This window comes from Bos mutus, chromosome 23 (genome assembly GCF_027580195.1).
Source record: "Bos mutus isolate GX-2022 chromosome 23, NWIPB_WYAK_1.1, whole genome shotgun sequence".
Lineage (NCBI taxonomy): Eukaryota > Metazoa > Chordata > Mammalia > Artiodactyla > Bovidae > Bos > Bos mutus.
Window position 1 is genome coordinate 34,901,970 of NC_091639.1, and position 69,896 is coordinate 34,971,865.

The window sequence follows — 69,896 nt, forward strand, 5'->3', positions numbered from 1 at the left end:
TCCTACTTCTCGCCCTTTCCTCTTTAATCAAGGAGCTAATTGCTTATGGATTGGCAATTGGGATGTTTATATTCCTTAGGAACAGGTTTCCTGTGCCTTTTGTTTCATCCTCTGCCATACTCCTTGTTTTCAGAGGAGAGAAAAGCCACTCATTTAGAAGTAATCTTGAGACAGTATTTTCTGAAGGTCAAGACAAATGTGTGAAGTCTGCATAGGAGTTGGTACATTCTGTGTAGCCCTGGCAAGTTCTGGTTTAAGCCTTTCTTCCACTTTATAAAACATGGCTTGGTTCATAACCTGGGACATCCCTGTTTCTGGAATTTGCTCACCGTCTATAATTTCTGAATGTTCTAGTTCCTTAAAAAACCTGGTCACAGAAAGACCATGCCACCTCTTTTATTAATGTTGCTGTTTAAAAAAAAAAAATCCCAACTTAACATGAGATGCATTTCTAGACATGTTTCAAAGATCTGTTCAGACTTTGGGTCTGAGGCTCTCTGCCCTAAGCCCAAGTAGGGGAATAATATGGACCTTCAGTCCCACGGAGCCTGGTGCCACTTCTCTCTTCACAACTCACTTTCCTGTTTCCCAAGAGCAGCCTTAGAGAGAGAGGTACAGCTTAAGGGATTTACAGCGTAAGTGTATTTTGAGTCCTCAGAGGGCCTTCGGCAGTGTGATTGGTTGGTGTCGAATGTTGTCCAGCTCCAAGCGGTATTAGGAAGTCGGGCATGTTCCAGATGACCACGTGTGTCATTGCTGTCTCTCAGTGGCAGCAGGCAGACCTTTGTGAGGAAACAAAGCAATGTTACTGAGAGCCCTGCTGGCCCCAAACGACGAAGAGTGTTCTTTTTGAGTTAGGGTTTCTTTGTTCCTTCCTCAATGAATGCCTGAATTTCTCCATAGTCACCTGTGATTTCTGTTTTACTCAGGATTGGATTTGTTTCATTTATATTTTGGTGTGGTTCACACAGAGAAAGCCCCAGAAGAGATCTGCTTCAGCTATGTTGTAGCTGCTGCTGTTTAGTCATCAAGTCGTGTCTGACTCTTTGCAACTCCATGGACTAGCCAGCCAGGCTGCTCTGTCCATGGGATTTCCCAGGCAAGAACCCTGGAGTGGATTGCCATTTCCTTCTCCAGGGGATCTTCCTGACCCAGGGATTGAACCCATATCTCCTGCTTGGTGGGTGGTTTCTTTACCACTGAGCCACCTGGGAAGCTTAACTATGTTATCTTGCTTTAACTATATGGTTAAATCCTATTCTGTCATTTTTTCAAAAGATGAAGACATATCAGACACATTTTCTTTAACAAATGCTCATTTCTTGAGAGTATTTTAATTAAGCAAAGTTCTTTGGGGCTTTTAGATGACAACTTGATTTCATGCCAGTGTTTTGTTTTTTTTTTAAACTTGGTACATTTTAACCTCTCCCTTCAGGAATATGAGCAACGCAAACAGTACAGGGAGGCATGTTAATGGGTCCAGATAACACAAGTATGCACAGTAATGGAAGGAGGCTTAGAATGTGGGGCATGTCCAGTAATAGTTTATTAAAACGTAATTTGACTTAGAAGTGGGTTTTTCTCTCAAACTGATTTATCTGTTTATGTTGATTTAGATCAGCACAAGAGGCAACTCTCAATTATCCAAAATTAAAAGCTTTTTAATCCTTGAAATGCTTAATTTTTATAGCAGATTTAGCTATTTAATTATTTGACTTAATAGGTAAGACAAACTCATCTCAGGTCTTGCTAGTTTGGCAGCTGGAAAAAGTGGCCTGTGACTACAAGATCTTTAAGAAGAAAGTATACTAGAGTTAAAATTAGGCTGTCAGTCGTCATTCTACACAATTTATGTAGGGTTTATGAGTGCTAGTCCCTACACTAATAAAATCTTCAAGGAATTTTTGTATTTTCAGAGGTCACCTTTAGAAATCTTTGTATTATTAGTATCCACCGCTCTTGAGTGGTGTCTTATTTTAGGTGAGCAAGGTATCACATGGCACTGTCTGACCTTGGTCTCACTGAATTCAGTGAATGGGTCCTGCTTTTTTTTGTAAGAAATGGCTGAGAACTGTGACTTCATGGATTGGCGAATGCTCAGCTGGAGAATGATCCAACACCCTGTGTGCACAGACCTGCCAACATCAGGCTCTGGAACATTGATGTTTCCAGAACATGTCCATGAAGCAACATCTCTGTATTAAGACTGAGAGGCACTACCTTCATGGAAGCATGCTGCTTTCATGTTTTATTAATCTGTGAGGTGTCCAGAATTAAAGCTGGATAAGAGGGTGTGAAGACCCTTTATTCTCTGGTAAGGGAAATTTTTGATCAGTAACTCAGGTCTTGTAAAGGGACTTAGTCATACATAGCACTTCGGTGGGAGCAAACTAGATCAGACCAAATTCAAAAGGAGACAGTAGGAGATCCTGTACCCTCTTTTCCTGAGGGCAATTGGCCTGTTTCTCTCAAAGAGTCTAATTTACCCTCAGCAAGAGGTCGAATTGGCCTTAATTGTGTCCTAATTATTTGCTTAAGTAGCTAATCTTTACTTCCAGTTCTATCCCGTCTTGATACCTGTTAGGAGGCTACTTCTGAGCTGTTGCCTAATTTGCACACATCTTTTTAACCCTTTAAACATTCCTTTATAGCAGAACTTGCTGCTTTATTATCTCCATTCCTGAATTCATCGTTTTTCTGCAAGTTCTGCTGAGGTCTTCTCAACATAAGAGAAGTGTTCTTGCGTTGTATGTTCACACAGCAATTCCTGGTCTCCCTCGAAGCAGAACCATTTGTTTGAAAACATGAGTTTCTCTGCCTCCCTTCTCCTCACAAAGAGTTCAATACAAATTCATTCAAGGACATTCAAAAGTACCAAAAATGAGGGGAAAAAATGCCCCTGTAGGAATGAAAAACCAGCATTAAAGGAAAAATAGAATGGTAAGATTGCAAATGGGGTGGGGGCAGAGTGTCTAGAAGGTGTCTAGAGTTTATAGGTTTGGACAGGTGGACATGGGGACTTGTCAGAGGACTGAAATATCTTTGCTGTTCAGTAACAGGTCCTTGTGGGCGTCCCAGCTGGTGAAGTAGTAAAGAATCCACCTGATAAATGCAGGAGATGCAAGAGTCGTCGAGGGTTCGATCCTTGTGTTGGAAAGATCCCCTGGAGTAGGAAATTGCAATCAGCTCCAGTATTCTTACCTGAAAATTCCATGCACAGAGGAGCCTGACAGGCTACAGCCCATGGGGCCGCAAAGATGTGGACATGACCAAGCGATTGAGCATGCGTGTGTGCGCGCGCGCACACACACGTGCAGGTTCTTGTATCATCCTCATCTTAGAAAGTTACTGAGTCTAATCAAAGCTTTTGGATTTCTATCACCCTTGAGCACTCTAAGTTATGGAGAAAGTCAGTTTGATATAAAAGGGTAGGAGAGAAAGGATTTAGGAAGAGGAATTTAGAGGAAAGAGAAAAGGAAGGATCTAAGAATGTTATCACCAACCAGAAAAAAAAAACAAACGAAATCCTTTCAAAGGAAAATCAAAGAGACCACTCATTCCACCTGACCTACCCAAGTTGACAGTGAACAGACTCACGTGAGGCTGAACCTAGCTGCCTACTTCAGGATGTCCGCCAACTTCTCCTCATAGTACAGGAAGTTCTCCTGAATGTCCTCCCAGGGCTCAAAGGCCTTGGATTCACCCTCTTCTTGCTCCACGAAATTCTGCCAGATGTACTCGAAGTCCTGGGGCTTCATGATGCGAAGTCTGCAGCCGGCTTCCTTCAGCTTCCTGAGAGCGGCCTGTATCTCAGGCTCTTCCCACATGAACAGCCGCCCCACCAGGATGAGCAGGCGCAGGTTCTTGGTCTTATTGAGGGTCTTGACGATGCGGTCCGCGCAGGCCGCGCAGGGACTGGAGGACACGTACCAGGTGACCATGTAGCGCAGGGCGGGGTCGAAGGTCGGCATGATGCTGTTGAAGAAGGCTTCCTCCGCGTGGTTAGTGGCGTGCTCATCCTCCAGGTACCCCCGAGAGGCCTGCACTTGGCCTCCCTTGCTCTGCGCTTCCACCACATAGCAGAGGAAGGTCTTGTTCCTGCCGGAGCTGTACTCCACATTCCGGAACTGAAACTTAAAGTAGTGGGCAGGCAGTCGCTCCCTATGGGTCAAGGAGACAAAGGCACAGGGAAAGAGAGTGGGTAATGAGTTCTTGTTCTAGGACTCGCCTGGAGTAGGTGGCTTTCCAAGATCAATCCCCCCGGGGACAGGTTCATTCTCCCCACTGAAACAGGCCTTGCCTATATGCTAACGGTGGTGACAAAGGCATGAAAGAATTCAAATGGTGTATCTAAAGGAGAAGAGAGAATGTGGAGTGAGGTGTGCATCCTGGACACCACACTAGCACAGATCTTCAAACACACCTTCACTCCCAACACACGGCATATGTTCAGAGTTCTAAATCAGTGACTCTCTAACCTGACTGTACATTAGAATCCACTGGAGGAGCTACAAATGCCGTGCTGGTGCCCCACACCAATAAATGAGAACATGTGGAGGAGGCCTGGGCATCAGTATTAAAAAAAAATGCTCCAGATGATTCAAATAAGTAGCCAGGTTTGAAAAGCAGTGTCCAAATAGTATTACAAAATAGCAAGCATGTAAAAATTCTCATGACAGAGCAAGGCAAAGATTGTGCAGAGTATTTCATGCTTTCATAATCTCTCCTTGTCACTCGGGGATATTGCATCTCAGGTAAGGGGTGGCCTAAAATGTGCGGTCCCAGGCTTTCCCAAGGACTTTCTCATGTCATCTTTTCCCTCAGGTGAAAGAATGGTTGTCATGTAAGTGTCCAAGAAGGTTTATTTTTGAGGCTAGGCTATCTCAGGGTACTTTGATATGAATTAACTTGTGTAGTATTGACACATTTCAAAACCATAAAAGACTTAGCCTCTGTCCTTTAGATGCTTATAATCTACCAGCTAGATTCTAGCTGGGAAGAAAAGGTGTAAATAAGACAGCTGAGAACAGTAGAAGACTGCTGAAAATGACGAGGTGGAGTAAGGACCCATGGTGAAGTTTCTTGAAAGTTTAGCCTTGACTCGGAAGTCAATAGACCATTGTTACAGGTTCCTGAGGAAAGAAAAGTATAAGGAAACAGGTCCATGGAAGAGTTACAGGGGTGACTTTAGGGAGAGAGAGTGAAGCTGGGGAAAAGTCTGAAATTTGGGAAGCCCACTTGATGACTTAGGGCACCAGACTTGGTGAGGAATATGTCCAGTGGCTTCCAGGGGAGGTGGATGATTAGCAAATGAAAGCAGCAGAAAAAGGCCAGGTGTTTCAAAAAGTTTGGTAATAATAAAGTAAGAAAAAAAGGAGAGAAGCTAAAGAAGCAAGCATCAGAATTGAAGATTGTCTTGTTTGTATGTGCATATTTTTCTAAAATAGGGAAGATTTGTGCAGGTTTGAAAGCCAGATGGTGATTTCAGCCATGAAATTAAAAGACGCTTACTCCTTGGAAGGAAAGTTATGACCAACCTAGATAGCATATTCAAAAGCAGAGACATTACTTTGCCAACAAAGGTCTGTCTAGTCAAGGCTATGGTTTTTCCAGTGGTCATGTATGGATGTGAGAGTTGGACTGTGAAGAAAGCTGAGCACCAAAGAATTGATGCCTTTCAACTGTGGTGCTGGAGAAGACTCTTGAGAGTCCCTTGGACTACAAGGAGATCCAACCAGTCTATCCTAAAGGAGATCAGTCCTGGGTGTTCTTTGGAAGGACTGATACTAAAGCTGAAACTCCAATACTTTGGCCACCTCATGCGAAGAGTTGACTCATTGGAAAAGACCCTGATCCTGGGAGGGATTGGGGGCAGGAGAAGAAGGGGATGACAGAGGATGAGATGGCTGGATGGCATCACCAACTCGATGGACATGAGTTCGGGTAAATTCCGGGAGTTGGTGATGGACAGGGAGGCCTGGCATGCTGCGATTCATGGGGTCGCAGAGTCGGACACGACTGAGTGACTGAACTGAACTGAACTGAACTGAAGGCCAAGGAGAATGAAGAGGCTGTAAGAAGAGAGACTGAAAAGGTCAGAAGGAGAGGAGGGGATGAGTACCAGCTGGAGAGGCTGAATGTTTTCTTTTAAAAAATGTAATCTCAGATTTCCTGGTGGTCTACCAGTTAAGAATCAGCCTTCCAATGCAGAGGACATGGGTTCGATCCCTGCTCCAGGAAGATTCCACATGCCGAGGAGCAGCTAAGCCCTCATGATGTGACTATTGTGCCCAGTTCCCTAGAGCCTGTGCTCCACAACAAGAGAAGCCTCCGAAATGAGAAGCCCTGCTTGCTGCAACTAGAGAAAGCCCACATGCATTGATGAAGACCCAGTGCAGACAAAAATAAAAACCTTTAAAAAATGTGATCTCTGTGGTTGCCCCAGAGGATCCCCAACTAGTAGCTCTGCTCTTTCTTCCCTACACTCCTTCCCTCCCCCCAGAGAGGTCACCCAACTCCCTGGGCTGCAGGGGGATCCCTGGTATCCCAGGGCCTTGGCTTCTTAGTGATAAGTAGCAGGTGCCAAAGAGCTGAGTAAATGTGAGCTGTTTCCCTGCAGCTGTCCCCTCCCCCATCACCAAATTTTCCCCACCCAGGTTTCCATGTGCCTTGCTGTCAGGTTAAGTTTCCACTGTGGAGATGGATGTGTTTGGGGCCCCAGCCCCGGGATTCCTTCGGGTACTATCTTTAGCTCTCTTAAGTCCCTCTGTCCCTGGTTGAATGTGTTTATTATTTACTTAACATTTGGGGAGAAAGGATGGCCTGATGATTCCCCTCTCCTCTTTCAGTCCCTGCTGGGAAGTCACTTACACTGAGCTCTTCCCCGGTAAACTCACCCCAGAAGACCACTGCTCAACTTAGCAAGTTGCTAAATGATCCTTTCACTTCCTAGAGTGGCTTTTTTTTCCTCCTGAGAAGCACGGAGCCTACCTTTCTTGCTGAAACGTTTTTTTCCCCCTCTCTAATCAGTGCCAGACCACCCCCAACCCCACCCCCACCCCTCCTAACCATCCCCAAGTCCAATCCAGAGCCACCTGTAGGATGGATTCACAGGTAAAGGTTTTGGAAGGATTCATAGCTGCTTGGTTGGCTTGGGGGCTTCAGCAGTAGCTTCCTATGTGGTCCCTTGGGTTTCCTTTCAGAAACTGAAAAGTATTGCTCCAACTTTGCCAAGTACAGCCCAGTCAAGAAGACATGTGTGGCCCAGTGTGAGGTTGCATGTTGGCTGGATGGTCTACAATTGATGCTTCTCTCAGTCTGTCCTCCTCTTCTTTAGGCAAGAGGAAAGGACCCAGAGAAATGGGAAGGCCAATGGAGAGGAAGAACATTCACCTCTCCATAAATATCGGTTTCCAACTCCTGGGGCCAGCAGCCTCATGGTCTGCCCTGTCACTCAGCAGGGCTTTCTGGACCCAGTATCTCAGAAAGGGAAGTGCATTTAAGGGGCAAAGGAAAGTCATGGAAGATCTCGGCTCCCAGTCTTTCTTGGGATTTGTTCAGAGACTGAGCCTGCTTGGCTTCTCAGTGGAATTCTTGGTTTTTCTAGAAGGAGCATACAGGTTGAATGAGGTTCTTTGGGCTTTTCAGACTGCAACAGCCAGGTCCTGGAGGGCCACCAGGAGAGCAGAAGTGGTCTGAAATTTCTCCAGAGAGCTAGCCAACGTGGTCATCTTGGGTTATGTTATAGAATCACAAAGTAAGTCAACACTATTATGCCCACTAGGCTTCCCTGGTGGCTCAATAGTAAAGAATCCATCTGCCAATGCAGGAGACATGGGTTCGATCCCTGGGTCAGGAAGATCCCCTGGAGAAGGAAATGGCAACCCATTCCAGTGTTCTTGCTTGTGAAATCCGATGGACAGAGGAGCTTGGCGGGCTACAGTCCATGAGGTCGCAAAAGAGTCGGACATGACAGAGTGACTAAATAACCTTATACCCACTAGTGGAAAGACAGAAATAGTGACAGTGACTTTGTAGATAATCACACACATCTTTTATTTCCTAGTAGCATGACATGCTCCAGTACCATATTTACATATACCTCTTTGCTATCAACCCCAGCAGATATTTTCCTGCTGAAGTGTGAGTGTGTATGTGTGTTTGAGTGTGTGTGTGTGAGTGTATGTTGGAGTGGTGGCCAGGAGACAGATGCTGATAATAGATTTCTTCACCTGGGCCCAGTCCCTTCTTCAAGCACAGAAACTAACAGCATAACTCCTACTCCCTCCTGCCAACTTCAGCACCTCCTTAGGAACCATTTCCTCATACTTTCTGCAAACAAGGCTATTCACACTTCATCTCCTTAGACTTGGGTTTCTGGACATTGCAGTTCTCTAGGCTGGAAACCAAGAATCCTTATATCTAGAAAAAGAGGGACAACTGCTTGATGGAGAAGATATGTGACTCAATGTAATATATATATATATTATTTTTTTTCCCCCCTCACTTTTACATTAAAAAACATTTGCATTTCCTAAATCTAGACAGTGAAGGCAAGCAACTTGGAGGGCAGTGGAAGCTCCTCTGAGATTAGACATTTGCCCCCCAAATAATCCATGGAGCAGTAAACCTACTCACAAGTAATTAAGTGATGACTCATTTCCACTTTGCTCACTAGACCTTTTCATGACCTACTTGAAAGAGGCAGAATTGCCAATCTGAGTTTCCTTTCCCCTTTCTCAGACCACTTTTCGAAGTGGATGCTACAGAGCAGGCATCGTCAGAAGGAGGAATGTGGGGAAACAGAGTTCTAACAGCCAGACTTCCTGGAGCTAAGAAGGTGTTTGATGGGCTGCTGGCTCCTGACTGGCAGTTCTGGACGGGATTCCGCAAGCCCTGGGCCCGCCCTTTTTCTTGGGTCCGTCCTGTTTCTCAGAGGAATGCCATCCTGCACATAGGCTTCCACCTTCCCTTGACGCTCAGAGGAGACCAGAGTCCGTGACCATCTTCTGTCCTTTATGAAACAAGCCTTTGCAGTCTGCTCAGGAGTCCAGGTGAGGGGCGAGCAGTCACAGCATTAATAGTGGCATTGAAGGCCCCCGACTCCTGGCCCAGCCCTTCTCTGAACCCTGCTTCTCCTCTCTCTCCTCACGTGGGTGGAGTAAACGACTGGTGGCTAAAGAAGTGGTTGAAAGGAGACTCACTGCCTGTGCCATTTATCTCTGTTCCAGAATAACCCCTTTGATAGCAGGTTCAGCTTCATGTAAAATCATACAGAACATAACTAGAGATAAAGACAAACACACAGCAAGGGGTGCTGCCAGGCAGAGCTGCAGCTGAGATGGAGGGATGGGGAACCGACCCATTCAGGTGCCCCAGAGCTTCCCTCAAGCAAGCTGAGTTCAGAAGCAAAAGAGAACCAGAGGAATTCTCTTGTGAGCCTAGTGCTGTTGGATCTTTGTGTATATATTACTAATATATCTGGAACTTCTCCCCTCAAGAAGCTCTCCCTGATGGTTAGGGAGTTTGGGGTCGATGTGTACACACTGCTATATTTAAAATGGATAATCAACAAGGACCTACAGTATAGCACAGGGAACTCTGCTCAGTGTTATATGGCAGCCTGGATGGGAGGGGGGTTGAGGGACCATGGATACATGTGTATGTATGGCTGAGTCCCTTTGCTGTCCACCTGAAACTCACAACATTATTAATCAGCTATGAGGTGACAGTCATTCAGTTGTGTCCGACTCTTTACAATCCCATGGACTGTAGCCCACCAGGCTCCTCTGTCCATGAATTCTCCAGGCAAGAATACTGGAGTGGGTTGCCATGCCCTCCTCCAGGGGATCTTCCCAACCCAGGGATCGAACTCAAGTCTCTTGCATCTCCTGCATTGGCAGGCAGGTTCTTTAACACTAGCGCCACCTGGGAAGCCTGACTTCACCTACTAGCTTTGGGCAAATTATCTCTCCCTCTGAAGTTCGGTTTCCTTATCCAAAAGACAGACTGAGTAATCTCACCTCTCTTTGGACAACGGTCGACTTTTGAAAATTAAACCTGGTACTGAAGGATGGTGCCTTCTCTGGGCCTCAGTTCTTCTCCTTTTAAGCACATCCCTCCTCTGCCCTTCCATTCCTGTTCAGAGGGTTCTCTCTCTCAGTGTTTTTTTTTTTTTTTTTTTGTAAAGCCCTGATTTCTAACATTTGCTGCTTTCCCGTATACACACCCACTGTGGAGATTTCAAGAAACCAACAGGAAGTCAGTGGACACAGATGTGGTAAGAGATGAGTCCAACGGGCTCTCAGCTGAGGCATGAACAGGCCTGGGCACACCACTGCTGCTATAGGCCTTTTGCTAGCATTTTCTATCACATCATTTTTAATGTTCTTAAGTCTGCTTTCTTTCTTTTTTTTCTGACCGAGTCACGCAGCCTGTAGGACCTTAGTTCCCTGACCATGGATTAAACCTGGGCCCTCGGGAGGGAAAGTGCCCAGCCCTAACCCCTGGGCCACCTGGGAATTCCCTGCTTTCTATCCCGAGTGCCCTATTCCCACCAGAATCACGACAAGTGGGCACATTTCTCCTTATTCGTACCTGGTAGTGCCCCTGCTCTCAGACTGTTTGCTCAAAAGCCGTCTGCTGTTCTAGTCTGGGGCCCTGTTCTAAAGAGCAGTGTGATGAGACCCTCCCCCGGGGAGGCTGGGCTCTGCTGGCCCTTTGATGCCAGGACACCTGGAGAGCGGAGGAGAGGAGAGCTTTCCCTCGGCCTGTCCCCTCACAGACACAGCCGCACCTCAGGGCTATTTTAAGTTGTCTGTTTACCCGCAGGGGCCCAGGAGACAGATCATCACAGCTGTTCCTTGTGTCCGGGAAATATGAAGGGCTCCACCTCCCTCCTGAACTGCTCTCAGAGTGTCCAGAAAGTGGCCTCCTGTGCCTCACTAGGGAGCCTTGGCTCAGGAAGCCTTTGCACCTCACCACCTGGAGGATGGAGACAGGTGGGAGCTCTGTTCGGGAGACCAGTGAGAAGGACGCTAGGCTGGAGTCAGAAAGCGTGCCTCTTACAGTTCTGTGGTCTCGGAGCGTGCCTGGGCCTCCCTGACTCTCTTTCTCCAGCTGTAGTGTGATGGTGATACAGCTCCTCTCAGCCTCACAGTGAGGCTGGAATGAGCTCGGGTGTGCTGGCATCATAAACCCCCGGACGCTTGTCCGTGACATCAGAGGATTTAATCTCTCAAAACCCACTACCCTGAGCTCCCAAAGCATGTTCAACTCAGCAAACATACTCTAATTCTCTTCTGAACTGCCCCTGCCCCTGTGCTGGGGGGATCACAGCACAGCACAGAGTGGGTGTGCCTCTGTGTGTGTGAGAGAGACAGACCAAGGCCAGCATGGGCCAGCATACTTAGCTGTTAGAAAAAGGATCTCTTTCCATAAAAAGCCACTGGAATGGAGGACTCTCCTGGCCTGGCGGCCCCTAAGCTCTCCCTGTGTCTATATTAATCTGTGCCCTGTGGCTCCTTTAATCCTGGGATGAGGGTGACATTACTCGGTTGGCCACGGAGAAGAGCAAGTTCAGGGGCTCTTCCCTGAAGCCTTGCCTCAGGAACTAGGATACATTTCCCTCAGGTTCTCTTAGAAACCGGAAAATGTCTCAGCCGGAAGGGGACTTGGGAATCAAGTAGCACAACTTCCTAAGGTTCCAAATGAAAAAACTGCAGCCAGGCCAGGACTGGAAAAACACTAGCCCAGCTTCAAACAGCAAGTCCCAATCACCTCCAGGGTTCCTTCTGCCCTTGAAGGCATCATGCCTCCACTCTTCCTGGAATTTCTCTTCCTGTGACCCCTCCTCTGCCTGTGGGCATTGCTGGAGACTCCCAAGAAAGAATCCTTATGCCCCCACATACTCAGTCCCTGGGTCAGGACGATCCCCTGGAGGACTAAATGGCAACCCACTCCAGTATTCTTGCCGGGAGAATCCCATGAACAGAGGAGCCTGGTGGGCTACAGTCCATGGGGTCGCAAAGACTCGGACATGACTTAATGACTAAACAACAACAACAACAACAACAACAACAAATTCCCTTCTCAGTCTTTGTTCAGGAATTTAGCAGAATCTTCTGCCAAAAGGACAGGGAGAGAAGAGGAGGCTGACTGCCTTGTTTCATTCCTGGAGGTGGCATCATCTAGACAAGGCAGGGGGACCCTCTTTGGAGCCTCAGCATTCTCTGCTCTAGGTCCTGCTCCCTCCAGGCTGTGGTGGAGGGCGAAGGAACACCTCCCCTGCCCAGAAGCTCCGGCCTGGCCTGTGTTGCCTGGCCTGTAACCTCTCTTTTTCCCTGGGGGTGGATGCGAATCTCAGCCCCTGGGGAGATTCAGAGATGATGCAGCAAGAAAAACAGACTGCTTCTCACTCTAGCTTGGGAAAGGATGGATCTGTCTTTCCTGCCTTAGGCTCTTCTACTTCAGGGAGAAGCTGTAAAGAAAGAGAGAGAGACATATGGGCAGAGGAGAGGCCCACTCAGAAGCAGGGACAGAAGTTGAAGGAGGAGGTTCTCTGGGACCGTATTGAAACGTGCTGGCGGTATCCCATGATCTCACCAAATTCGCCGGGACTAAACTGCTTTTACCCAGAGAGGAAGGTGACGCCTCAACACCAGGAAGCCCCAGGGCTGGTTTCCTTCTCAGGGTCCTCGATTCCCGAGTTCTACCTCCGCTGATCGGAGGTGTCACTCTGAGAAGCCCAGAGCGTGTTGCTTCTGCTTCCCGCGTGGTGCACACCAGTGGGCTCTCAAGGCTGTGGTGACCCTGACCCCTACTATTACCATCCTAGGTCCCCCAGCCTGTCCCGCCTGCTTCGTGCCAGGGAGCAGGAGCCCAGCCCACGTCCAGCTCTTACCCGGTGACGATCTCAAAGGGCGGCAGCTCAATCAGCTCCTTCAGCTTTTCGGGGTCCTCTAGGTTCTCCACCTCCTCGCCATTCTGGGAGGCGGGCTCCGCGGCCGCCGTGGCCTCTTCTTTCTGAGCCATGGAGGGGCTGAGGCTCTGGAGTCAATGAGAAAGAGGGGAGAGGCGGCGGGTCTGGGCCAAGGCCTGGCGGCAGAGTCCCAAGCAGCTGTCAGCAGCTAAATCTGCCTGGGGTGATGGGAAAAGGATGGGGCAGGCCAGGCGAGTGCGCTCAGCCCCTGGCCCGCAGGCTTTATAGCCAGAGGCCCCTCCCCCAGCTTCTCTCGCTCTATCTTTTTTTAATTGAGTGACGGCGGGTGAGGGGATGGGGGGGAATGGAAAATCTGGCCATCGGTGTCCCCTATTTATCAGAAGCAGAGACAGGAAGCTGGCAGGTGGGGATGGCTTGGCCTGCACCCCTGCCCCCTGCACCGGCTTACACAGGTCTTCACATTCTCTTTGTCTTCTCCCTAACCGTTTTCTCTTCTTTCTCCCCAACCCAGCTCGCCTGGGGAGATTGCGGAAGGGACCTAGGGTGGGTGAGTTTTCAGAGGGGAGCTCTCTCAGAGGTTTAAGCGGGACAAGGCTTGTGTCGAAAGGGACCCAGGCCAGCCTGACTGCGGGGACTTGGGTTCAGGGAAGGAGGGTCCTGAGATGGGGTGAGGGGGATAAGTACTGCCAATGGGGAAGACACTGTGAACTGTTACCCAAAGGGAGTGCATGCTGATTTGCCTATAATGATGCCTAATGCAACATCACATCCACTGGGAGCCTCCAGAAATAACTATATTGCCATTGACTAAGCTTAGAGTTCTGGAAATAGCCCAGGCAGTGACTTTAGTGTTTTCTGTGTGACATCGGACTTAATGCGCTCAACCATCCTGGGAGGTCATGTGGATTATCCCCATTTTACACAGAAAGGTTAAGGGCCCTGTTTGGGGTCATCAGCTCCAAAGCGGCAGGGCCAGGATTAAAATGAGGACTTTTTGTTCCTGAGGCCAAACATTCAATTGCTGTGTGTGTTCCCTCTCATTTGGTCCTTTATTTGTTTAATAAATATTTATTGAGCATCTATTATATGCCAAGGGCTGATTCAGTTACTGGGGCATGGCAAAGAACAGAACAAAGGAAAATCCTTGCCCTCATGGAGTGAGGGGGTTGGCCAATATACAGGGTAAGTAATATACATGGTCTGTTTGGTAGTGCTAGGAAGAAAAGGCAGAGAAGGGGGACAGAGTGACACTTTTTTAATAGGATGGCCAGAGAAGAACTTTGAAAAGGAAATAATTGAGAAAAGATCTGAAAAGGCTGAGGGAAATAATTCTAGGGATATCTAAGGGGGAAGTGTTCCAAGGAGCAGAAGAGCAGATGCAAAGGTCCTCAGGTGGGAGCATTCCTGGTGTGTTTCAGGACCAAGTAAGGACATTTGTGTAGCTTGGGAGTCTTAGGAGGTGAGGCCAGAGAGATAAACAAAGGCTAAGTAGGCTGGCATCACCGACTCAATGCGCACAAATTTGAGCAAGCTCCAGGAGATAGTGTAGGACAGGGAAGCCTGGTGTACTGCAGTCCATGGGGTCACAGAGAGTCAGCTCCGACTTAGCGACTGAACAAGTACGTTGGGGCCTTAGGGGCTGTTCTAAGGACCTTGGCTTTTTCTGAGTGAGATAGGAAGATATTGTCTTTGAACAGATGAGTCACATGGTCTGACAGATATTTGTAGGCTCACCCAGGCAGCTTTGTTGAGAACAGAGCAAAGGTGAGACAGAGCAGAAGCAGAAGGACTGGTTAGAAGCCTATTGAAACTAATGAAAGCTGACTGGGGCCCCTGGAGCAGCCCCTGAGCTGGAGCAGTGTCAGGAGGGACTGGATGAATTTTGGTCCGCACATGGTGGGTGCTGAGCTGGGGCCATGGGTTTTTGTGTCTAGGGGAGTGCAAACATTCTCAGGGCAACAGAAGGTGGGGGTCAGAGTCACCAAGAGGCTGAAAATGAGGAACCTAAGAATGTTGGGGAACTAGTCTGAACATAGCTCCCGGAGCTAGTGCGGGGTGGTGATGAGAAGGTGGGGGACCCTTTCCATGGTCTAATTAGAGGATAGGAGTCAGCATGGTTGGGAGGATCTGGGGCTCTCTCCTCCAGAGAGTTCTGGGCAGCATGGCACCCTATGAGTAAGAGGCCCAAGCATTTTGATCTGTCATAGTTTATATCTGTTGTCCAGGTATAATTGTTACTGGCTCCCCAGTCACTCCCAAAGTGCCCCAGTACAGAGACTATTTGGTCACCTTCCTTATTAGGCTTGTTACTAATTCTGGCATTCTTATACAGAAGTTATTATTTTTTTTTCAGGCATTTTTCCAGGGGATGTAAGGCACAGGATAGTGATAGTAGTGCGAGTGTCCTCAGAGAAAAGGCGGTGATAGCTGATAAATAACAAACACACGTTATTATTATAATTAGCATCGCACAAACAACCAACATTTAAATGCAAAGAGATCACTTCGTCCTTTTATTTGATCAGCAATTATTGAGGGCTTCTAAGAGCCAGACACTCCTGGAGTAAACACCAAGAATACGGACATGAATGAGGTGCTGCCCCACGAGGGGCAGCTCCCAGTCTTAATAGCTTTGGGGGCATTCGGGCACTCAGGCTCTCATGATCACCTTTGGTCCTCACGCCTGTCTCACAGGGGTGTGTATTATTGTCTTCATTTTGCAGGTTAGAGCCCTGTAGCTCAGAAAGGTGATTTGTATAAGATCACATGAGGATTTAAGTCCAGGTCTTCTGAGCTTATGTTCTTATTTCCAGGGCCGCGCCCAGCTAGCTCTGATGGATACGTCTCTAAAGCATCATCTCCCACTTCTGGCTGCAGCTACTGGACTAAGGAAGAGTAAAATGTCTTGCAGCAGGGAAGGTGGGGAGAGGGATCCTTTCAGCTCGCTGTTCCCTTGTGGGAAAGACTTCCTTCCTGAGGGTGAAAGTGAAAGTAAAAGTCACTCAGTCGTGTCTGACTCTTTGAGACCCCAGGACTGTATAGTCCATGCATTCTCTAGGCCAGAATACTGGAGTGGGTAGCCTTTCTCTTCTCCAGGGGATCTTCCCAACGCAGGGATTGAACCCAGGTCTCCCGCATTGCAGGCGGATTCTTTACTAGCTGAGCCAAAAGGAAAGCCCAAGAATACTGGAGAGGGTAGCCTATCCCTTTTCTAGCAGATCTTCCTGACCCAAGAATCGAACTGGGGTCTCATGCATTGCGGGTGGATTCTTTACCAACTGATGAGCTGTCATCTTATATTTTGGCTGTAGTGTATGCCCTAGGGGCTTCCCAGCAGGCACTAGTGGTAAAGAACCTGCCTGTCAATACAGGAGGCCTAAGAGACATAGCTTCAGTCCCTGGGCTGGGAAGATCCCCTGGAGGAGGGCATGGTAAGCCACTCCAGCATTCTTGCCCGGAGAATCCCATGGACAGAGGAACCTGGTGAGCTACAGTCCATAGGGTTGCAAAGAGTCAGACATGTCTGAAGCGACTTAGCACACACGCACGCACGCATGTATGTCCTAGATTGGGAGGGGGGAAGATCCATGTTTATATCCCCGTCTCAGACCTCGATTCACTGTGTGATGATGTTGGCCAAATCACTTAGCATCTCTGGATGGTCCTCAGTGTCCCCGCCTGTGACAAAGGCTGAGTTATTGCTTGTATTCCAGGATGGCCAAAGGGATGAAAATGTGGAATCAGGGCTGCTCCCAAAGACCTGTAGTGTGGGGATGAACGTGTGGTGGAAATTTTCTGAGTGATGTTAGGAGGTGGTCCGTGTTCCTCTCTGAAGACGCGATCCCTCACCCCTGCCATATCTATACACTGGGGAGAGTGCCCTGCACCTCCCTGGGCTGATGACCGACAGTTTCCTTTCCCACTGCTCCTTCCCCCGCACCCCCTTCCCTGGAGGCCCTCTGACTCCCTCTGGCTATTTATGGCACCTCCTAGGGGCCCACATTCCTGCCTTGTCCCTGGCTTTCCTTTCCAAGCTGGTCCAGTTTCCCTGGCTGGCCCCAGAGTACAGCAGTTAATCTGGGGGGTCGGGTGCCAGGGGCCGGACCCCTCCTCCTGCAGCTGCCACTGTCCTCTTTTTAGTGTGGGCACTCCCCCAGCTCCCCCGTGTTAGCACTCTTGGGTATGTTTCTATCAATAAACCGCTTCTGTAGAGGAGGAAAATGAGAAACGAGTATTTATTTCAGTGGTGTCAGCAGGGTGTTGGGACTTGAACTCAAGTCTGTCAGCCTCCAAGTTCCATGCTTTTCCCACCATGTTTTGCAGCCTGGAATTCAGTCGTGTGAGAGCTGACACCAGCCCAACCCTCCCTGGGGCTTGATGGGGTTCTAAGCAGGTCACATAAATGAACTCATTTACTCCTCGTAAGGATGTTGGGGTAGCTACTAGTATTTCTTTCATTTTATTGGGAGGGGGGGAAATTGAGATCAGAGAGGTTAAGTGACTTGCCCAAAGTCACACAGCTAGTGAGAACAGAGCTTTGGGCTTCTAGAGTCTTAAGTCCTTCACCTTTCAGTCCCGACTGCTACCAGGACCCCCTGAGGCCAGGGTCTGAGGGAAGAGGGGCAAGAGGGGACCAGGGGGAGAAGGTGTTCTTGGAGGGAGACTGAGCTCTGGGAGCAACTTGTGTATGAGGTGTGTGTGTGTGTGTGTGTGTGTGTGTGTGTGTGTGTGTAGGGGGTATAGGTATAGAGACAGCAGACAGCAGGTGAGTGGGAATGGAAACCCCCGAGGGAATTCTCCCACGCTGTCTTGAGACCCAGCCCCACCCCCGTGTCTGGGAGGAGCTGGGTTAGGCCCCGGGCCTGCCTCTTTGGCCCTATTTCCCATGGTCGTTTCAGGAAACCTTCCGAGGTCCTAGGAGGCGCTGAGGAGGAGGTAGCAGGGTCAGGCACGGCTCTTCCTCGGGTCTCGGCCAGAAGCCGAGCTGCCCTCACTGGGAAGGGAGTAGAGAGGCTGCGAGGGGGCTAATGGAAAATAGCCACCTCACCAGGGGAAGGTTTAAATTCTCACTCTGTGAAAGCAGATACCTCGGGAGTCCACTGATGGAATGGATGCTTTATGTGCAGGGACAGCTGGCACCCCAACAGCGCGTTGCCCCAGAGACGCAGCCTGGGTGTGCCCGCCCCTCGGTCACTACCGAGACGAGCTATACAAACAACGGGCCACGGGCACGAGGCACCCCCTGGTGGGCAGGAGCCTGCCCCCGCTGGCAACTGCTCTGTTGACATAAACAACAGGGGGTGTCCGGAGCCTTGGCGGGGTGCAGCAAGGGGGCCCCAGTCTCCCAGAGTCTGAGGCTCCCTGGGAAGGGAGGAGGAACTCAAATCACACAGGGCAGGATGGAGTTTCCAGTCTTCTCCTGGGCAGGACACCATGCTTGGCTGGCCATGCAGGATGCATGGCCCTGGGGAAAAATGGTGACAACTGGGACTTCAGTCCTGGTCACCTCGGTCTTCCAGTCCAGCGGCCACTCCCGGCACCACCCGGCCCCCAGGGCTGGCTGGCTCTTTGAGTCTTTGAGGAGAGCAATCTGATTAGAATCGTGCCCATTAGGTGACTAATAATATTCCCTTTGAAAGGGTGTTTGCAGGGCCACAAAACCTACTGGGAGAAAGTGATAAACTTAACAATCAACTTCTCAGAGGAGACTTTCAGCCCTTGGAAATGTGCTGGAGTAGGTGCAGGTGGGGCAGGAAGGAGCTCCCTGGGTGCTTCTCCACCCAGGTCATTTCTGGGCAGGCTGGGGGGACCTCAGGGATACAGACACCAAAAGAGGCTGATAGACACCCCTGAGGCTCCTGGTTTGACAAAGAGGGTTCTCCTAGCTTGCAGGTTAGAAGAGGGGGCCTTTGTTATGAAGGGTCCTTGAAAGCTAGGTTGGGGGAAGGGATCTCGTTGGACTCTGCGTGAGGGTGGAGGTCGGCGGTCCAGATTTGAGTTGATGCCTGCCAAAGTCAGGCTTTGTTTGGATGGGTAACTTCGTCACTGATGAAGATCAGTAAGAAAGCTTTAAAACAAAAATATCTTGTGCTTGTTTTCTGAAACTACAAGAAAAGGGAACTCTGGAAAGACTCTGAAACATGGGAACCCTGGGAGATAGAATGGGTGGAGCACAAAGGAAGCAAGACTTTGGAGCCCTGGCCTGATCTTGACCGTACTTGAGGGCCTTAGGCCTCCACTAGAGCATCACCTCTACCTGCCCGTAGGACAGGACCAACATTTGTCCACTGAACATACACCTACCAGCCTGCCCACCTCACCTGCCACTGTGTATCCCCATTCTGCAGACATTGGCAAAGGGAGGAAGGAGAAAGGGACTGGGGAGCAAAGAAAGGATGAAGATACAGCAGAGTGAGAGATCACCCTGCCTCCTGGGGTTGCCATTTCACCAGGAGCTGTTCCCCACCTCTCCAGACATTGGTGAAAGGCTTGTCTCTCCCCCACCCACCAAGTGAATCATTTTCAGACACCATGTTCTGCTCAGAGGCAAATGGGAAAACACTGCCCAAGGACACAGAAGCACACACACGTGGGTCGGACCGCGGAATCCCGGGACACATCTGCCAAAGGGAGAAAACAACTCCGACTCTATTTAGGCACAACTCTAGGTAACGAGAGAGGAGGGGCCAAGGGCAGTGTGTATTCCAGGCTGTTCTCAGAACTGGAAGGCAGGGTAGAGGAAGGGTGAGAGGCCAGGCAGGTGGGGAGGTGAGGGGGGCGGCAGGGATCAGAACTCCCGTTCAGAAACCAAGGAGCTAGTGCTGAGGAGGATATTAAGGACAACTTTGGGTCAGAGGATAAGTTTGAGGTTGGAGATCCTGCCCCTTCTGGCTGTTTTTGCACAAAGCCAGGAAACCCTTTATTTGGCTCATGGCTTGCCAGGCAGTCAGGCTATTCCAGGGCTTGGGACACTGCCCAAGTTGAGCTTTCTTCTAGGACCAAAATCCAAAACTGGAGGCATCTAGACCTCTGGGCTTGTGGTGTCCACTTGTTCTGGGGTGGTTAGAGTCACATGAGCAGCACGGTGCATCTTCTTAGAGAACCAGTTTAATTTCTAGAATTAGTTGGCAACATCAATACAGTTGGTAGCAAGTATCTATAATGCCTACATGAGATGGTGATGGTAAAGACAATGACAAATATCTCTGGAAGGTCCATATGTTGAAACGGATAAGAGCCCATGCAGTGTGGCCCCTGAGCATGTCTTTGATCATTGATAAATTTAAATAGTTACCTGGATCGATGGAGTTTTCAATTCAACTAAAAGCAGCTTTTAAAAAAATCTGTTTGAGGTGAAGTCAAAATCCATGTGTCACATTTATTGCACACATTTGTGCAATAAAGAGTGCACTATTTTGTGCGTGTAGCACCGGTCAGGCTGGTCCACAGACCCGTGGGGAAGGTTACTCAGCCTCCCAGCACTTAGGAAGTCTGGGAAATACTTCGGGGGTCTCAGGGCAGAGTGGGTCCCCATTGGCATGTGAGTCAGAACCACAGGTGCTCACTAAACAGGTGGCCTCCCGGGGTCTCCTCTTAGGGCAACATTTCCTCTGTGCCAGATGCATTCACTCTTTCCTCAGATTCTCTGAGGTCCCCATTTTACAGATGAAGAAAATGAAGCATAGACAATGCAGTAAGTTGTACCGGATTATCAGTTAATGAATGACAGAGCCAGTGCTCAAGCCCAGGTTGATCTGTCTCCAAGGTCGGACCTGCAAACCACTGCACCCTATCTGTGGGCCCTCATTCCTCAAGTTGATCTGAGTCCATGAGTCTGGAGCAAGGCTGGAGTCCAGGCCATCAACCAGGGCTCCAGGAGGTCACTAGGCTGCACTTTGAGAGGCAACGCCCCCACAGCAGCTGTTCTCAATCTGCTCGCACATTAGAACCACCTGAGAAGTTTCAACAGCTATGAATGCCTTTGTGCGTGCTAAGTTGCTTTAGTCGTGTCCGACTCTTTGTGACCATGTAGACCATAGCCCACCAGGCTCCTCTATCCATGGGGTTCTCCAGGCAAGAATACTGGAGTGGATTGCCATGCCCTTCTCCAATGAATGCCATTCCCTCCCCGCAAAGAGAGGCTTTTTCAATTGGTCCAGGGTCAGGGGCAGGTGTTGGTGGGGGGCTGGTCAGCATTATCTTTTAATGGGACAATGTGTTCCTTTACTTAATCAATTAATCAATCAAAGATAAATGAATGCCTCCTCTGTGTCCTGTGCCACACTGGGGCTGGGGACACAAGGGCGGGTGGAACACAGGCGACCCACGGGCCTCGCTGGGCAGAGCATGCCCAGAAGAGGCGGGGAGGAGGAGATTCCTTCTCGCTTGTCCTTCCTTGGTGAGCTCCAGGAACAGCCTGTCTCCTTCTCAAATGATAATGTCCTCCGCCATTGTGGTCCGGAGGACGCAACGTTCCCCCTGTGTGGTCCTTGGCCCCCACCAAGGGGATACATTTTGTCCCAGACCCAGAACTCAACTCTCAGGATCTAAGGTTGTCACAGTAAAGAGAGCCCTGAAAGACCATCCGTGCTTGGAGCTCTCTAATTTCAGTGAGCAGCTGATAGAAGTGCTGAGCATTTTTATTTTTTTATTTTTTGGCTGCATGTGGGATCTTAGTTCCCTGACCAGGGATTGAACCCATGCCCTCTGCATTGGGAGCACGGAGTCTTAACCACTGGACCACCAGGGAAGTCCCTAGGCATTTTTAATAAGCTTCCAGGTGGCTCTGGAACACCCTCAGTGGTGGTTCTCAGGTGGGCTACACATGAGGAAGTCCTGGCAGTTTTAAAAACACCAGTGCCCAGGCGCATCCCTAGACAGTCTGGTTGATATTTTTAAAAGCTCCTTACACAAGGCACCTGGGCCTTCCAGCTGGCCTTGTTTAAGATTTAGGGAGGCAGCCCGGGGCCGTCACTTCTTGCCACCATCAGGGCTTTGAGACAACAGGGGAAGAAAGCAAGAGGATGGAAGAGAGGAAAATTTTAAGAAGCCATTAGGAAGGTTTAGAAAGAGAAGTAAGAGACAAGGTTGGACAAAAACCTCCTCCTCAATTCACTGGTCAGCACTGAGGCTTACATCTTTTTTCAACATGTTTTCTTATTAATAATGATTAATTGATGTAAAAACCTAATAGTATAAGAAGGCAAAAATAAAAAAGGTCTATAATCTTATCAGATATAATGACTTAAGGTCTTAGTATGACATATATAATGCATAATGTATTGTATTACTGTATTATATATTATATTGTTATTAGTGTAATTAATATAATTAATTAAGATTAATTATAGAAATGGAAAGAGTAGTATGACATATATAATGCATATTGTATCATATAACTATTATATATTATATTATCAGTGTAATTAATACAATTAAATTAAAATAAATTAATTATAGAAATTGAAAAAGTGTAGATACATATATATGTATAAGTGAGTCACTTTGCTGAGCACTTGAAACTAATACAATATTGTTAATCAACTATATGCCAATATAAAAAATTAAAATAAATTAAATAAGGTTAATATAGTATAGAATATATTATTTTATAGGTGGTACATAATATATATTTATATATTATGATACATAATATAAAATAAGCAATAAATATATTGTTTGACAAGATAATTGGTATCCTTTCTTACTTTATCTTTCTGTGGCTTTTCAAAAACTTTGTTTTTCAAGTAATTAAAAATCTAAGTCCCAAATTTTGAGTGAGGCTTGGCAGGGCATTCACACCTTCATTCATGTGCGCTCACGCGCGTGCGCGCACACACACACACAGACACACACACACACACACATGTCCATTCCCACCCAGCTGTCCTGAACCTCACACACTTCACATCATACCCAGAAAGTTAGTTAGGATTTTATTGACTGATGTTATCACTACTAAATTAATTCTTATTAGTACAGGATTTATTACCTTACATTAAATGTGAACTGTTTCCCCCTCTCCCATGTCTCTGAATCCCAGTGGAAAGTGACACCAGGGGACCCAGGACAGTGGCCACATTGGGTCAAGTCACCTTCAGGGACTCAGCAACCTCTGGCCACCACCCTCCCCTCCACAGCCCTGCCTGTGGTCTCCTCTGCCCCTACCCCCGCCTCCCTCCTCTCCCCTGATCCTGGCCTCCTACTCTCCCCTTGGGGGCCTGTCCTCGGGACAAAGGCTGTCCCCCCACAAGTGACAGGTGGTGGAAATGCCCATGGTGAGCCAGGCCAGGTAGGCCAGCAGCAGCAGGGTGGCCAGCTTGTTGATGGGGTGCCAGATCAGGGCCGTGCTCATCACCAGCCCAAAGAGCAGCAGCAGGTGCAGCAGGGCCTGGGCGGGGGCAGGGCGGTCAGGCGGGCTGCCCTGGGAATTGCCCTTGACCTTTCTGCAGCACCCTGGAGCCAGCGAGCCAAGTTCTGGGTGCTCTGCGCGCGCCGCGGAAGCTCAGGGCAGCCCTCCCCACCGCTACCTGCCGGCACCTGACGGCCGTGCCTTGCTCCCTGCTTCGGAGGCGGCATACCTGTGGATAGACAGTGGCGGAAATGCTCAGAGGAGGCTGATTCATGGTAAATGGGGCCTTGTGGTTGCCAAAAAAAAAATCCTTTGTGGGCTGAAATGGGGTAAGTGGGTCTAGATATCCTTTGAGGGCAGGGAGGAGGTAAGGGAGGGTGGGCTGGAATCCTAGGCGGGTACAGAGGAGACATCCTGAAAGAGGCAAGATGAGGTCCCATCCCTTTAGAGACCAGCGTGTGGCAGCAATTCAGGGATGGGAGACTTGCTCCCAGCCCAGGCATGAGAAGTGGGTGCTCACCCTGTGATGGAGTAGATGGTTGTCCACACCAGCAGCAAGACTCTGTGAGGTGGGCACCAGGGCAGCTTTCTCAGGCTGTCACACCAGTCAGACATTGAGTGATGGATGAGCAGCCAGACAAGGGTGGGCCCCAGGAGGGGCAGGGCCACAAAGATGGCCCCTTGAGGCCACATTCTCCTGGAGGAGGTGCGATCTGGGGAGGCAGAGAACACGCTGATGGTAGCGTTCCCCGCATCTGCCTGTCTGTCTCCTCCTACCTGACACTCTTCCCCGGCCTGAGCCTCCCATAGGAGGTCTAGTCCTGGACACCCCCTGGGGTCTTCTCCCAGCCCCCTCCTCTGAGCCAACGCTGCCTTCGCCCTTTTCCACATTCCATGGACTTAGTTTCTCCACACCACTCATGTGGCACTCAAGAGTGTCCCGTCTAGGACTGACAACTGCTTCTTAGTGAAAGACTCCTCTCCCCCAGTGTGTGTCTGACTCCTGGATCTCAGGTCCAGGATCGCCCATCTTTTCTGCCTCCCACAATGGATGGCACTTGGCCAGGTACATAGCAGGCCCTTGATGGAGGGCAGGGTCTAAGATCAAACTCAACCAAGCCAACTTGGAAGAACCACGTTTGGAAGACAGGAGCCAGAGAACCCTGGGCTTCCTTTCCAGTCCAGAACCAACCAGTGCATCTGCCCCAGGCTTATCTCACTATACCAGACTGGGAAAACCCAGGGGTCCACTCTGCCGGAGCTCCCACCCAAATTCAGACTCAGCTGAATAACACTATGGATTCCTTTCTCTGAAGTTCTCATCTACCCCAAGGGGCTGGGGGAGGTTCCCCCTCCATCTCACCACTTCCAGAGGGTCGGGGCCACACAAGGGGCACCCTGACCTCTCAAGGGAACAACCGCTTGGTCTCTGATTAAAACACTGCCATGCTCACTTGTATTTTGTTCCGCGTCTTCCTTTGCAAGCAGGGTGAGGCACAGACCGTCCTCCAACGGAAGTTATTGTTTAGTTGCTAAGTCGTGCCTTACTCTTGTAAACCCACAGACTGTAGCCCACCAGGCTCCTCTGTCCATGGGATTTCCTAGGCAAGAGTGCCAGAGTGGGTAGCCACGCTCTTCTCCAGGGGATCTTCCCAACCCAGAGTTGGAATCCGAGTCTCCTGCATCGCAGGTGGATTCTTTACTTCTGAGCCACCTGGGTAGTCCCTCCAACCAAGATCCCCCACCCAATATCATGCTTCTCATTTGCCTGTGATATTTCAACTTCGTCCCCATGATTGACAGAATTTGAAGGGGAAAAAAGGTGATTTTTCTCAGTGTGTGGAGTGACAGTCTACACCACCCTCTCCTGTTAATGGCCCATGAACATGTCCTGGAGGTTCTGGGGACAGGGCTGACCAGCCTGCTGGCCTGTGCGTCTTTCTATTTATTCTCTGCTTCTCACTGTCTGTTTCTTCACCTTCTGCCTCCTGTCTCTCTATCATTTCCAGTTTTCTATCCAGTGTTGGAGGTCTCCCCGCTCCCACCACCCCCAATGCTTTTTTCCAGTTCTCCTCCAACTGCTGGTGCCTCCTTATTTATTCCCAGGCCTGTGTTTCCCCTTACCTCAGGCAGCACACCTCCCAGACTGAGTGCCAGTGATGTGTGATGTGAGGAAGGCAGAGGAGGGTGGGGACAGGGAGCAGGGTGGAGCGGGGCTCCCTTCTCCAGTGACAAGGGTGATGACGTTAGCTGGGGAGTCCAGGTTGCTGCCTGCATGGACCCTCCTCTCAGCAGAGGGTCCCCTGGTCTACTAGACCCAGTCTCTGGAGGGGCCTGCCCCCTTGATGGAACTATTGAGGCATTGGTGCTGTGCAACCCGAACCTCCTGAGACAGCTGAGCCCCAGGCTGCCAGGCTTCTGATGCCTGGCATCGTGGTCTCTGCCTTGCACGAACCAGCTTTGTGTCCGTAGGGTAGCAGGGACCCTCAGATGTAACTGGGGCTGTCCCCAGTGAAACAAGCCCCAGCTTTGGAAATGATCTCATAAGACATAGCCCCTCGTTATTGACTGCTAGCTCGCATGGCCCATTCTGACTTGGAATTGAACTTGCCAGATGTTTCACAAGCCCCTGGAATCTCATGACTCAGAGAAAAAGGCAGCCACCTGTGTGTCTCAGAGCTTTGTTCAGCAAAGACCAACCGCTCCCCTCTTCATCCCCCAAAGTCCTGAGCATCTCTTTCTTGCTTGTGCTTTAGACAGGCGGTCCTCTCCCCAGGTTGGCTACTCTCCACCCTTCCTTTGCCCCATCTCTCCACCCTGGGGACCTGGGCACCCCTGGGAGGTATCTATCCCCTCCTCCCAGGGAAGGCGGCGCAGGGGTGGGGGTTGCAGTTTGGGACAAGAAGCTAGAGAATCATTAGCTAAGATGAAAGCGGCAGGAGTTACTCATTTTCTACGGGCGATGATCAATGTGGGGCTGGGAGAGACCTCCGCTGCAGGAGGCCAGACCATGGTGACAGGTTACCACTTCTGAGTAACCATGCCGTGGTGTGCGCTTTATATTTATTAGCTTAATAATGACCATCTTTATCCCTCTCAAGGTAAATATTATCATGTGCTTTTGACGGGCCAGGAAGTGAGGCTCAGAAAGGTTGAACAACTGACCTGTGATTACACAGTCAGCAAGTGGGTCACCGGGTTCAGTGTTGGCAGTCTGGATCCAAAAATGCTTCCTCTTTCCTCTCAGGTGGCCCACTCTTTCGCCCAGGTCTTTATTAAACACCTACTTTGGACTGATTGGGCTCTACCTAGAGCTGAAGATATGGAGCAGATGGCTGGAAAAACCTCCTTCTGTGAAGGGAGCTTTCATCACAGTGGCAGAGTGACAAAGGAAGGACCAGGCTGGCAAACATCCAGAGTGGCAGCAACCCTGTAGGCAGTAGAAAGAGCCCTCGCTAGGGAGCGGATACGGTTGTGCCCCAATGCCACCAGCAACTGTCATATCTGTGCAGGAAGTGGTTAGAACTAGGCATTGTCTAAGCTCAGCAGTAAAGAATCCACCTGCAAAGCAGATGTGAGTTTGATCCCCGGGTTGGTAAGACCCCCCTGGAGAAGGAAATGGCAACCCACTCCAGTATTCTTGCCTGGGAAATCCCATGGACAGAGGAGCCTGGTGGGCTACAGTCCATGGGGTCACAAGAGTTGGGCACGACTCAGCAACTAAGACACTACAAAGCACCCTGGGCAGGCCCACAGTGCCATCACCTGGGGGCTTCTAAGATAGAGAATCCCAGGCCCCACCTTAGACCAATGGGATCAGAACCTGCATTCTAACAAGGTCCCTCAGACGGTTCATGTACACATTACAATTTGAGAAGCCCTGGTTAGGGTTCCTCCTACCTTGCACTGTTGCAGCAGCCACTGACCAGCAGAGGGCAGTCTAGAGAAGCCTCACCTTGTACCCAGGTTGTCTCCCTCTGTCCCTCCCTTCCAGATCTAGACGGTAAGTTCACGGACTTCTAGGATCCTCCCTCACCTCGTCTGGACTTTGCCAGCATACAGGACAGACTCCCCACCCCTCTTTGGGGCGGCCGGGAGGCAGGACTGCCAGGAAGTGGGAAGCGCCAGGCCACTCCTGCCTGAATTCCCCGCCCACCTGCACTTGTCTGCTGGCTTGGTGACTGAGTCTGGCTGACTTCTCTGTTTCTCAGAGAAGGAACTGCTGTTCCTGGACAAGCCGGCAGCCTCTGGGGTCACCTACACGGTAAGGTGAGCACCCCCTGGGGCAGCTGGGGGTGGGCTGAGCATTAAGATGGGGCTACCTGGGGCCCTGGGGAGGGGCCAGGCCAGCTCAGGTGAGGCTGGCAGGTGTGGACACCTGGTGCTGGAGGAGAGAGAAGGAAGGGGCTTGGCAGAGGGCCACAGCCCAGTGGGTGTGAGGACTGGGGGAGGCACTTGGTGAATGCAGCCCATGACTTAGTCTGGGACTCACTATCCTGGTACATGGTTTACGTATAATTGGAGATCTTTCAGCAGTAGACCCAATAAGAAGCAGTGATGTGGGAGAAGGGTTGAGAGTTTCCTTAAAGAATATGAGCAGAACTTTGCAGCAGGAGCCTGGATCCTTGTGCTGGAGGAAGCAACTCCCTAGGGACAGGTGATGGTGCATCCTAAAAGACTCTCATCTTGGGAAAGTGCTACCCAGGATGATCCAGAGTCTGGGGCAGGACATACTGGAGAGCTGGGTACCAAAGGGTCAGCCATGGGGTTGAGAGGGTCCAGTCTGCAGGTACCAGGCTGTTATGCTATATATTCGGGACCCTTTCCCTTCCTGGGGGCAAAGAGAAGGATGGGGTGAGGACCAACGCAGCCTGGAGAGCTGTCAGCCTGGCAGAAAGGGGGCTGAGAGGAGGGAGGAGTTACCTGCTCCAGGCCAGGTAATGAATTGGCTCCTGTGAGAGGCCCTCTAGGTTAGAAGGTAGGACAAGGGGACTCTGCTGCACCACCCAATGGAGTGGAGGGGATTTGGACTCTGGTCTTTGGAGGCCCTGGAAAAGCTGTTGCTATAGAAACAGAGTGAGCCCCTCCTTTCTTTCCCTACAGCTGGCCCATCTCCTACTGCTGGTGCCTCGGTGAGCATCACTTGCTGCGGCACCAAGGATGTGCCTTTAGTTCCTTATGTTTGTTTTTCCTTCTATTTATTTTCATTTCTTTCTCTTTCAACTTCAACTCCTCTAGAAGTGAAAAGGAAGAGACCTCGGGGAAAAAGAAGGGGCAGGGAGAGAAAGGGAGTGTTTCTGGAAGCTCTTGTCATCCTTGCTCATTCTTCCCTTCTGCCTTCAGTTGTAGCTTAATAATCCATCCTCTGCCCTCACTGGGGGAGGAAACTTGGCTTCCTTATCTGGGAAATGAGATAAAAATAACAGCTAGCTCATAAAGCTGCTGTGAGGATCAAATGAGCTGGGCCACGTAGAGCGCCATAATACCCTGGCTCTGTGGATGTTAGCTATTATTATTACAGTTATAATTCCAATTATCTTTACTGCGGAAGGACTGCAAGGATTGAATGGGACGTAAAGGGAAGCCTGTGGCTCTGATCTGCATCTCTGCCAGATTCAGGCATCGCCAGCTCACTTACTCCACTCATGTGCCCTGCCAGGGCCACCGTCTGCAGGTTAGATGTTAAGGCCGAGGGAGCAACGTCATGCCTTCCCTTCTTGTCTATAATTTCAATGAAAACATGGGGGAAATAGATCCTACCCCAGGGCTTCATCCAAGGATACAGAGGAGCTTCAGCCCATGGCCAGGGGGAGCTGGGAAGGGGGCTTAGGTTTCACGGGTCTTGAGAAGGAAGAAAGAAGGTGGGTAAGGGTGGAGCAGGCGCTTAGGGGCACAGCCTCAGGTCGGGGTTAGGGATGTGAAGTGAAAGTGAAAGTTGCTCAGTCTTGTCCAACTCTTTGCAACCCCATGGACTATACAGTCCATGGAATTCTCCAGGCCAGAATACTGGAGTGGGTAGCCTTTGCCTTTTCCAGGGGATCTTCCTAATCCAGAGATTGAACCCAGGTCTCCCACATTGCAGGTGGTTCTTTACCAGCTGAGCCATGAGGTGTGAGTGAGGGAATAATTCACCAGTGCAGATCCTAGTGGATCAACCACAGGGACCCTGGGGACTCAGAAGGAGGATGTGGTGTCTCACAGAACTCAACCTTGGAGTAAATGAATCCCATGCTCTCAGAAGCTCCTTGAGAGCCGAGTAAGATGTCATTGTGTCAGGACAATGCCTGGGCCACAGTGGGTGCTCAGAAATTGCTCATTTGAGTGGAAATCCACACGGAGAGCATGTGATCAAGAATTACTCAGTATGGACTTCCCTGGTGGTCCAGCGGTTAAGTCTCCGAGCTCTCAATGCAGGGGACGCGTATTCGATCCCTGGGACAGGGAACTAAGATACCACATGCTATGCGGAATGGCCAAGAAAAATAAAAAATAAAGTTACTTAGTATGGTGGGAGGATGGTGGTCAGGGAGGCGAAACAGTCAAGGGCTGGTGAGTGGGGGCTGGCAGGGGGCACTATTAAGCAAGAGTGGTCCAGGTGAGAGAAGGAGCAGAGGGGGACAGCGTGAAGCAGAGGATAGCAGGAACAAAGGCCGAAGCTTAGACTTCACCAGGTGTGCAGAGCCCAGTCTTGCCGAGGGTGGAAATTAAGGGAGGAAGAGGATAAGTCGGAGGAGAAGACCTGGGAAAGAGCTGGCATCTTTTAAAAAAATTATCTGTTTGTTTATTTGGCTGCATCAGGTCTTAGCTGCAGCATGTGCCTCTGTAGTTGGGGCACTCACGCTCTCCAGTTGGGGCACGCAGGCCTAGTGGGCTCAGTGGCATGTGGGATTTTAGTTTCCCCAACCAGGGATCGAACCCAAGCCCCTGCAGTGCAAGGCAGATTCTTAACCACTGGACCACGAGGGAAATCCCAAGAGCTGGTATCTTTAGGGGGACGCTGCCAGACAGAGCAGGCCCCCATCTGACTCTGGGAACCTGGTGGACCTCACCTGGAGACCCTCACTTTGGGTTTTCTTTTTTCTTTCTGCTTCCACTTTTAACTTTTGTTACTCTTGTAGAAAATATATATATATATAATATATCCCTGCGAGTTACCCTCTGACCTTTCTAGCAGAAGGAGGGGCATAAATAAAACACACATATTTGGACAGGGTTTATCATCTATAAGTGATTTTCACATGATCTCATGCCATCCTCATCATCAGTCTGAGAGCCTTTTTTTCACTTTTAATAGTTTTTAAAAAGAATTACAAGATTAATAGAAAGACATGCTTGAATGTGAAAAATTCAAAGACTACAGAAAAAAGGGTTTAAGAAAATAGAAAGTCCTCTTTCACATCTTCCAGCTCCCCCAATTTCTCATCTCTTTCAGTAACAACCAATAGGAATAGTTTGGAGTGTGTCCTCCCAGACTTGTATGTCCAAGGCAGGAATCACTAGAACATGTTGCTGCTGAGTCCTTGAAGTAGACAGAATATCAGTTGCAGTGTGCTGTGAGTGTAAAATACACACGGACTTCAAAGACTTGTAATGAAAAAAGAATGTAAAATATTGCAATAAATTTACATTGATTACCTGTCAACATGATATTATTTTGAATATATTGGGTTACGTAAAATATATTAAAAATTAATTTCTCCTGGCTCTTTTTACTTTATTTAAATGTAGACTGTAGAAAGTGTAAAAGCACATCTGTGGCTCACATTATATTTTTTATTACACAGTTCTGCTCCAGACCTTTCTCTATCACTTATATGCATGCATGCATGCTGTTAAGTCACTTCAGTTGTGTCCGACTCTGTGCAACCCTATAGCCTGTAGCCTGCTACACTCTTCTGTCCATGGGATTCTTCAGGCAAGAACACTGGAGTGGGTTTCCATGCCCTCTTCCAGGGGATCTTCCCAACCCAGGGATCGAACTTGTGTCTCTTATGTCTCTTGCATTGGCAGGCAGGTTCTTTACCACCTGGGAAGCCCATCACTTACATATGCTGCTGCTGCTGCTAAGTCACTTCAGTCGTGTCCATGGCAGCCCACCAGGCTCCCCCATCTCTGGGATTCTCCAGGCAAGAATACTGGAGTCGGTTGCCATTTCCTTCTCCAATGCATGAAAGTGAAAAGTGAAAGGGAAGTCGCTCAGTTGTGTCTGACTCTTTGTGACCCCATGGACTGCAGCCTACCAGGCTCCTCCGTCCATGGGATTTTCCAGGCAAGAGTACCGGAGTGGGGTGCCATTGCCTTCTCCTCACTTACATATGCACACTAATAAATATATACCTACACTTCATCTAGTTTTGCTATCTACATTAATGAGATCAGAGGATGTGTAGCCCTTTGTGACTTCATTTTCTATTAAAAAAATCCTTTTTGCATGTATATGTCTTTTTTGACATGTATACACTGCTCTATTTATTTTTTATTTATTCGTGTATTTATTTCTGGCTGTGCTGGGTCTTCATTGCTGTGCTTGGGCTTTCGCTAGTTGTGGAGCCCGGGAGATGCTCCAGCTGCTGTGCACAGGCTTCTCATTGCAGTGGCTTCTCTGGTTTCTGAGCACAGGCTGTAGGTGCACGGGCTTCAGTGGTTGTGGTGCAAGGGCTCATTCGTTGCAGCTGAGGGCTCTAGAGCTTGAGCTCAGGATCTTCTTGGATCAGGGATCAAACTCATGTCCCCTGCATTGGCAGGCAGATTCTTACCCACTGTGCCACCAGCAAAGTCCTTGCTTTTCTATTTTAAGACTTTCCTCCATCGGCCCATGGGCTTCCCTGGTGGCTCAGAGGGTAAAGCATCTGCCTGCAATGCAGGATACCTGGGTTTGATCCCTGAGTCAGGAAGATCCCCTGGAGAAGGAAATGGCACCCCACTCCAGCACTCTTGCCTGGAAAATCTCATGGACAGATAAGCCTGGTCGACTACAGTCCATGGGATTCCAAAGAGTCGGACACGACTGAGCAACTTCACTTTCTTTCTTTCACTTTCTGTCGGCCCACGGAGATCAAGGGCTCTATTTAGACAGAGGTAGGGTACATTAAACAATAGGACAAGCTCACTCAGGCAGTGACCAAGGTGGCATGTGAACTCACAACTCCTAACTCCAAACCCAAGGTCTTTCTGTCTAGTGAGAGGTGAAATTAATTAGGTCATGGGGAGTCACGGCAGGTTCTTGAGGGAGAGAGAGGGAAAGAGAGAGACAGAGGGAGGGAGGGAGAGATAGGTGAAGTTCTGTTTAGGAAATTGATCTGACCGGGGTGCGTGGGGTATGCTGGGATGAAGACAGTTTGCTCCCTCCTCACTGCAGTCACTTAGAAGCCAGGTCTTAGCCTCCGACGGCTCACCTGACACTGACTCTCTCTCCCAGGCCCTTGGCCTCGGGTGCAGGGCAACCGGCAGCATCAAGCGACCAGGCGGATGTGCTCCTATGAGAGTTCCTTCCAGCCCGCCCAGTTCCTACTGCTGGTGGGGGTTCCGCTGGCGAGCGCAGTGCTCCTGGTCCAGTGCCTTCGATGGCGCTGTCCTCGCCGGCTGCTGGGTTCCTGCTGGAAGCTGGAGAGCCAAGAGGAGCCAGCGCCCCCTCCCACTCCCCTACCGGAAGATGAGTCCTCCAGGGCAGGCCTGCCAGCCACGCTGCAGGAGGTGGCCACCTTCTATCAGGAACTGCACACACCCACCCAAGGCCAGACCGTCATCCGGCAGCTGATGCACAAACTGTTGGTGTTTTCCGCTCGAGAGGTGGACCACCGCGGCGGCTGCCTGATGCTCCAGGATACGGGCATTTCCCTGCTCATCCCGCCAGGTAACAGCACCCAGCTCCCTTCTCAGCCTACAGCTGTTCATGTTACGTATTAGACAGGGGCGCCAACCCCGAGAGAGCGCCATTCAGGTATACCTTCATAATTTTGAAAATTGTATGTTTCGTGTACGTCTTTCTTGACTCCAAAGATGGATATACGACACATTTTTATGACAGTTTCGTGGCAGGTGGAGGCAAAGGGCCTTGTTCTAATGAACAGTCTGTTACGACAGTTCTCCCCAAAAGGGAAGTAAAGTGTCTGGAGGAAGAGCCTCCAGACACTTGCAAATTCACACAAAGGCCTGAGTGAGCTCGCAGCATCCCTCAGAGGAGGGGGACGACTTGCTCGAGGTTCCATCCCAAGTCAGTCACCACCCTCTTGTTCTCCTCCACACTGCCCCCCACCCCATGTGCCCTGCGGTGCCCCCTCTCCTGGGCTCCCGGCCCACCTCCTCTCCCTTTCTGGCTGGACCTCCTCTGCAGCAGGGGTGTGCCTGCCTGCCAGGCCCCCCTCAGCTCTCCGTCCTCCCCAGGTGCTGTGTCCATGGGCCGCCAGGAGCGGGTGTCGTTGACCCTGGTGTGGGACCTGACGGATGCCCCCTCGCTGTCCCGGGCTCAGGGACTGGTGAGCCCCGTGGTGGCGTGTGGCCCCCACGGGGCCTCCTTCCTGAAGCCCTGCACCCTCACCTTCAAGCACTGTGCCCAGCAGCCCAGCCAGGCCCGCGCCTACAGCAGCAACACTGCCCTGCTGGACGCCAAGGCCTGGAAGCCGCTGGGGCGGCCGGGGGACCACACCTCCCGGGATGAATGTCGCATCCACCTCTCCCACTTCAGGTGGGTGCCCGCCCGTGGGCCTGGACTTCCCGCCCCCCTCTCTCTGCCTGCCTTGTCCTCACCTCTCTGCGGGGACTGCCTCTTATTCTGTCCAAGCTGGCCTGCAAAGCCCGTATCCCCCATCCTTCCCCACTTCCTCTGTCCCAGTGCCTATGGCTGCTTATCTTGCTCCCACCCCATCCAGGACTGTGCATCCCCCCATGGTCCCTCTGTCTGTCTAGAAAGTCTGGCTCAGCCCCAGTCGTCTGTCTAGAGGGGCCTGTCCCATCTTCACCTCTGTCTCTAATATTGTCTGTCCCTTCCCTGTGCCCTGGCTCAGGACTGTCTCCCCGCTGTCTAGGGCATGTTGCCCCGCTCCAGTTCTCTAAGATTCCACCCCATGTCATGTCTGTCCTTAGCTCTGTCCTTCTAGGATCTTAGATCCTCTGCCTCCCAGTCTCCTTGCCACCCATGACCAGAGCAGGGCCATGCATGGTGGCCCGAAGCTCAGCTTCCATCTTTCCTACACTGACACAGTGACAGTCACTGACATGACTCACATTCCGTCCCTCTAGCCAACCCCTCCACCCTAGTTCTTCCCTACATGGCCTGGAATGTTCTCCTTTCCTCTCCGGAGGCCCCCACAGAGGCCCCTGGTGTGGTGGGAACCGGGTGGCAGGTGGGCTGGTGTCCCGGCCTCCCCGGTCCCATCGCACGTGGTCCCTGCCACCGTCTCTCTCTGCAGCCTCTACACCTGTGTGCTGGAGGCGCCGGTGGGCCGGGAAGCCCGAAAGTGGCTGCAGCTGGCCCTGTTCTGCTCGCCGCTGGCCCCGGGGCAGTCCCACCTGCAGCTGCGTGTCTACTTCCTCAACAACACGCCCTGTGCCCTGCAGTGGGCCGTGACCAATGAGCAGCCACACGGTGGACGCCTGCGCGGGCCCTGCCAGCTCTTTGACTTCACCGGGGCCCGAGGGGACCAGTGCCTGAAACTCAAATACATCTCAGAGGGTGAGGGACGCCGGGCCGGGGGACAGGGCATCTGGGAGCCCCATGGAGGGAGGGGTCTGGACCTTCTCTGAGGTGGAAATCTGGGTACCTCAAGTTTCTTTTTGAGACTTCTGGGCATGCAGCAGCCTTGGGGGGCCGGAGTGGGGTTTGCTTCTGGCTCCTCCTGCTGCCTCCTGGAGCCCCAGGCTTTGCTCAATACCTCCCTCTGCAGCACTCAGCCCTGGTCCCTCCGTGGGAGGGCAGATGATGCTAGTGGGCAGCGGGAGAAGATGTGTTGCCTCCACAGGGGCAGGGAGGGATGAGAAGGCTTCTATGGTCCTGCCTGGTTGAAGCCCACGTCAGAGGAGGAGGCCCAGTCTTTTCCACCTTCGTTCCTTTGTGCGTTGGCTGCAGGAATTGTCCATGGGGCCAAGGGTGTGGTTGTGTGGGTGTGGACAGGGTGCGCAATGGTGCTGCTTCTAGAGGATGGGAGGGTGTGGGTTGGATGGGAAGGTGGAGGGGCGGAGGGGTGGGTCTGTGTGCTGGTAGAAGGAAGACCACTCACAGGGTCCCCGCCCAGGCCCTGGGACCCGCCACCGACTGAGTCACCCTCCAGCCTTTGCTCCTGCCCTGCCCCTCCCCTCGGCTCCTGCCCTTACCTCCCCTTAAACGAAGGTCACCCTTCTGAGGCCCTTTCCTCTCTGCAGGTTGGGAGAACGTGGACGACAGCAGCTGTCAGCTCGTGCCACATCTGCACATCTGGCACGGGAAGTGCCCCTTCCGCTCCTTCTGCTTCCGCAGAAAAGCAGGTAGCCCGGGAGCCCCGTGTCCCCCTCCTTCCCTCCCCTCTCCCCTCCTGGTCACCCTGGAGCCCTGCAGCGCTTCATTCGGCCACGCGTGCAGAGATAGGGCCACAGCAGATCTTCGCAGAGAGAAAGATGGGGTGGCCGGCACAGCTGCTTCCGAGTTCCAAAGTCTTGCTGTGGAAGTCTATTTTGCTGTCCTGCTCTCCTCTTCTGGGCCTGTTCCTCCCTCACCTGCTACGTCTCCTTTTTTGTAGCCAAAGACAACGAGGACTGCTCTGCGCTGACCAATGAGATCATCGTCACGATGCACACCTTCCAGGATGTGGGTTGGAGCGGAGGGACTGAGGAAGGGCAGGGCTGGGGGAGTGGCGGACGAGGTAGGCCAGGGTCTAGTGTGCAGCAAGTATGGCTGTGATCACACAGTCAAGAGGTAAAGAGGGCATTCTTCCAGGGGCAGAGACTGTCTGGCCTCCAAGTGACGCTCCATCTTTGACTCTCCTGTCCATCCATGGGTGAATCCTGCCAGAGGGTAAAAGAACCAGACCCTACATGAACCCTGTGGGGGTTTCTTTCAACCTGGAGGAACTTGGGCATCAGAGAGAAGTGCTTCCTTTCTGGACAGATTGTCTGCATCTGGGAGACAGTGCTGTGTATCTTCAGGTGGAGAGTGACCCAGGAGGAAGAGGGGCTTGAGTAGGTGGGATGGAAATGAGAGATCCCGGCCTCCTGCGGGAAGACACGAAGAAATCAGGGGAATCTTTGGGAAACCATGTGGCATCTTATTGGAGACTAGGCAGATACCCCTCAAGGTATCCTTCGGGAAGGAGGAACCAAGGAGAAGAGCAATGGAGGAAAGGGCACATATGCCTGAGCTCAGCATTTCTATTGTTAGATGACCTCCCCTGCTCTTGACCCCACTCAGCACTTCTCCTGGTGCCCTAGGATGTACCTCGTTTGGTCTTCATGTCCCAGGTCCCAAAGAGCTCAGTCAGCAAACTCAAGGCCGAGGGCTCTGGGGTCGGGGAAGCAGAGGGTAGAGGGTGTTGGTTAGGGTGGGGCTGTGTCTCCTGGCTGAAGCAGAGATGGGAGCAATGGAGGTGGGTGCCCTGGCTTTTTGCTCAAGGGACGTCTCATGATCCCTAAGTGTGTTCCCTGCCCCTCTGTTGGCTCAGGGCTTGGAGACCAAGTACATGGAAATCCTCAGGTTCCAGGCATCGGAGGAGGAATCCTGGGCAGCCCCACCCCCAGTCACCCAGCCACCCCCCTGCAATAGGTGAGGTGGGGATTGCTTGGGCTGCTGTAGGGGGTGCGGGATGTTTGGGATTGCTGTTCCTGGGCTTGCAGGGTGAGCACGACATTGAGGTGTCTGTGGAGCCAGGCTGGGCCTTTTGATTCTCCCCTTCAAGGACACCCTTTCCTCTACCTCAGGCTGCCCCCAGAGCTCTTTGAGCAGCTGCAGATGTTATTGGAGCCAAACAGCATCACTGGCAATGACTGGCGGCGACTGGCCTCCCACCTGGGGCTCTGCGGTATGAAAATCCGGTAAGAGGGATAAGGTCTGCACGTGGGAGCAGAGGGTGGACTGGTGGGGGGTTCTCAGGACCCCTTGGAGACTGGACCATTCACATAAGAGTGACTTAAAAGTCAGAGAATGGCTACTCCCCACCCTACTTCCCAGAAGAGAATTGATTTCATTGGCAATGATCTCACTGGTTTGGGTCCAGCACTCCTTGTTGTCATGGCTTCAAAGAGAAGAGGACATGACAGGTGAGAGAGGAAAAAGCCAGGGGAGAGGACCAGGGGAAGTCAAAGGGACTCCATAGGAAGGTTCTGGACATCTTTCTGTTTATCACTGTATTATTGGTACCTAGAGCGATGCCTGGTTCATGGCCAGTGTTCAGTACATAAATATTGTCTCAGTAAATATTTAACAATGAATCAGTTCACATGTAAGTCACTGGTACATACTGAGTGCTTGACATGCTGTGCCCTGTGGGGCAGAATGGAAGACTACAGGATAATGTGTGTAAAGCCTGTAGCTGAGTGCATGGCACACGTTAATTTAATAAACATTGGCAAAACAGGCAGTGCAGCTATGGTCTCTGTGAAGAGAGATGAGTAGACCAATTCTGAGCTGAGTCCAGCACTCAGATGATGACAACAGTGGTCAAAGACCGCACCCAGGAGATGGGATGAGAGCTGGATCCTTAAAACAAGGTAGATTTAAAAATCACCCACTTAAAAGACTTCCCTGGTGGTTCAGTGGTTAAGACTCTGTGCTTCCACTGCAGGGGGTGTGGGTTCAACCCCTGGCTAGGGAATTAAGATTCTGCATGCCATAGAGTGTGGCATAAATAAATAAATAAAAATTCTCCCTCAAAAGCAAAAAAATAAAACCACTCTTTTATTAAACATTTATCAAGTACCTACTAAGTCCTGGAAAAGCTATACTAAGCATTGGGATACAGAATGAATAAAATATGGTCCCAACACCAGGGAGGTCACTCTATACTAAGGGATACAGAGAGCTTAAAAAAATCAAGGTATGTGTTCCTTTGACATTATTTTTATGTACCCAATATTGTGAGGCAAGTTGAAAACAGGTATGAAATGGCTAAAGAGAATAATGAAGACTTAGGTCAATTACAGTTGACCTGCACAATGTAGAGGTTAGAGGGGTGACCCTCCATGCAGTTGAAATCCTAGTGTAACATACAGCTCCCCTCCACGTCCACAGTTCAGCCTCCACAGATCCAACCAGGGACCATGTAGTACTGTAATATTTACTGTTGGAAAAAATCTGCATGTAAGTGGACTCACACAGCTCAAAGCGGTGATGTTCGAGAGTCAACTAAATATCTCAATTACATAAAAAAGAATAATAAAGCTGGACTAAGGGGTGCAGAATGGTCTCCTCCACCTGAGGTGGGAACAAGGGCTTCAGGTGGTAGGGAAGTAGGGGATCAACTTGGGGAGGGGGGCAGAGGGTCAACTGCAGATCTGATATGCTTAAGGTGGGAAGGAAGGTTCAGGATGGGAGCCGGAGAAAAGGTCAGAAAAACAGGGCAAGGCCAAATGGTGGGTGGGCAGGGAAGTCAGGAGAGTGGGCTTGGTTAGCCGGTGAAAGAGACTCTGGAGGGGTTTTTGAGCAGGGGAGGGCCATGGGTAGGAGGAACTATTTGCCTGGTGGTGGGCAGGATGTGGCCTGGGAGAGATGGAGGGTGGGGAGTGTTCGCGGTGGGGGTAGGGCGCAGAGAAGGCAAACACAGAACATTGCAGCTGGATATTCTCAGAGGTCTTCTCATCCAAGCCCTGGTGTGAGAAAAGAGGAGGCTGAAGCCTAGAGAGGAGCAGACTTTGAGCCAGTGCAATCTCAGATGTGACCCAGGCAATCTCTGATTTCAAAGTCCTGGGTCCTCCCACCACCTAGAGTGCCCTGAAAGAAGGCATGATGAGGGCCAGAGCTGGGGGGAGGTGGGTGGTGATCTCAACGCAGGGCCCCCTCCCTCCTCTCACCCTGGCCCCGCTCCCGGCCAGGTTCATGTCCTGTCAGCGCAGCCCCGCGGCAGCCATCCTGGAGCTATTTGAGGAGCAGAATGGCAGCCTCCAGGAGCTGCACTACCTCATGACCCTCATGGAGCGGCTGGACTGCGCCTCCGTTATCCAGAACTACCTGAACGGGACGCAAAGCGGCAGCCCACCCCGGCTGCGCGCTGGCGCCCAGGAGAACCAGCGCCTGGAGCTGGACGAGAAGCTCTGAGCGCCCCGTTACGGCGCAGGGTGCGGCTCTGTCCCCCGGGAGGCCGTGGATGATGTGCCCCGACACCCAGGAAGAAAAACAGCTGCTCTTCCTGGCTGGACCCACCGACCTCATCAGGACCCTCGGGTGGGTCCCCCGGGGCCACAGCGAGGCCGGACGCCACTGTGAGCCCGCGCCTTTCGGGACCGCCCTTCCGGCCCGCTTCGTCCTGTGTGCAGAGCCCTTCCTGGCCGGCAGGGGGCGCAGGAGCCCAGGAGATGGCCCCAGCTTGGCTGGCCTCGGGGAAGCTGTTTAATAGACCAGTGCACTGTTAAGACTGCCCTGTTGGCACTCCTTGGGGACTGGTTAGTCCGCAGAGTATTCGCCGAGCACTTACGTGATACTCAGCATTGGACTGGGTATCATGGGAACTCCTGGAATAAATGAAGTCGGGTTTGGACCCTTGCAAAACCCCTCTGGGAAAGATTGAAGACCAGGAGAAGGGGACGACAGAGGATGAGATAGTTGGATGGCATCACCCACTCAATGGGCATGAGTTTGGGTAAACTCCGGGAGCTGGTGATGGACAGGGGGGCCTGGCATATTACAGTCCATGAGGTCCCAAAGAGTTGGACACGACTGAGCAGCTGAACTGAACTGAACTGAACTGAAACCCCTCTTGGGGGAACCAAAATGCCCTCGTAGGAGCTGAGGGCAAACGCTTGCCCTGTGGTTAGGGATATGAATGTCATATGAACTGTACCAGCATAAGGAGTTGGGAAGGGAGGGGGCCAGTATGGGCTGGAGCAGTGAGAAAGCCTTGTGGAGGATGTTGCAGAGATGGTTTGCAGAGTGGTTCAGAGACCTTCAGGTGGAGAAAGGCAGGGATGTGACTGGACTTACAGTAGGAGCCTAGCCTAATGCACGTGGGGTGCTGAGGCATCAAGGAGCCCAGCCCGGTGAGTGTGAGGCGAGGGCAGAACCAGAGTTCAAGGCCACATCTAGAGATGGGCAGTCACAGCAGCTGATCCACCTGTCTCCCCTGACTTCCTTTGTCTCTACCCTCTCATTCTTGCCTCGTCTTCCTCTCTCTCTGCCATCATCTCTGCCATGAAACATTAAAGCTGGAAAGAAACTTTCAAGATTATTATTGTTGCCCAACCTTTTAATCTCTTTATCTCGAACTGTGTGCATTTTAAGTCTCTCTGACCTCATTTTGCTGTTGCTGGCCCCTGCAGTGGCTCCATCCCTGAATCTCTTGGTCACTGCTTGTCTGAGCATCTTTTTGTTTCTGCCTAGTTACTGCACTTGCCCTTGTGTGTTTCTTTTTCTCTCTGAAACCCTCAGTCATTCCTCTCAGGCAAGTGTCTTGAGACCATGGTTAAGTATCAAGGCTACTGAAAGGCCCCTAACACCAGACTGCCCTAGGAATGGATGGGTGGGGGTTTTATCTTGCGAAAGAAGAAAGCGTTAGTCACTCGGTTGTATCTGGCTCTTTGAAACTCTATGGACTGTAGCTCCCCAGGCTCCTCTGTCCATGGAACTCTCCACACCAGAATACTGGAATGGGTGCCATTCTCTTCTCCAGGGGATCTTCCAGACGCAGGGATCAAACCCAGGTCTTCCACATTGCAGTTGGATTTATCACTGTCTGAGCCACCAGGGAAGTCCTTTATTGTGTGAGTCAGGATCCAGTTTAGGGTCAGGAGATAGAGGATAGGGATTAAAGAACATCCCATTTAGTAAACTATTTATTCAGCACCTACTGTGTGTTAGACACTGTATAGAAAATAAATCAGTAGGCTGGGTCCTGAAAGGAGAACAAAGGATTTGACTCTATTCAAGCAATTCTTTGGTTGGCAAATAGGTGCTGTTAAATTTTTCAAAAGCAGGCAAATGATCTCTCTGGCAACACTAACAATTTGCTTCTGTATTTAATTAAAAAATATTACAGCTTTTTCTATGATGAACAATATTGTATAATAAAATATGAAAATTGCCTTTCTTTGTTACTAACTGTATTTTGCTTAGATTGGTAAATTCAGATGTGGATAGAAATGATTTTACATGGTAAAGCTGTACCAATGGGAGCAGACTGGAGAGAAGTGTTTTGTAGATTGTACTGCTAGATGAATGTCGTCTGGGTCCGGAATGGTAGATAGGGAGGTTCGCTTTCCGTTCTGTTAGAAGATGCCTTCAGGTTGGGACTCTCCCACTGCCTACCACCCCACCGCCTCCCTCCTCCCCTAACCCCATCCATCCGGTTAGTCCTCCTACCCCATTGGGGGATGCCAGCTACTCTAGGCTGGTGCCTTGGCCTTCTCTGTCTTCATTTGGCTCAGGATTGACTAAGAGCGTCTTTCTCACACGGAGTCTGGTGCCCTTTCCCCCTCATCTCCTTTCGTTTCTTCCTAGTTTTCTACACCAGCCGAAGGCATCTTTGTCTTGTGTTACTCCCTACCCTGGAACAAATCACTTTAGGGGTTGTAGGTCTTGTGGAATTGTGAATAAAGGCCATGAGGGATGTGGGGGAGGGTGGTTCTAGGATGGGGGAGACTGCCTTCTGGCCTCAGCCTTAATCCTTCAGGATGGGCTCACAGTGCTGGGAAATGGAGTCTTGGAAATCTTGAAGTAGGTGGCAAGCTGCCTGATGCCTGTAGGGTGGATCTTTCCTTTCTCAAATCAAACCCAGTTGGCACATATTTACCAATACCTAAAGCCAAGAGAAGGCATGTTCCGATGGCATTGGGACACTTAGCAGTTCTAGTGCTAATTAGCTTGGCTCTTCCCTCTCTGGCTTCAGTCTCTGCACTGGGATGAAGCAACCATATTCAAGGCTCTCCAAGGGCCTCTTTGGGTTTTATGGTCCTGTGCAGAGATGGCACACTGGAGACCCAGGGAATATCCACTTGGGGATTCTTCTTTGTGTATTGCCTTTAAGTAGAGCAATTGGTCACTACTTGTGGCCTTACCTCTGGCCCTTTCCCGGTAGGTTACCTCTGGTCTCTAAAAATACCAAATATGTGACTTCTCTTATGCATGTTGTAGAAGCCCATGCCTGAACTTTCACCTGTTAGGTTAAGAGTCAGGAGGGGAATGAACTAAAGGTCACGTCCACGTCTGCAGGGTTAGAGGCTGCAGTGCCCAGAAGTAACACGCATCGTTGGCTCCCTGTCTGCCTGCAGAATGACATTCATGCGAAGGTCAGATTCAAGATGCCCCTCAGAATACTGTGAAAGCCACATACTGTGAAGCCTACATTTCCTAGTAGTCATATCAAAAAAGGTAAAAAGAAACTGATGAAGTCAGGTTTGAATAATATATTTCGTTAAACCTGGGCTTCCCTGGTAGCTCAGATAAAGAATATGACTGCAATGCAGGACACCTGGATTCAATCCCTGGGTTGGGAAGATCACCGGGAAAAGGGAATGGCAACTACTTGAGTATTCTTGCCTGGAGAATCCTATGGGCAGAGGAACCTGGTGGGCTATAGTCCATGGGGTCACAAAGAGTCAGACACAACTGAGTGACTTTCACTTCACTTCATTTAACCTAATATATCTAGGATAGTATAATTTCCATGTGTAATCAATATAAAAATTATTAATAGAATATTTTACATTTTTGTTTCACAAAGTATTTGGAAACTGGTATGTATTTTATATAAAATGTGCTAAATTTTCATTGGAAATATATGATCTGTATTTCAGTTCAGTTCAGTTGCTCAGTCGTGTCCAACTCTTTGCGACCCCATGAATTGGAAGCACGCCAGGCCTCCCTGTCCATCACCAACTCCCAGAGTTCACCCAAACTCATGTCCATCAAGTCGGTGATGCCATCCAACCATCTCATCTTCTGTTGTCTCCTTCTCCTCTTGCCCTCAATCCCTCCCAGAATCCGAGTCTTTTCCAATGAGTCAACTCTTTGCATGAGGTGACCAAAGTATTGGAGTTTCAGCTTTAGCATCAGTCCTTCTGATGAACACCCAGGACTGATCTCCTTTTGAATGGACTGGTTGGATCTCCTTGCAGTCCAAGGGACTCTCAAGAGTCTTCTCCAACACCACAGTTCAAAAGCATCAATTCTTCGGTGCTCAGCTTTCTTCACAGTCCAACTCTCACATCCATACATGACCACTGGAAAAACCATAACCTTGACTAGATGGACCTTTGTTGGCAAAGTAATGTCTCTGCTTTTGAATATGCTGTCTAGGTTGGTCATAACTTTCCTTCCAAGGAGTAAGTGTCTTTTAACTTCATGGCTGCAATCACCATCTGCAGTGATTTTGGAGCCCCCCAAAATAAAGTCTGACACTGTTTCCACTGTTTCCCCATCTATTTCCCATGAAGTGATGGGACTAGATGTCATGATGTTAGTTTTCTGAATGTTGAGCTTTAAGCCAACTTTTTCACTCTCCACTTTCACTTTCATCAAGAGGCTTTTGAGTTCCTCTTCACTTTCTGCCATAAGGGTGGTGTCATCTGCATATCTGAGGTTATTGATATTTCTCCCGGCAATCTTGATTCCAGCTTGTGCTTCCTCCAGCCCAGCGTTTCTCATGATGTACTCTGCATATAAGTTAAATAAGCAGGGTGACAATATACAGCCTTGACGTACTACTTTTCCTATTTGGAACCAGTCTGTTGTTCCTTGTCCAGTTCTAACTGTTGCTTCCTGACCTGCATATAGGTTTCTCAAGAGGCAGGTCTGTATTTAGCTTTCATAAAATTGCAGCTGAAAAAGTACATTTACATACGCAAGTTAAGTGAGCTGAAAGTTTTCCAAAAATGAAATGAAGTGTGAACTAAAAATTTTTAAACAATTAAAATAAAATGAAAATTCAGTTCCTCAGGGGCACTATCCAGATTTTTTTTTAAATTTTATTTTATTTTTAAACTTTACATAATTGTATTAGTTTTGCCAAATATCAAAATGAATCTGCCACCGGTATACATGTGTTCCCCATCCTGAACCCTCCTCCCTCCTCCCTCCCCATACCATCCCTCTGGGTCGTCCCAGTGCTCTAGCCCCAAGCATCCAGTATCGTGCATTGAACCTGGACTGGCAACTCGTTTCATACATGATATTTTACATGTTTCAATGCCGTTCTCCCAAATCTTCCCACCCTCTCCCTCTCCCATAGAGTCCATAAGACTGTTCTATACATCAGTGTCTCTTTTGCTGTCTCGTACACAGGGTTATTGTTACCATCTTTCTAAATTCCATATATATGCGTTAGTATACTGTATTGGTGTTTTCCCTTCTGGCTTACTTCACTCTGTATAATAGGCTCCAGTTTCATCCACCTCATTAGAACTGATTCAAATGAATTCTTTTTAATGGCTGAGTAATACTCCATTGTGTATATGTACCATAGCTTTCTTATCCATTCATCTGCTGATGGACATCTAGGTTGCTTCCATGTCCTGGCTATTATAAACAGTGCTGCGATGAACATTGGGGTACATGTGTCTCTTTCCCTTCTGGTTTCCTCAGTGTGTATGCCCAGCAGTGGGATTGCTGGATCATAAGGCAGTTCTATTTCCAGTTTTTTAAGGAATCTCCACACTGTTCTCCATAGTGGCTGTACTAGTTTGCATTCCCACCAACAGTGTAAGAGGGTTCCCTTTTCTCCACACCCTCTCCAGCATTTATTATTTGTAGACTTTTGGATCGCAGCCATTCTGACTGGTGTGAAATGGTATCTCATAGTGGTTTTGATTTGCATTTCTCTGATAACTATCCAGATTTTAAGGGCTTGGTAGGCATGTCTGGCTAGTGGGAACCATGATGGACAGTAAAGATCTGGATTATGGATCCAGCTGGGAATAACTTTATAGTATACTTGCCTATTCATTAATTCATCAAACATTTGTTGACACCTGCCCTGTACAAAGTGTTGGTTGTAAAAAAATCAATGAAGAAGAGCACTTTTTGTTTGTTAGAAGCTCCTGGGATGGTGGGAGTCAGAGATGAGCACTTGCCTTCTATCTCTCTCTGCACCTGACTCAAGAGGGAAGTAAGAGTTAGGTCCAGGCAGACACTGTGTTGTAAGAATGGCTCAGATGGCAGTGTGGTACTGAGGGATGGATTCAGAGTCAGGTATTCCTGGCTCACCAGCTCCAACACATCAGATTGGTTCTCAGTTGCCGACAACAAAATCCACTCTTACTGGGGATTACAGATGGGGCATTACCCTGAAGAATAAACGATCATTTGAAGGGCTGAGAAATATAATTGAAGTTAAGCTTCCAGACTGTTGCCCTAAATGGTGTGGAAGCGTCAGCCAAAGAGGAGGAAACTGATGTTACTGTGGCTGCTGCTACTGAGCACTAGAGAGCAGAATTTCAACTTTATGCAACCTCTTCTGCCACCACTTCTGCTACTTCTGAGTCAGGAACCAGATCTTACCATCACCTCTGAAAGCTGAGGCCTCTGCTGCCATCCATGTCAGCAAAAACGGAAGCTCCATGCATTTCCCACCTTTTCTTGCTAACCATTTCTGAATCAGATCTCAGGTGTGTGTGTGTCTGTATGTGTGTGTGTAGGGGGGCCATCAGGGAGTCAGAGCCCAGATCTCATGGTGAATCTTAGCTACAAAGGACTTTGGAAATTTGAATTCTGACTTTACTTTTGGGAAGAAGGGACTCCTTGTATGCAGATATCCCCAAATATGGAAAAAGCTACTCAAAGTTGATGGAAACTGTGAATCTGGCAGGTGTCCACAATAGCCAGGGTGTGGTTAATGCTGTGGCTCCAGGGAGCAAACTCTCCTCCTGAAAAGAGTCATGCCCTCAGCAGGTGTTAGCCTTATTCCCTGACTTGCAGAATCTTCTCAATAAAGCATGACTGCACACATCCCTCGGGGCATCTCTCTGATCCCTGCACAATCCAGGATCAGACTGGACACGGTTTATGAGCATGCAGCAAAAGCTTGCCAGCAATAGTGAACTGATCTACTCAACGACTTCTCCAGCCCCTCTTGCCTTCCTGTAATACAGAGGCTGAAAACTAAACTTACGCTTCCCAGACTTGCTGCAAATAGGGATCTAGATGTGCTTGTATGTGTATGTTAGTTGCTCAGCTGTGTTCCACTCTTTGCAACTCCATGGACTGTAACCAGCTAGGCTCCTCTGTCCATGGAATTCTCCAGGCAAGAATGCTGGAGTGGGTTGCCATTCCCTTCTCCAGGGGATCTTCCTGACCCAGGGATTGAACCCAGGTCTCCTGCATTGTAGGCAGATTCATTACTGTTTGAGCAAAAGGGAAGTCCTTTAGATGTGCTTAAGTTCTGCCGATCAGCTGAACTCAGGTGGGGCTTTGACTTGGTGTTGAATAATGTAATGTAGGGTGTTGAATGGGGCAAGAGGGTGGTGATTATTTTGAGGAGTGGAAGTGGTCCAGGAACCAGGAGCTGTGGCTGCACCTTCCTGACTTGGCAGCTCTCTCAGTGGCCTGATGCTGAGATGGGGTTCGGGGACTCAGGACTAGAAGTCCTACTTATCTATTCCTTCAGCCCTTCCAATGATTCCATGGACTCTCTAGACTCCATAATCTATTGCTTTCCACTTAAACTAGCTCGAGGGAGACTCTATCATGTACAACTAGGACCCCTATCCAAAATGCCCATGATTTTTTCTCTGTAAAGACTGCCTTTTATTCTGTGTTCATACCCTTTTTACTTTGCTGGTGTCAAAGGGCCTATTATCTCATGAAAGGATAATAGTGGAGATGATAGTTTTATTAAAATGTCCTTACCTGGCAAAATAAAAAGGTAGTGATCCTATGTTGATCTTCCCCTTCCCAATTTAAAAAAACAAAACAAATAAATTTATTGATCTTTGATATTCAAAAGCCGGGGAACATTCTTTTATGAGAACTGTCATCCTCGTTCATCCTTTTTAAAGCCTTGCACAGGTATGTTTATTCATCTACTCAGCACATATTTGACTACTTATTATTTGCTTAGAATCCTTCATTTATTTTCTTATCTTCAGGTAATCATTCTCACACTGGCTTTGTTCTAATCTATGCCAGTTTCTTGTAGGTAGACTGTTATGGCTGTTGACCAGAAAAAGTCTGTCATCAATACTAACTGGTTAGTGTTGTAAAGTCATAAAGACGTTAGCCTGAGGACAGGAATGTACTTTACACAAGCTTCAACCCTCAAGTGGGAATAGATTTGCTTTCCTTATTTGGAAAACATCTCCTTTATTTACTCGGAAAGATGCCATCTGAAAATTACAATAATCTGTAGGAAATGCTGAAGTGAGTATCGATGGGATTGTAAGAAAATTCCTTAGTTAGGTAGACAGGGAGATGGAAATTGCAAAGAGTCTAACACTTGATCCAGGGTGGGTAGCTGGCCATCCTGCCCCTGGGAATTCAAGAAAAATGTAAGGAGAGTGTGTGACAGAGAAGGGCACCCAGTGGCATTGGTCATCCTGAAGATCTGCCAGGAAAACCTCCATGTCTTGCTTGGGTCCTCTTGAGTTCTGGCTGAAGAGGCCACGTGTGGCTAGATGGCAGAAGCAGACCACTTTCGGTGCCACAGCCTGAGCCCTTGGGAAGTTTCAGTTTCTGGAAGCTCTCCTTCTTTGTGTGCCTATATTGTCCTTTCTTCCAAAGTGCCCTCTTCTTTCTGGGCCAAGATAGGTAGAGATGACTAAGGTACATTCCATCCTTGGGAGCAGATCGGGTGACCTCTTTACTGCAGCCTTTGTTTTGCTCCCTTGATGAGCCTTTACATTTATTAAATTTTATCAAAGCAGAATGTGGTTCCATTCCCTTGAGGCCCAATCTTGGAAGACTGGCAATATGACCTGAGCCTGCTGTTTACAAGTTGTGTGATCTTGAGTGAGGTGATTAATGTCTGTCTGCCTCTATTTCTGCATCTGGGAAATGGGACTAAGGGCAGTGCCACAGTAAGAACACCAGTCTGCAAGGTTGTCAAGGTTAAATGAGATAGTGTCTTGAAAACACTTAGCTTCATATCTGGCACTCAGTAAGCTCTCACCAAATGTGAGCTGTTGTAATGAGCATCAGCTCTGACTAAACAGATGATATATTTTAGAAATTTGTACAGTGGATTGGTTTGTCTCATTGTGAACACATTCATTGGCACTTGGAAGCAAGAAGCCTCTTGCTTCTCTAGTGTTTGCTCTGTCCTCCCCTTCTTCCTCAGTTATCGCTTGTACTATTCCAATTCTTGAAGAATGCGGGGTTGTAGAAATTTATAGGGTTCCTGTATAACATCCAATTTACAGCAGGCTTTCAGGAAACTGTGTTCAATAAGTACTTGTTAACTCAATCAAAAATGAAGTCATCCATGTGGATAAACAACTAGCTGCCCAGGTGGCTGAAGCAGCGTGCATGCACGTGCGTGCACACGCACACACACACACACACACGCATTCACACACACACACACACACACCGAAGCACAGGCGTTCCTGCCACATTTCTCCAGGCTCACCTTTGGAAATCTACTCATCTGAAGCCCAGAGCTTGGACAGGGTTTCCCAAGGGCAGCTTTGGTGGTAGAATGCACAGGTCCCCTCCAACCAAAAATAATCCCAGACGTGTGACAGCACTTTTGAGTGTAATAGCCATGCGACATCTGTTGTATTCCTGGATTGTCTTCTATAGAGAACAGATGGCTGAGAGGTTCAGTGATTTTCTTTTCTTTTTTTAAAAATGTGTTTATTACTTATTTGGCCATGCCAAGTGGCATGTGAGATCTTAGTTCCCTGACCAGGGATCGAACCCATGCCCCCGGCAGTGGAAGTGCAGAGTCTTAACCGCATGACCGCCAGGGAAGTTCCCAGTGATTTTCCTCAGTGAAGGTCCTGGACTCAAACCCAAGCCTCTTCATTCTAAAACCTGGATTATAACACTGCTCAAAAAGGTCTGCCCAAATCCCCACCTCCTGTTAGGACTGTACTTCTGGGTTAAGTCTTGTGTTGCCATTAGATATTTGTTAATAAAACATACAAAACACACATATTCTCTGAAGGGGATCCAGCTCTACCTCAATGGCTAAAATTAGTTTGTCAGAGGGATGGCTGTTACCTGGGGCAAACATTTCTCCACATGAGCATCTCTGAGCATAACTGAGATGAGGTGGTTGACAGTTGTCTCTTAGAACACATTTCTCACTTCTTCGAGGTAAAGGAATTGCACTGGGCATACACTTCTTGGCCTCCCTGCAGTTAGGTGAGGCCAGGTGACAAAGTTCTCACCAGCAGACTGTGAGTAGGGGGTGTGGCAGGAGACTCCCAGGCCTGGGGCCTTCGGGCAATCAGCATGGCTCCCCCACACCCCCTTTCTCTTCCCTGCTGGCTGCAGACAGACCTGACGGTGACCCAGCTTCCCCTGGGAGGACAAGGACCCTATCTTGGGGGACGACAGAGAAACAAGATGGAAAGAGCCAGGGTCACTGACTCTCTGCCTGAAATAGAGCATCCCGCTGACCAGGAAGACTCCCTCAGATGTTACGTGAAAGAGAAATAAACTTCTAACGTTTTTAAGCCACTGAGTTATTGTTGAATGTCTTTGTCACAGCAGCCTACCTATCTGTCAGAATTAAATGTTTACCACATGAACTGGTTGGCACGGGGCTTGGAACGCAGTAAATGTTAGCTCTTTGACACTATTTGAGGGTCAGATCTTTGCATTTATCGCCAAGTTTCTCAGTGAAGTGGAGAAGGTGATGGCACCCCACTCCAGTACTCTTGCCTGGAAAATCCCGTGGACGGAGGAGCCTGGTAGGCTGCAGTCCATGGGGCCGCTAAAAGAGTCGGACACGACTGAGCGACTTCACTTTCACTTTTCACTTTCATGCATTGGAGAAGGAAATGGCAACCCACTCCAGTGTTCTTGCCTAGAGAATCCCAGGGACGGGGGAGCCTGGTGGGCTGCCATCTATGGGGTCGCACAGAGTCGGACACGACTGAAGTGACTTAGCAGCAGCAGCAGCAGCTCTCAGTGGAGAATTCAGGAGCAGTTTTTCGAAAGGGCGCTGTTGGACCTGGGCTGGCCTGTGCTAGTGCCCAGGTGACCAAGCCTGGCCTGGAGCGGGCATCTGCCTGCCTGCCACATGGACCACTGAGAGGCTTTAGGCCAGAGGAGACCAGTGGACTTAGTTGGGTTTGTCGGTATCAGGAGGTAACTTCTTTTCTTCTTCTTCTTCTTTTTTTTTTTTTTTAAATAATTTTGTTTATTTTTATTTTTGTCCATGCTGGGTCTTCACTGCTGCATGGGCTTTTCTCTAGTTGTGGTGAGCGGGGGCTACTCTGTAGCTGTGGCTCCCAGGCTTCTCATTGCCTTGGCTCCTCTTCTTGTGGAGCACGGACGCTAGGGTGTGTGGGCTTCAGCAGTTGTGGCACGTGAGCACAGGCTCATCAGTGGTGGTGCACGGGCTTAGTCGCACCACGGCATGTGGGATCTTCCCAGATCAGGATTCGAACATGTGTCTCCTGCACTGGCAGGCGGATTCTTTCCACACCAGAGAAGCCCAGGAGGCAGCTTTTTGAAACTTGGTCCTGGTGACCTCCACCTGCGAGAGGGGCCCTGATGAGGCTCTTCTCTGGAGTGTCTGAGGGCAGAAGGCACCTGCAGATGGGATGAGAGTGGCAGAAGACAGTGCAAGACCTGCGGGCTCGTGGCAGAACCTTCAGAAGTCCCCAGTGATAACCGGGTGAGATGTGGGCTGGAGCAGAAGTTCTGAAAGAGCAGGTAGGGGCAAAAGCTGGTGAAACATGGGTGACATATGTAAATGTGAGCCCCTGTGTAGACAGGTAAGATGGGCAAACTTAGATTACCCTAAAATAAAGTTACCCTAAAATAAAAGAGTCTGCTCAGTCAAGGGAGAGCTGTCATGTTTCATACTTGTGTTTAGAATCAGGGCCACTTCAGTTCAGTTCAGTTCAGTTCAGTCTCTCAGTCGTGTCCGACTCTTTGCGACCCCATGAATCGCAGCACGCCAGGCCTCCCTGTCCATCACCAACTCCCAGAGTTCACTCAAACTCATGTCCGTCGAGTCGGTGATGCCATCCAGCCATCTCATCCTCTGTCATCCCCTTCTCCTCCTGCCCTCAATCCCTCCGAGCATCAGGGTCTTTTCCAATGAGTCAACTCTTCGCATGAGGTGACCAAAGTATTGGAATTTCAGCTTTAGCATCAGTCCTTCCAATGAACACCCAGGACTGATCTCCTTTAGAATGGACTGGTTGGATCTCCTTGCAGTCCAAGGGACTCTCAAGAGTCTTCTCCAACACCACAGTTCAAAAGCATCAATTCTTCGGTGCTCAGCTTTCTTCACAGTCCAACTCTCACATCCATACATGACCACTGGAAAAACCATAGCCTTGATTAGACGGACCTTTGTTGGCAAAGTAATGTCTCTGCTTTTTAATATGCTATCTAGGTTGGCCATAACTTTCCTTCAAAGGGGTAAGCGTCTTTTAATTTCATGGCTGCAGTCACCATCTGCAGTGATTTTGGAGCCCCCCAAAATAAAGTCTGACACTGTTTCCACTGTTTCCCCATCTATTTCCCATGAAGTGATGGAACCAGATGCCATGATCTCAGGGTCATTACTGCACCCTTAAAATTCTTGGGCTGTTCTTTCCTTGCTTGTAACTATTTAGAATCTCCCTACCCCTATCCTGGCCCTATATTTTCAACAGGGTGTTTCTTTCCTTTCTTTTTTTAAAGATTTTTTTTTTCTGATGTGGACCATTTTTAAAAGGTCTTCATTGACTTTGTTACAATATTGCTTCTGTTTTGTGTTTTGGTTTTGTGGCCTCAAGCATGTGGGATCTTAGCTTCTTGACCAGGGTTGAACCCAAACTCCCTCCATTCGAAGGAGAAGTCTTAACCACTGGACCACCAGGGAAGTCCCAGGATGTTCATATACACATTTTTTTTTTCAGATTTTCACTGTTAACAAATCATAGACTTATCTGAAATTGCATAAAGAATCCAGAAACTATAATAAACTCATCACCCAATCCTCACAGTGGTGGCATGTTACTAATTATCAGGAATCATGAAAATTAGAAAAGTACCATTGGCACAATACAGTCAACAGGTGGATTAGATAACAGACCTTACTCAGATTTCACCGGCTTTTGCAGGTGCTCATTTATGGGGTTTGTCTTTGGGCATAATTCTAGGCTCATTTATCACATGTATAGATTTCTAGACCACCACTGCCACATCTAAATACCTTTTTCTTCAGAGCAGGAATAAGTATGTTAAAAACCTACAGTGCAGGGAGGAAGAGCAGGAGTGTTGTCAACAGACAGACGTGGCTCCGAATCCTGGCTTCTCCACTGGGCAGCTGTGGGACCTTGGATAGGGAAGGTAACTCAGTTTTCCCGAGCCTGTTTCCCCATCTGTAGGATGGGGATGATAGAAATAGCACGTGCTCTCTGGATTGTCTCAAAGGTGAAATGAGATCATTCCCACCAGAGCACGTGCATGGTGTTCTGTATTATCAGTACCCTACTGTTACTGCCTTTTGACTTTATGACTCAGGGTTGTTGACTCAGCTTCTAGAATAATCAAGGTTCATAAGAAAGAAAAAAAAAAAAGGAGAACTTGCATGTGACATACTCAGCCTGCTGGGGCTACACTTGTCAGCTCCCCTTCCCAAGGCGATGCCCTGTGACAAGCCTATGCCAGGGTCCCTGATCACCCACCTCGTTGTACCTTCTCCTCACAGATGCCCTATAAGGGTAGCTTCTCAGAAGCCCTGTTGGACTCATCCTGACCTTCCTTTATCTTTCCAAGTATCTTTGCAAAACCTCATGTCTGTTTTGCACTTGCCTTACCACCTTCTCCTACTTCTTACCCTCACCTTCTTATTTCAAAATCATGGCCAGTGGGAGCAACTTACATGGCACTTATGAGACCATCACATATAGGAATACACACGTGCAAACTAGGACTTTATTTAAGGGGAACTTGGATGGAGAGAGATGACTATACCCATATTGACACCTATTTCTTCTTTTCTCTCTCTCTTATTCTCATTAGACTGTGAGCTCTTGGAAGGCAGAGATTCTTTGAGTTGCTCAGGCCCATTTCTGGTGCCTATGAACACAAACCTTCCTCATAATAATCCCACACAAATCCCTCATTTGCTCACTTTAAAAAGAAATGGTACAAATGAACTTATTTACGAAAAGACTCACACTTAGAGAATGAACTTATGGTTGCCGGGGGGCGGGGGAAGGAAGGGGAGAAGGGTAGTTAGGGAGTTTGGAATTGACAGGTAACACCACTATATTTAAAATGAATAACCAACAAGGACCTAGTGTATAGCACAAGGAACTTTGTTCAATGTTATGTGGCAACCGGGATGGCAGAAAAGTTTGAGGGAGAATGGAAACATGCATATGTATGGCTGAGTCCCTTTGCTGTCCACCTGAAACTGTCACAACATTGTTAATCGGCTATACTCCAACATAAAATAAAAAGTTAAAAAATCCCACACAAATAATGGTGGGATTTCAGGGCTTCCCTGATAGTTCAGTTGGTAAAGAATCTGCCTGCAATGCAGGAGACCCTGGTTTGATCCCTGGGTTGGCAAGATCCCTGGGTTGGCTGGAGAAGGGATAGGCTACTCACTTCAGTATTCTTGGGCTTCCCTTGTGGCTCAGCAGGTAAAGAATCCACCTGCAATGCAGGAGACCTGGGTTCAATCCCTGGTTGGGAAGGTCCCTTGGCAAAGGGGAAGGCTACCCACTCTAGTATCCTGGCTTGGAGTATAGTCCATGTACAGTCCATGGGGTCGCAGAGTTGGATGCAACTTTCACTTTCACTTTACTCATTGAACTGCAACCACGTTTTTGTCATGGTGCTTAAATCTCTAATTCACTTTGTTTTTCAGTCTCTAGGTTGTGTCCAAATCTTTGCAACCCCATGGACTGCAGCACGTGAGGCTCTCCTGTCCTTCACCATCTCTGGGAGTTTGCTCAAGTTCATGTATATTGAGTCAGTGATACTATCCAATCATCTCATCCTCTGCCACCCCTTTCTCCTTTTGCCTTCAATCTTTCCCAGCATCAGGCTTTTTTCTAGTGAGCAAGTGAGTCAGCTCTTTGCAGCAGGTAGCCAAAGTATTGGAGCTTCAGCATCAGTCCTTCCAATGAATACTCAGCATTGATTTCCTTTAGGATTGACTGGCTTGATCTCCTTGCAGTCCAAGGGACTCTCAAGAGTCTTCTCCAGCACCACAGTTCAAAAGCATCAATTCTTTGGTGCTCAGCCTTCTTCATGGTCCAACGCTCACATCCATACATGACTACTGGAAAACCATAGCTTTGACTATACAAACCTTTGTTGGCAAAGTGATGTCTCTGATTTTTAATATGCTGTCTAGGTTTGTCAAAGCTTTCCTTTCAAGGAGTAACTGTCTTTTAATTTTATGGCTACAGTCACCATCTGCAGTGATTTTGGAGCCCAAGAAAATAAAATCTGTCACTGTTTCCACTTTTTCCCCATTGATTTGCCATGAAATCATGGGACTGGATGCCATGATCTTAGTTTTTTGAATGTTGAGTTTTAAGTTAGCTTTTCAACTCTCCTCTTTCACCTTTATCAAGGGTCTCTTACATTCCTCTTCACTTCTTTGCCATTAGAGTGGTATCATCTGTATATCTGAAGTTGTTGATATTTCTCAACAGTTGATTTCGGCAATCTTGATTCCAGCTTGTGCTTCATCCAGCCCGGCATTTTGTATCTAATTCATTTAACATTCTGCAAAGTAGGTATTGGGATAATTTCCATTCTGTGGATGCAGAAACTGAGGCTCAGCATGATTAGATGACCAGCCAGAACTTTTTCTGTTTTGTTCCCTAGAACGAACGCACTCTCAATTTTGACAGGCTGCCTCTCTCCGTGTCTGCTTGATTAATAACATGAGACTCCCTCTGCAGGTCCATGGGATAGTGGAGCTTGTAAAATGGTGCTATGCATCTCTGTCTTGTTTATGTCACAGGACCCTTAGGATCCAGTGACCAGTGTTGAGATGGTCCACTGCTGTGAACAGCACGCATGCGTGAAGGGACCTGCCGTCCTCCAGAACTTGTAGGAAAGACACTTCCTACACTTTTACATCTTTTATTCCATCTACTGTCCTTAACCTAGCCTACAATGCTCTCCTAGGCACATAGGAGGAAATACATTCAGATTCAGCTTACGTGATCAAAAGCCATCTTAGTTATAGCTACTTCCACATGTTTTTGTTTGTTTTTTTTTGGCACAGTCTCAGTGAGTTTTCACAATAACTCTGCCATACAGGTGTGATTCCTATCCTTGTTTTACATATGGGGAAACCAAGGCTCAGAGATTGAAGTGACCTGCCCAACATCACAACCATTGGCTTTGGGTTTTGAACACAGGTCTATTCAATTCCAAGTCCAATGCTCTTAAACAAAAGTCTATATATTTTTAACAGTTTAAAATTCAAAATGTATAAAAGGCAACTCGGTGACTGTCTTGTCTTTTGGCCCCTTGGTTTTGCTTCCTTAGAGAAAATATTGCCATTTCTTGAGTTTTCTTTCAGAGTTAATTTTAAGCATATTAACTACATAGGGGAGTATATTACTTTTTTCACTTTCCCCATATTCTTTTGTGCTCTGCTATTTTTTTTCACTTGACAATGGATCTTGAATCTTTTCACAATCAATTTATAGACATTTCTTATTTTTCTACAGTTGCAGTTTACAAGCAATTCACTTCCAGAGCATCAGTGAACCCTAGGACCTTTGGCGGATTCCAAAGGAAGCTCATGGCTGGAGATACTGGTGGTGGAGATAGGCTACAGGCTTAAACATTAATAATAATATTAAACATTTACTGTGCCTTTATTCAGGGCTGGGAACTCTGGTTAAATACTTCATAGGGATTGCTTCATTGAAGCCTCCAGAAAACCCTGTAAGATGGAACTGTCATTGTCCTTGTTTAAGGATAACAAATGGAGATAATGACTGGGGCGTGTGAGGTTCTGGGTTTGTTCCCTGGATTTCCAAACATCTCCAAAGTTGGCGTGGGCTTCCCTGGTGGTGCACTGGTAAAGGATTCACCTGCCAACGCAGGAGACTCAAGAGACACAAGTTCGATCCCTGGGTCAGGAAGATCCCCTGGAGTAGGAAATAGCAACCCATTTCAGTGTTCTTGACTGGAAAATTCCATGGACAGAAGAGCCTTGTGGGGTTGCAAAAGAGTCAGACGTGATTGAGCACAGCAGAGCACACAGCAGATGAAGACAGTGGCATTGAGTAAGTTTCCCGAGACCACATAGTCAGCAATGACACCGCTGTGGTTTGAGCCCTGGCTGCTTGCTTTCACACTCAATCACTGCGTCAGACCACAGTGTGGGAGAGCAGAGGGTGGCCTTTCTGAGTCCTTCCCTGTTTGTGATTAGTTTGTTTCGCCTTTTCAAGAGACAACTCCCCTGCCCTCCCTCAATCCTCCACCGAGGCTGCCTCTTCTCTGACAAGACTCAGCTTCCTGCCTCCCTCTCCCTCCCCCAGCACAACTGATCTCTTTGTCCCAGACCCCCAGTGGTTAACTCCCAGCTTTCCAGAGGGGCCATGTGTATACTAATAAACAATAGCAACTACATAAATCTCCACTGGACCAAAGCCAGGGGAATTTCCGGGGCTGAGGCGAGCCAGTGGGGGAAGAGGTCATTTTGAGATTGTGTGTGTGTTTCCCCATCCTCTGAAATCACACTGAGCAGCCGCCACCATGAGAAGCTTGGCTGAGGGGCCGCTGACAAGGCCAGGTGTTGGTTCCGGAAGCCTCTGCCTCTGCAGCAGAGACCTGCGTGGAAGAGCTCTCGCCTCTGACAATGCTCTCCCAGCACAAAGCGGGGCTCTGATCCTTGGCAGGAGATGTCTGACTACCTTGGAGGCTGAGGGGCAGCAGGACTTTCCCAGGGAGGCAGTGCAGTGGAAGGGGGCTCGGGTCTGAGAGTCCTTGGTTTCAAATCCTGGCCGTGTAACCCTCGACACATCACTTCCAGTCCTGAATTGCACAGCTCCCAGGGAGGAGGTGTCTGGGCCTCAGCAGATTCTGGGTGTTATTCACTCAGAGAACCCAGTGCAGACGCTGGCACCTTTTAGTCTTGAACAACATGAGGGAACACAATCAGCTTTATCTCAGAGTCCATTTGCTGAGCTTCCTCAATAGAAGGAGATGAGACCTACTTCATGGGGCTGCAGAGAGAACTCGACAAGATAACGAGTTTGCAGCTGCTTGATAAATATCAGTTCTTGTGTCCCTTCCCTTCAAGCCCCCATGTAGGCAGTAAGGGACAGCACAGTGGTTAAGGCTGTGGACTTTGGTCCCAGATTACTAGGGGTGAAGCTGTGTGATGTTGGACAAGTTAATTAACTTTTCTGAGCCTCATATTTCATGGCATAAAATGAGAAGGAGAGTAGTACCTGCCTTATGTGTGGTGGGGGCTGTTGGGTGGACTTCATGAGATATGGTGGGTACAGCATAGGTGTAGCATCTGTACCTAAAAAGGCTCCGTGTGAGTGAGAGTGACCCAGCTCTCTGTAAAAGACTGTCTTCCTTCCCCCTTTCTCTCTCTTCTTTGATCTTTTGGCTCTAGGCTTTTCTGCTCAAACGGAAATCCTTTCTTTAAGATCATGCACTTTTTCTAATAGAGAAATAGTTTCCTTCAACTTTCTGGTCCTTGACGTGGACACTTTTGAAGAATCCATGTAATTTCTATTGTGGAGTTTCCCACAGTCTGGGTCTCTGCAGTTGTTGCCTCTGATTGAATTCAGGCAAAAATTTGGGTAAGAACACTGCACTGGTGAGGTGTGCTCCCCACTGTCGCACACTGGGGGCCGTTTCATGTCAGTTGAACCTGCTCTTCATCATGCTTAGATGATCCTTTGGTCAAGTGGTGGCCACCGTATTTCTCCACTGTACCTGTCTAATTAATAAGTAATCTGGGGGGATTAAACTTGGATTGTCTGAATATCCTACCAATTCTTACCTAATTGTCAGAGTGCACTGATGATCCTTAGCGGAGGGGATTAGTACCGTTATAATATGGTACATGGTAATTTTCCTAATTCTATCGTTCCTTCTACTTCATTAACAGACTTTCTTCTGTAGAGTTTCTCTACTCTTTTGAATATCACCATGAACTCAAGGACTTTAAAAAAAGATTCAATGTGTCATAATTCATTACAAATATTAAAGCTCAAATTGTCCCAAATTTGGCCAGTGGGAGCCCCTTCAGATTGGTTCTTGTGTTCCTGTGACACGTCTTAAATTAGAATTTAAGCACTTTCTTGATTTTTAGTATAACCTGATACCCTGGGCTCACCTTGCACTTTCTCTGCTGCAGAATTGAATTAGTCATTTCTCCAAGGGGCCCTGCCTGGTTCCTTTTAATGGAGAATGGTATTTGATAACCAAAATCTGGTGACTTGGTATGCTCATTATTGTTGGAGTATTGTTGTTTCTAGCCGTTTTCAGTGGACAGAGCTAAGAAATCCTCTTTTCAAATAAAACAAGTCTTGAATTCACTTTGATATTTCCAATCAAATCCAACACCACAGGCTCTTCCTCCCCTCCCCACATTCCATATTGATGCTTCCTTTCTCTCACAGTGAGAGCCGCTTCTAAGCAATGTCAATATATTTACTAATTTTCTCGATCCTAAAATACAAGCAAGTCATTTTAGAATTACTACAGCTGAAATCCTGCTAACAGCAGACCTATCAAATCAGGTCTGAGGCTTCTCTTTAGATTATGTCCACTATATATGTATAGTCAGGAAATAGTGTCCAAAATAATTGTTTTTCCTATATGTCTTAATACAGAGCTAGCTGTTGATTTAATTTTTGAAACAAGTAAAACGTCTAAATGATTATAAAATAAAAAATGCATAAAAAGGTATAAATGTGGCTGTCTCATCATTACCGCTTCCACTGCATTTCTACCCACTTCCTGAAACTAACTATTTTCATTAGATTCTCATTTACTCTTCCTGGCATCGTTGTTTTAAAACAGCATTGATCTAGCTGAAGAGGAAAAAGGGACTTTAGCCAAAGAAGGAGGTGAATCTCTTAGTGTTTGTGTGTGCTCAGTTGCTTAGTCATGACTGTTTGCAACCCATGGACTGAAGCCTGCCAGGCTCCTCTGTCCACTGACTCTTCCAGGCAAGAATACGGGCCATTCCTTACTCTAGTCCAGGGGACCTACCTGACCTAGGGATCAAACTCACCAACCCAGGGATTGAACTCTAGTCTCCTGCATCTCTTACGTTTGCAGGTGAATTCTTTACCACTGAGCCAGCTGGGAAGCCCCCATCTCTTAGGGTGTAGGTTTAAAAGAGAATAGTACAAAAATGGAAAGAAAAATACTTCCCTGGTGGTGCAGTGGTTAAGGTTCTGCACTTCCATCGGAGGGAGCACAGGTTCGATCCTTGGTTGGGGAGCTAAGTTTCCACGTGCTGCAACTAAGACTTGGTATGGCAAAAAACAAAACAAAACAAAACAAAAACGGAAAGGAAACAGGGGGACATATAAGGCAGAAGCTGGGAACCAGGGGGTCACTAGGGCTAGAGCATCTCAAGCATTCAGAGGACCCTAAAGACAACTGCCTGCAGACCACACTTGCAGGAAAGAGTGTTTCCTGGGGACAGATCACGTGGGTCCCCTCTCAAAGTGAAAGAAGAGGGTGATTTCATGAACTCTGCCCTCAGGAAAAAAAGCAAGGAAGATTGAAAGTATGGGCCAAGGAAGATGACTGAGAACCTTTTAGTCAGGCTCTTAAGGAGGGAGATGAGAAAGAATAAAGAAGGAGCAACAGCTGTCAGCAAAACAAGCAGCAGGCTGGGTTCCCAAACAGTTGGCCTGGGATTCAGACATGGAGGTTAGGTTTGTGCAAAAGGGCCCTGAATGAATGACACAAGCTAAGCGGAGTTCACCAGTGTGTCCCCATCTGTAAGAACCAAGGTAGGAAGTCTGATGCCTTGAAATAGCTAAGAGTTATGAACTCCAGGGAAGAATCCTATTTATCTTTGTGGAGCATGCAAAGATTAAGGGCAGGCATTGCTTAGAGAAAATGATTTAATGTTCGGGGCTGAAGACAAAGTGAGAGCATTGCTGCTCAATTACTGTTTTACCTCCTTCTTCTCCAGAGGGGGAAGTGGTCTTTCACTGGAGAGGGTGGGAAAAGCATTGCAAAGAGGTGATTGAAGTCAAGGGCAGGTGAGGAGGCAGGAGAGCCAGGCAGAGCAGCTGTAATGAACTCGGGGCTCTGAGCCTGGTGAGTTATGTCCTGTCGTCCTGGAGGGACCTGACAAGCGATTTCAGAGCCACTTTCATTCATCTTTGATAAATTATAGAGGAGGAGATTTGTACTCAAAGACAAGAGATGGGCATATGCGCTCTTGACATTCAAAAAGTGGAAAAGAGAATTCTGGAAGTCACAGCACATGGGCTGGGATGTTCTCACCCCAGGATTACGAGAAGATGTGTGTGTCTTCAAGAGAGTTGGTTTTGAGTCCCAGCTCTGGTCCTTGACTAGGGCAGGGCTGGGGCAGATGTTTGGCAGATGTTCTCACTTTCAGAACCAGGATGGGGGAATTCCCTGGTGGTCCAGTGGTTAGAACTCCGTGCTTTCACTGCTGAGGGTGCAGGTACAATCCCTGGTTGGGGAACTAACATCCAGCAAACTATGCACAAAACTGGGAAGAGGAGAGAGAGCAGAACCAGGACTGTCTGGAAAAGGTCAAACCAGGGGGAAGGTGGACACTTCAGGGTTTTCTCATTCCTCCTTCTTTACCACTGTTGACCTCCGGCAGCCATGTCTGTCTGTCTCAGTCTGGGCTCCCCAGAAGCAGACCATGAGATGAGGGTTTGTGTAAAAGTGTTAGGAAAGGGTTAAGAAGTGTCCCCAGGAAAAAAAATCAGTAAGGGCACGAGGAAGTGGACGGGGAAAAGAAGGGAGTTTAGCGCAAGTCCCAAGGTCACTGTGCACCGTGTAGGTCTCACTTTGGAACTGTCTTTATTGGGGGAGGAGCAGCAGGATGTCTACTCCTCGTATGGTCACTCAGTGATTAAGAGATGCCCCAGGAGGGAGTCTGAGATCAGCCCCTGGCAGAGGCTCAGACACTGGCGGACTCAGGGGGCTGCACCCCAGGAGCACAGCCTGACCCCGCAGCCTCGGCCGGGGAGGTCGAGCCTGGGCAAAGCATCCCATCCAAGGTCAGCCAATCAGGTTCCCCTCCTGGGAACGTGCAGCGGAAGTGCAGGGTGGAGCCTGGGCTCTGGACAGCAGCCATACTCCAGGATTGGAGCTCCAGGTACATTTGTCAGGTTGTCTGATAGCTTGGTGCCTGTTGAATACTGTTCTAAGGCTTGTCGGAGTTCCCATGGCAGAACCCAGAGAACAGGGGTTTTTAGTTCCCTTTGTACCTGGGGCCAGGTGTGTGACTCGGGCTGCACCAGTCAGGAGAACCTACATGAGGCATCCACTCAGTAGCAAATGCAAAGCCCTGGACCAGGTATTGTTTCACTGGTGCTGCTGGCAGCCTAGTCTTCTGGCTTTGGGGATATGATATCAAATACTTAAGGCAGAGGTGGAAACAAGCACAGTTGCAAGAGAGTTGAGTTCCTAGCATCCAGTGCCCATCTACTTCCTTATTTTTTAAAAAAATATTTATTTAATTAATTTATTTGGCTGTGTGGAGCTTAGTTGCTGCACACGGGATTTTCAGTTGAGGTATGTGGCATCTAGTTTACTGACCAGAGATCAAACCCAGGCCCGCCACATTGGGAGCACTGAGTGTTAGCCACTGGACCACCCTGGAATCCCCTCATCTACTTCCTTTTGTTGGAAGGCATTATAGGTGACCGTGTGGGCAGAGGTTCTTTGGAGTCCAGAGAGGCATTTGATTAAGTCTCTTGGCTGTTCCAATGCACAGGTATCACAGGAATGTGATGGACTAACGGTTGATTCAACCACATCAAAGGAAAAAAGTAACTAATATGTGGAAGTGACTGGAAAGAGGTCTCTAGTGGCATTCCACAGGGGTCTGCATTGGCTCTGTCCACTCAACATTGTTATCAATGACTTGGATGAAAACAGAGAAGGTGTGCTTGACGCTGTGGAAAACACAAAGCTGAGAGTGGAGAATGCATCAGGTCACAGAATCAGATTCCAAGAGGACCTTGATATCTGGAAAACTAGGATGAAAATCAAACTTACTGGAATACATATCAGTTCTACCCTGAGTTAAGAAAACAATGCCAATGGGTGGAGAAAATGCTTTGGAAGAAGAGCGAAGAAGTATTCCTCTTTCTGTATTTGTACTTCACTTCCTCCACAAAGGATTTTAAGGGGCTTATAAAAAAACGTGAAGTGGAAAAGAGTTAAAACACAGTTGATAGAATTGTGGCAGAATTACAAGTAGAAAAATGCTAACAGCACAGTTAAGACGAAGTCCCAGACATGCAGATCACCCAGTTCTGTAAATCTTGCAAGAGCTGCCCTGAGCTCCCTTGTGGCTGAAGCAAAGAGGGAAACTTGACCTAATTTGAGTTTGCTTTTTTCGTATACATAAAAGACAAACCACTTATCCAGTAGGAGCACTGCTTTTCTTTAGAGTGAGACCTGAAAGAAAGTTCTCCTTTGGAGGCTTATGAGGCAGGAGATGAAGTCCTCAAAATGAAATATCAAAGCAAAGTCAGTGAAAACAATTCTATTTGGGGTCTGAAAAACATCTAAGCACCAACTCTAAATTGGGGTAGAACACGGCTCTTCTCTAGAACGCAATGTTTCTAAAACTTTTCCTCATTATCGCTCTCATAAGTACACAATTCCACCCTATTTCAGTTCATTAGACTCCCTTGGATAGCAAAGAGATCGAACCAGTCAATCCTAAAGGAAATCAGTCCTGAATATTCATTGGAAGGACTGATACTAAAGCTGAAGCTCCAATATTTTGACCACCTGGTTTGAAGAGCCGACTCATTGGGAAAGACCCTGATGCTGGAAAAGATTGAGGGCAGGAGGAGGAGGGAGCGACAGAGGATGAGACGGTTGGATGGCTTCTCTGACTCAATGGACATGAGTTTGAGCAAACTCCAGGAGATAGTGAAGGACAGGGAAGCCTGCTGTGCTGTGGTACATGGGGTCGCAAAGAGAACACAATTGAACGACAACAAGACAAACTGATAGTATTTACTGGCTAGAGTTGACCCTTGGAGAATCATAAAACTTTGAAATATCTGGTTTTTTGGTCTTCCCCTCTAAGAGCCAATTTTCACCCCCTTGGGGGGCCCTACTGTTCCTGAGAATGCAGGCTTTAATGGGATGGAGGATGGCATGTTCTATGGCAGTTCTTCTCAACAATAATTGCTCAAGGAGAACATTTCTTTGTTTGGTGAACTTCCCCTCCTGGTGTTATTGTTGTTTTTACCAATTTGACTCACTGTGGACTCACAATCAGGAAATGGCTTTATTTCTTTATTTTTTTCTCCATCTCCCATTTTCAAGCTTTCCGTTGCAGTTTCCTTCCTCTTTCCTTGATGTGTCACGCAGAAGTTACAGTTTGGGGGCACTTTCAGCTCTAATGTGCCATAGTCATGTTCAACCCTTTGCGACCCCATGGACTGCAGCCTGCCAGGCTCCTCTGTCCATGGAGTTTCCCAGGCATAAATACTGGAGTGGGTTGCCATTTCCTTCTCCAGGGGATCATCCTAATGCAGGGATTGAACCTGCATCTCTTGAGTCTCCTTCACTGGCAGGCGGATTCTTTATCAATTCTAATAACTATCCTTATTTTGGCTGTTTCGTCTCTTTCAGGCATTGAAGGGTCCAACCCAGCCTACATTAAAATTTTGATCTCACGCCCAACTCAAGGCTTCTCCTCTCCCCACCCCTCAGCTTGTTCCTGAGCTGGAGACCTGCCTTGGGGAGGAGGAATAACCTACTTTTTACCGCCCCCCACCTTCTGGGCTTCCCCTTTGGGTGGAGGACTTATCACACTCCTGTGGCCCAGATGTCACTACAGCTGATCAGGGGAGAGCTGCCCCCATGTCCTTTCTGCATCTCTGCCATCTCAGGCCATCACTTTATATTAATAGTTCTCTGGGAAAGCAGCAGCTGCCAGCCTCCCTGTTCTAGGGCTTGGAGGGCAAGGACAAGCAGGCTCCCAAGTCCTGTCCTGTGGGAACACTGTGTCAGTCTACTGGTTTCTGTGGCTCAGCCAGCTGGGTGTTGGACTCACTCTCTGGTTTGAAGGCCTCCCACCTTCTGAACTGATCTCGGACCCCCTTGCCTCCCCTGACGGCTGGCAGAAGCCCCTCCCTGGGGAGGGGTGGGATGGGGAAACATCCCAGCCTTTCTCACTACTCGGCTATGACTCCCTACTCTTAGAAATGCCCCTAGTTCAGGGGACTACACTCCTCGTCTTTCTCTTGGGGTGCCGGAAGTGGGGGTGGCAAGACTGTGTGATGCAGCTTTGAATAAATCCTGCAGGTTCGCCCAGATCACTTCCTCTTCAGAATGTGGGACCACTTTTGCCTCCTGTCTGCCACTTTGGGGTGTTAACAGAAATTCTGAGTTGCTCAAAAAGTCCCATACAAAACTCCATGAAGTGTTCGAGCCTTCTCTTTGGCCAGGACCCCTTCCCAGGACCTGTCTGTCAAGACACATCCAACCGGTGGCTCAGTACAGCTCCCTAAAGTGGCCACAGGAACCATATGAAGAGCTGTGGCCATGCTTGCCCCCTGCCTTTCCACGGTTTCCCAGCAAGTATCTCTTGTCACTCCCTCTCTGCTGCTATTAAGGTTAATTTCTTACCTGGGTTTCCCTGTGGGAAGCAAAAGTTTGTTATAAACAAAATAGGAGAAGAATTCAGAGCTTTTCCTCTCTGGAGCTCTCTGAGGGGCATGTATGTTGGACAAGCCCGGTTTCTGCGACCTCACCTGCAGATTGGGATAATGAGTGAGGAAGATGGGAAGAATGTTTATCTAATAACATGTGGAAGAGAATGGCAGAAAGGAGTTGGGAAAATAGATGCTGGGGGTTTGAGACACAGGCTGGAGTTTGGGGGAAAGAGGGAGAAGAGAGAGCTTGGGGCAAAGAGTAGCACTTATGGGTGGGGTGTTGTGGGCTTTGGAGGGGTGAACAAGCTTTGAGGGGAAAATCCAAGTTTCTTCAATAAAACCTTATGTTATTTCCTTGTAAAAATTTTTTTTCATTTTGTATAGGAGTATAGACAATTAATAATGATGTGATGCTTTCAGGTGGATGGCAAAGGGACTCAGTCACACATACACATGTATACATTCTGCCCCAAACTCCCCTCCCATCCAGGCTGCCACATAACACTGAGCAGAGTTCCCTGTGCTATATAGTAAAAATGTCATGTTATTTCCTATGACTTTGGGAGCCAGACTTTTTTTTTTTAATCAAAAACCTCTAGAGTTCTAAAGGTTGACAAACAAGAAGGTGTAATTTTGTTGTTTTGTTTAGTTTTGTGTTAAACCAGAACTGGCGAGCCTGCTCCCATCTGCGTTTCGGATACATGAAGTTATGTTCTTCCCACTCGGCTCCACACACTGTTTTTGGGCTCTGTGTGGTTTCTGAGCTACGCTAAGCAGTAGGGCCTCAGAGCCTTCAGCCCTATTTTCCCAGAACATAGAATCAGCTGGGCACCACATGTGAATTCTAAGTGGGCTATTGGGAACATAATGACTATTTTTTTGGCCACACTGATCTTAGTTCCCTGACCAGGGATTGAACCTGCTGAAGACGTGGAGTCTTAACCACTGGACCTCTGGGAATTCCCAATGACTTTCCCCTCCTGGTGGACTGTGGCCAGGTAGGTGAGAAAGTCTGGGTGAGGATGATTTTGGCACATTTCAGTCCCAGGGGTGGCCCATTAGTCAGATAGGCTAGGTTTTGCTGGAATCACAGCACAGATAACCACAAATCTCTGCGGCTATGACAGAGCCTTATTTTTCACCTGGGCTACATGTCCATTGCAATCCAGTTGCAGCTGTGTGCCATGCATTCTCCTCTTGGGGACCGCTGCTGTTGGATAAGGCACTTTCTAGAACATTAATGGTCATTATGACAGCAGGGGAAAGGAAAGCCAGAAAGCCCGTGCTAGCTCTTAAAATTTACCCAGAAGTGACATGTGGGACTTACGCTCACATTTCATGGGCTACAAGTCACATGGTCACGTCTGTGAACAGGCAGGTTTCCCTGGTGGCTCAGCGGTGAAGAATCCGCCTGCCAATGTGGAAGATGCAGGTTTGATCTCCCAGCTGGGACGATCCCTTGGAGAAGGAAATGGTAACCCACTCCAGTATTCTTGCCTGGATCATCTCGTGGACAGGGGAGCCTGGTGGCTATAGTTCATGGGGTCACAAAGAGTCGGACATGACTTAGCAACTAGTGGAGGTGTGTGTTTCTCCCACAGGGAGGGACACAATATTTGGGATAATAATACAGTCTTTCATGGGTGGCTACCAATTCTGCCTGAAACAGCAGTTGCCTGCCGTTTGAAATCTGGCAAAAAAGATTGTCAGAAAAGATCTGAAGGAGGCTGCCATGTGGAGAATTGTATTTTCTCCCCTAAAGATTATTTCATGCTTGTTGGATCCATCATAGTTTGAAATCCTTTTGCTGCTCAACAAGTATTGATGAGTAGAAACTGTATGGTCACATAGCTGTTAGCCACATCACTCCAGAACTCCCTGACATATACCTACTGGCTGGCTTAGTTTTCTCTTAATTCTTGTTTCTCTGATCCCCTACCTTTTTTTGCCCACTTCATTTCTTCTCTCAGTTCCAAAACCCAGGTGACTGTGACTCTTCTATGGTCATCTAAGATTTTCAAGCTCCTCTCTCAAAAGGCTGGTAATTTCCACTTATAAGATTTTTCTACTATTTGTCCAGCCGAACAGTGGGGTCTTAGGAAGTCTTTCTGCCTGAGGAGCTGAATTTCTGCCATAGCTAGGTTCACTGAGAGAGATTAGCATGCTATTTTCTTTTCACCATTACCAAGACATTTTAATATTTTATTAAATCATTTGGCTAGAAAAGCAATGACTAAAAAAACTATAGCTAGAACAGCACTTTAAGGAAAGAAATACCTGGGACCCATTGGGTATTTTTTTCTTTGAGCCAGTCCCAGCTAATGCTCGCCCTGGTCATATGCCCAGGTTGGATCCCCAAGTGTCTGTCCTACTCCTGGGGGGCCAGCACCCTGTGTTGTGCTTCTGGGACCCCTTACCAGCAGTGATCAGAAACCTTTCCTGGAGGGAGGTTTTTATTTTCTTGCAGGGATGTTTCTGGGCCACAGCCACAGGCATCCGGTTCACCCACCTGGCAAGCAGAGCTCATGAAAAAGGCAGCCTTATTCATGTTTTTTTTTTTTTTTTTGCCTCCTTATCAACTGGGACAGTTTGTTTTTCCCTCTGACTCAAGGATTCAGAATTTCAGGGCCAGAAAGGGGCTCCCCTGCTGTTTCCTTGAAGTGACAAACCACAAAGCGCATAGCTACCAACAGCGCATCATTACCTTTCAGCGTGAAGAATATTTATAATTGTCTTTTCCAATCAGAGGTTTTCCCAGCCGGTGTATTTACCTTATTTTTGATTTTGAGGTGGCCTATTTCCTATTCTGTTTTGTTTTGTCTTACCGGCCTTAGCTACGTCTTTTGTGAGCTGGTAATTTGCTCTCTGGTCTCTTAGCAACCAGGAACTTTTCCAGTTTGCCGCTGAATCAGACCTTGGAGTGGCAAACTTTATAAGAGAACCTGCTGAAGGACAGTATCTCTCCCAGAGCCAACAATTTTAAACCAATGTTTGAACAAGAAAATTAACCAGGGTTTCAGGGCATGTACGTTCATAAAGGCAACAACTGACAAAACACGTCTGGCTCTCTGGAATGGCTGGCTCTCCCCTGGTCCCAGTCCCAGCTGACCGAGTTCTCTTTGTCCTCTGCTCCAGCACAAGGCTTTCCCCCTTCTCTGCTGCAGGGTTGATGTGAAGCAGAGGGAGCCCCCCTGAAGAGGAAAGGACTGCGCCCTCCCTGGAGGAGGACGAGGCGGAGGTCCGGAGCGTGATTGGTGGTGGTCCTTGCCAGTTTCACTCCACACGCCTTTGATTTCCTGCCCAGTATGTGTGAGGCACCGGCTGGGGAAATGTGCAGAACACAGTCGTGCCCTGTAGAGCTCACAGTGTAGAGAAGAGACATTAATAAATCACTTACTGTCCGGTGTGTTTGGTCTGACATGCACATGAACAAGGACTCCTGGAGGACAGAAGAGAACCTGGCCTGGCGAGTGGGGTGAAAGCCTGTGCGAGTGATTATGTTGGAGACAGGATCGGTCACTTGGGGCAGGGAGCCCCAAGCTCGGTCGTTAACCAGTGTGAGAGTTGAGCAGTTCTTGGCATTCTCTATGGCTATGTAAAAAACCCACTCCAAAGCTTAGGGGTAGCAAACAGCACCGTTTTATCGTGCTCTTGGACTCCGTGGGTCAGGAGTCAGAAGAGGGCAGGGGGAGGCTCTTCTTTGCTCTGTGGGGTCTGGAGTCTTGGAAGAGGACTTAAATGGTGAGGGCACCTTCAACTGGAGGGGCTGGACCACTTCAAATCTAGTTTCTTCATGCACACACCTGGCATTCGGGATGGGCTGGCTAATGTCTCCACGTGGCCTCTTGGGCATGGAGTTGTCAGGATTGCTGAACTGGAGGCTCAGGGATCAAAGAGCAAGTGAGAGATCTCTGAAGGCAAGGCAGAAGCTGCATGGCCATTTTAATCCTCACTTTGGAAATCACGTAGCATCACTTCCATACACCCTATGCGTCAGGATGAAGAGTGGGAACATAGACCCCACTCAATGGAAAGAGGGCAAAATCTTTGCAGTCATGCTGAAATCACCATCCAAGCAGCCAGGAGTCCTGACTTCTTGTCTGACTCTTCTCATGCTGTATGACCTTGGGTTAGCTGCTTCTCCTCTCAGGGCTCCGGCTTCTTCATCTGTACACAGGAAGAGGTTCAGGGGTTAATCTAAAGTCCCTCTTCCTGAAGAGCAGCAGCATAGCCAGTGTCCTTATTACCTACTGACTCCGAGTGAACTGAATTTCAACTATAGGGATGGATCTCCAATCGAATCATGTGGATCATTGGGTAGAAATGATGTGAGAATTTTCACCCTGCTGGAAACTTGAGGAAACTTGGTCTAACTCTCTTGTTTTACAGATGGGGAAACTGAGGTTTAGAGAGGCTAAAGGTCCAGGAGCGATGTAATGGTGGACATTAAGGAATAGAACCTGGGCCCCTGAACCAATCATCTTGTGTGTTGTCCACCTCCCTTATTAGAATATTTGGAATTAAGTACGA

General features: G+C 48.6%; 3 protein-coding genes across 3 annotated transcripts; 1 reads left to right on the forward strand and 2 right to left on the reverse strand.

Annotated features, from left to right (window-relative positions):
• Positions 1 to 380: 380 nt before the first annotated feature.
• APOBEC2 (apolipoprotein B mRNA editing enzyme catalytic subunit 2) lies at positions 381 to 13,179 on the reverse strand. The gene is made up of 3 exons (XM_005896430.3): positions 12,902 to 13,179; positions 3,598 to 4,161; positions 381 to 782 (listed from the first exon to the last, which is right to left on the reverse strand). Exons 1-2 carry the CDS (start codon positions 13,030 to 13,032, stop codon positions 3,618 to 3,620), a joined length of 675 nt encoding a protein of 224 aa, XP_005896492.2. The 5' UTR covers positions 13,033 to 13,179; the 3' UTR covers positions 381 to 782; positions 3,598 to 3,617.
• A 9,962-nt stretch (positions 13,180 to 23,141) lies between these two features.
• On the reverse strand, positions 23,142 to 23,984 carry TSPO2 (translocator protein 2). Its single transcript, XM_005896453.1, has 3 exons — positions 23,812 to 23,984; positions 23,470 to 23,520; positions 23,142 to 23,385 (listed from the first exon to the last, which is right to left on the reverse strand). The coding sequence occupies exons 1-3, from the start codon at positions 23,982 to 23,984 to the stop codon at positions 23,142 to 23,144; spliced, it is 468 nt and encodes a 155-aa protein (XP_005896515.1).
• Positions 23,985 to 27,072: 3,088 nt separating this feature from the next.
• UNC5CL (unc-5 family C-terminal like) lies at positions 27,073 to 41,399 on the forward strand. Its single transcript, XM_005896429.3, has 9 exons — positions 27,073 to 27,560; positions 32,710 to 33,144; positions 33,675 to 33,975; positions 34,700 to 34,962; positions 35,649 to 35,750; positions 36,002 to 36,069; positions 36,920 to 37,020; positions 37,176 to 37,289; positions 39,285 to 41,399. Exons 2-9 carry the CDS (start codon positions 32,760 to 32,762, stop codon positions 39,505 to 39,507), a joined length of 1,557 nt encoding a protein of 518 aa, XP_005896491.2. The 5' UTR covers positions 27,073 to 27,560; positions 32,710 to 32,759; the 3' UTR covers positions 39,508 to 41,399.
• The last annotated feature ends 28,497 nt before the right edge of the window (positions 41,400 to 69,896 follow it).

Excerpts from the sequence above, each read along its gene's own strand:
- TSPO2 (XM_005896453.1), bottom strand. The coding sequence starts at position 23,984 with ATGTGGCCTCAAGGGGCCATCTTTGTGGCCCTGCCCCTCCTGGGGCCC. Across the intron at positions 23,521-23,811 it reads ACCATCTACTCCATCACAGG|GTATGCCGCCTCCGAAGCAG; the intron begins GTGAGCACCCAC and ends GTCTATCCACAG. Across the intron at positions 23,386-23,469 it reads CGGCCGTCAGGTGCCGGCAG|AAAGGTCAAGGGCAATTCCC; the intron begins GTAGCGGTGGGG and ends AGGGTGCTGCAG.
- UNC5CL (XM_005896429.3), top strand. The coding sequence starts at position 32,760 with ATGTGCTCCTATGAGAGTTCCTTCCAGCCCGCCCAGTTCCTACTGCTG. Across the intron at positions 33,145-33,674 it reads TTCCCTGCTCATCCCGCCAG|GTGCTGTGTCCATGGGCCGC; the intron begins GTAACAGCACCC and ends CGTCCTCCCCAG. Across the intron at positions 37,021-37,175 it reads CAGCCACCCCCCTGCAATAG|GCTGCCCCCAGAGCTCTTTG; the intron begins GTGAGGTGGGGA and ends CCTCTACCTCAG.
- APOBEC2 (XM_005896430.3), bottom strand. The coding sequence starts at position 13,032 with ATGGCTCAGAAAGAAGAGGCCACGGCGGCCGCGGAGCCCGCCTCCCAG. Across the intron at positions 4,162-12,901 it reads CCCTTTGAGATCGTCACCGG|GGAGCGACTGCCTGCCCACT; the intron begins GTAAGAGCTGGA and ends CTTGACCCATAG.